General features: G+C 46.2%; 5 protein-coding genes and 1 long non-coding RNA gene across 13 annotated transcripts in view; 1 reads left to right on the top strand and 5 right to left on the bottom strand.

The window, feature by feature from the left end:
- The window catches only part of LOC117866166 (uncharacterized), a 14114-nt gene extending 6696 nt beyond the window's left edge, over window positions 1-7418 (bottom strand). Inside the window, exons 1-3 of one of the 6 annotated variants that reach the window (XM_034750312.2) lie at window positions 4933-7418; window positions 4534-4813; window positions 858-1240 (exon numbers count right to left, since the gene is read on the bottom strand). In XM_034750312.2, coding sequence (XP_034606203.1) covers window positions 858-1229 — 372 coding nt within the window. In that variant the 5' untranslated portion in view covers window positions 1230-1240; window positions 4534-4813; window positions 4933-7418. The remainder of the gene's footprint in view (window positions 1-857; window positions 1241-4533; window positions 4814-4932) is intronic. The other 5 variants (XM_034750310.2, XM_034750311.2, XM_034750314.2 and 2 more) reach the window with 5 other exon arrangements.
- A 16956-nt stretch (window positions 7419-24374) lies between these two features.
- On the bottom strand, window positions 24375-24680 carry LOC140223627 (uncharacterized). The gene has a single exon (XM_072295666.1). It carries the CDS (start codon window positions 24678-24680, stop codon window positions 24375-24377), a length of 306 nt encoding a protein of 101 aa, XP_072151767.1.
- Window positions 24681-33796: 9116 nt separating this feature from the next.
- On the bottom strand, window positions 33797-34482 carry LOC117866578 (uncharacterized). Its single transcript, XR_004642943.2, has 2 exons — window positions 34294-34482; window positions 33797-34191 (listed from the first exon to the last, which is right to left on the bottom strand). It is a non-coding gene; the product is annotated as an uncharacterized lncRNA (long non-coding RNA).
- Window positions 34483-40666: 6184 nt separating this feature from the next.
- LOC117833265 (ribosome-inactivating protein) lies at window positions 40667-41275 on the bottom strand. Its single transcript, XM_034712701.1, has one exon. It carries the CDS (start codon window positions 41273-41275, stop codon window positions 40667-40669), a length of 609 nt encoding a protein of 202 aa, XP_034568592.1.
- A 1131-nt stretch (window positions 41276-42406) lies between these two features.
- LOC117866576 (60 kDa jasmonate-induced protein) lies at window positions 42407-48054 on the bottom strand. Of its 3 annotated transcripts, none has more exons than XM_034750818.2 (3): window positions 47897-48046; window positions 46363-46519; window positions 42407-43476 (listed from the first exon to the last, which is right to left on the bottom strand). In XM_034750818.2, exons 2-3 carry the CDS (start codon window positions 46517-46519, stop codon window positions 42644-42646), a joined length of 990 nt encoding a protein of 329 aa, XP_034606709.1. In that variant the 5' UTR covers window positions 47897-48046; the 3' UTR covers window positions 42407-42643. The 3 variants fall into 3 exon arrangements, with proteins under 3 accessions (XP_034606709.1, XP_034606711.1, XP_034606710.1); XM_034750820.2 differs by lacking the exon at window positions 46363-46519 and adding an exon at window positions 44158-44321 and having other exon boundaries at window positions 47897-48044; XM_034750819.2 differs by lacking the exon at window positions 46363-46519 and having other exon boundaries at window positions 47897-48054.
- A 15198-nt stretch (window positions 48055-63252) lies between these two features.
- Window positions 63253-66022, top strand: LOC117866496 (probable serine/threonine-protein kinase WNK6). Its single transcript, XM_034750716.2, has 7 exons — window positions 63253-63508; window positions 63702-63739; window positions 63989-64219; window positions 64593-64813; window positions 64892-65049; window positions 65164-65530; window positions 65613-66022. The coding sequence occupies exons 1-7, from the start codon at window positions 63404-63406 to the stop codon at window positions 65837-65839; spliced, it is 1347 nt and encodes a 448-aa protein (XP_034606607.1). The 5' UTR covers window positions 63253-63403; the 3' UTR covers window positions 65840-66022.
- The last annotated feature ends 4288 nt before the right edge of the window (window positions 66023-70310 follow it).

Below are 70310 nucleotides of genomic sequence, written 5' to 3'. Positions count from 1 at the left end.
ATCAAGGACAAAAATCAGCTATTCCGCTGATATATTTATTTTTGGGGTAGCAGCTAGTGGCCGCTAATCTCTTGAAGAGAAAATTCTTTATTTGACACTAGAAGATGACTCAATTCCTTTCTTGACATTGAAAAATTTTCTGCCCTGTATATAACACCTAGTTCTATCTTTTATTCCTTATTTGACATTTTCATCACTTTTGTCACTTTAGTCGAATAAAACAACCATCAAATCACCTCCACAACTCATGAAACGTTTTTTTTGACAATAGAACAAATGAAGATTAATCCATTTTGTTTAAAAACATACATAGAGAATTTTTATTGTATGAAAATACTTTCAAAAATTATGGAGATGTAGTCATTTATAAAAATATTTTCCATCATAAGTTACATAGAGAATTACAAGGTTCTTCTAAAATTTCCCAAGTTTACAGTTCTTCGTAATTCTCTATATAAGTTTTGCTAGAAAATAATTTAATAAGTTACTACATCTGATGTGAGAAATATTAGTTATTTTCATATAATTTTACAAGTTTTTTTGGTACCATAAAAATTTAGATAATTTATAAAAGTAACCTAATTTGGTCAATTTTAATTTGAAATCATACATCTAAATGCATTCAAAATAAAAATGGGTTCATATTTATTTGTTTCATCACTACCAAAAGTTTCATGATTTTTGAATGTGATTTGGAGATCGTTTCATCTGACTTAACTAATAAAGTGTCGGAAATGTTAAATAAGAAGTGAAAGTTAGAAGTCGGTGACAATTAGGAAAGAAAAACTTTTCAGGATCAAGGAATCGAGTCATATTTCAGTGTCAAATAAGAAATTTCCTCTCTCTTCAATGTTTACCTCCACTGGGTGACTGAGCACTTCAATTCCCGGCTGATGAGTCGCTTCAATGTTTCCCCACTCGACGGTCACTTCAACAACATTTTGGTCGTCGACTTCGTGAGTTTTACTCTGAGTATTTCCATGAACAAATTGGAGAAATTTCTTGACCTGGCCGTTCGTCATGGAAGTTTTAAGCACTTTGCCATGTGGCACCGCAACCGTATACTCAAGCCCACCATTCACCTGGTGGCGCCCGACTTGATTTTCACCGATGAACGTGTTGATTGTACCCGTGTACACATAGCTGAGCTGCCCATTCTCCTTTTTTATGAAACGGACCCGCACTTTGGCCTTGGACATCCTCGGGTCAGTGGTTTTCACATCTCCCATGGCGTGTTCCACTGCAGCACACGAATTTAATTTCTTAGTGACATGGGGCTAGCGTAGAGACTAGAATTTTTTTAGTACGGGGTACGGAGTACTTCCCTTTACCACACCCTCTTGACAAATCCCAATGTGCGTTTAGTAATTTGCTCATTATATGTACGTTAATCAGGGGCTTGAATCCACCTAGCTAGAGCCATCCAGCTAATATTAGCTCTAACTGATACCTCCCAGCTAGCTAGCTAACAACTATCCAGCTAACTGCCCACACCCAGCTAATTATTAGTTTAAGCTCATTCAAGTAGCTAGTGCCTCTCTACCCCTATAATTCTACCAAATTTTTGTTTCCTATGTCCACCCCACCAAGTAGCGATGCTGGCCTGTGCTGGCCAGGCTTGCCAGGTGCAACACCGCTTTGTTTGCTTCGCGTATCCGGTAGCCAGGTTCAGTGGAGATTTTGATTGGTTCACTGTCCTGCTAACGTGTAGCAACCTTTTCTCCTCACACGCTCGCCGAAGCGACTCATTCTAGCACCGGGCGAGCCAGGCCCGGCGGAAACCGATTCCCACGTTTCTCCAGAGCCTGGCCACGGGAGTGCCTTTGCATGTAGCGAGCCTGACCCGGTCCCAGGATCAGGCAACCAATCTAGCGTTGCCTGCATCCCGCGAGCTTGGTTTGACCGCTTGCAGGGAACTAATCACCCCTTAATGTATTTTCCTCGTGCAGGAAGATTCAAAGCGAGTAAACTTAAAGAATATTGAATGTAAATTGTTTGAATGTTGGCTTGACATGAAGTACGGCATTTTGCATTGTGTAAACTTCAAGAAAATGTTTTTCTGGTTTTTTATTTATATTATCAAATATTACTGTAGCGTTTGGGGATATACTGTTCATTCCAGTTTACATTATTTACGTCCCAATTGTGTGACTTTTAAGAATTTGTGCAGACCACAAGAATGAGCTACATGGCATTATTTCCTTGCCTTTTAAATTTATCCTATATAAGTGAATTGTATATATTTTCCAATGTATTTTAAAATTGTATATATTTTTCTCAGATATATACAGATGTCTTACTAATTACCATACTGATTGATCTTAAATTGAAACATCTTTTCAGTACCATGAGCATGCATGCTTTGACTGTTTACTTGCAGATGTTGTTTGCATGATCTCTTGCGTCGTTATTTGGAGAAAACATTTAGAAGCTGCTCAATATTTGCAGACCATGAGTTGACAGCATCATTATTTGGAGAAAAAATTTAGAAGCTGCTCAGTATTTGCAGATCATGAGTTGAAGCTGTCAGTTAACACTCGTGGCCAGCTCATGGAGTCTGAATTCTTGAAGCAGTTCATATGTTGACTCAGCGATAGTAGTAGTAAGGCAAATTGATTTCTGTGTTGTACTGTGAACTAAGTTTGTTCTGTAGCCATAATAATGCATATACAGATGGGAATGTATAATAACCAAGTTTGTTGAGATACAATAAGAATGAAAGATGGTTTCAGGAGATACATTCCTAAAGATGTTATTCTTAAACGATATAATATACTTTTGGCAAGAATTTTATTTTATCTCATTCTGTGCTTTATTTTCAAAATAATATATAGTGTCTTGGCTATCGCCGTAGCGTTAGCATGGGCATTGTACTAGTACATAAGGGTTTGGATAAATAATGAGTTTATAATATTTTGGCATAAAGCTAGAAACAATATATAGCTTGAACTAAATCACTGCTTGGGAAGTGAGTAGGTAGTGTTTGATTTTTTGATGGGATGGAGCGGAACCATCACATGCTGATTTTACTAGTGTTTAGTTTACTAGTCTAACAACTTGTGCTCCAGCTCCAGTACATGCTAATAGTTTTAAGGGTCATTGTATTAGAAAGTTATTTAAAAATTAGACGGCATAGCTAATAATTAAAATTATTTACCTACTAATGTCTCTCTCATTTATTTAATATTCTAACATAATACTTATATACATGTGTACTTATCTTTATTCACTTGGGATTGATTTTAGTTAGTAATTACCTTATACACTTTTTTTCACGGTCATACTTTTTTCATTTTTATCGCACCTCCATACCTTGTGTTTCCCATAAAAATTAGTATTTTTCATCTCTTTCTTCCATGGCTACATGGTAACACTTATCGTGCATATATATCTTAACCTATTATTTTTATATTAACAATAACATAAATGTGTAATTTAGAATCAAGTATTGGTTTACTTTTGGATATTTCTGTATATGAACATGCGGATAATTAGATTAAGATTTAGGTGTTTACTTAAGGTTATTTTTAATAACGACATAAGTTGTTAATTTAGATACAAATTTAAAAAAGTTTTTTAAATTACTTTTTAAATGATATTTATGGGTAATTTAGATGAAGATAATATAGGTGGGTATTTTAAATATAGGTTTAGCGATATCTAGACGCGCCCCAAATTCCGCACATCATGCACCCGTTTCCTGTCCTACAGTTTCAAAATAAAGGGCAAACAAACTTGTGGTCCATCCATTAGGCGATAGCGAAGCTGCCGTCCTTCACAGAGCCCACGGTGCCAACAGGGATGACGCAGGACGAGGCCAAAGTCCACTCCAAGAACCTTTATCACGCGTGCGTCAACGAAGGTAAAAACCGAGAGCTGTTGTGTTTGATTACATGCAATTAAGGACTAATTGTTGTTAATCAATCAAGATTAGCATCGGTTACAACTATTTGTTCACAATTAGGATGTGTTACTGCTTAATTGATCAGATTAGATCTTAACTATGGTTAATTAGTGCTCAAGTGTACCAATTAGTACCAAATTCGCCCAAATTATGCGCAAGTGGCTAGCAAATCGTGAGATTAAATGCACATCAGCAAGTTGAAGGAGAGAAATCAAAATAATCTCATATTCGTAAAAAGGGAAACCCCACGTTCGAGTAAATACCAAAATCAGAACCGTAGCACATAGCATCTTCAATAGATTTGCTATATTGGATGGCTATCCCTCAAACCTACCAAATGCCTAAAAAACGGCTCCAACAATACTACTATATGGATTGCTATCTCTAAAATCTTTAGGCTACTCCAATATGCAAATATACCAATTCAAAAAGAGCGGATGGCTAATTCCTCCTTCCACTAGCGAGAGAGCCAACCGCTAGGCTGAAGCTTCAGCGCCGCCTCCATCGCCACCCTCCCCCTCCCTACGCCGCCGCCATCCTTCCTGCCTCCGATCACCGGCGCCACCATGGAAGGGGACGAGCCCCTTCCTGCAGCCCCTTCATCACCACCCATCCCATGTCCTACTGACCTCGAATCAGCGACGATTTGTGGGCGGTGGCTCGTCGATTTGGCCGCCGGAGGATCTCGAGGGGCGAGCGCCGTTGTGCGGGCAAGCCCCGCAGGCCCAGCAGTGCTGCTCGCCGGCACCACGCGCAGCGCCTCCAGCCGCGGTCCCACGTAGCGCCACGAGCCGCCAGCCGCGGCCGCAGCCGCCTCCGGCGCGCCGCTGCCTCGCTCCCCTCCTTCCCGAGCTCTAGTGGCCGCTCTTGCAGAGGCAGAACAAGCGGCGCAGCTCGTCGATTCCCCTCCTTCCCAGAGGCAGAACAAGTGTATAAGAGTTATATAAAAATCCTCTCTCTCCTGTACCTAAAACAAATTTTTGATCCCCAATTTTACCAAAGTCGTTGGAGATGCTCTAAGGACTTACCTGGTTGACGGGAATGCATTGTGCGTGTGTGGTGAGTGTTGCTGCTCGTGGACGTCCTCATTCTTCTAATCTTCTCGACGGACTTGAGTTGCAGTCAGCTCGTCACAAGCGCCTCGAATCAAACAGACCATCGCGCGTTGTGCCGGCGTCTGGCTTCAGATCTTCCACAGCCGGAGGAGAAGCAACCCATGAAAGGTGGCTCGCCGTCGTTGTTGTCAGCCGCTGCCAGCGTCCACCACCGCGCCTGAGATGTGCTCGCCCCGCCAACGCAGCACGGCAGAGCCCATAGCCAGCGCACGATGCTGCCTACTTGACGCAGGGCTCACCTCGATGGAGGCACACGTGCAGCATGAGTTCGCCGCACGTGCGTGCCGGCGAGAAGAGCCGCTGCACCACCACCATTGCAGCGCCACCGCTATCAATTCGCATGAAAGAATGGAGGGGAGGAGAAGGAATGAATTAGGGTTTGAGAGGAGCCGGTGACCCGGTGTGCTGGTTTTTGTTCGAGGGACAGGCGATGCGAGTCGTTGATCAGGAATGGACGCAGCGCGGCAGAGCCCCTAGTCACCGTACGGTTGAGATCTTTCGGTGTTAGCAGGCCCTCGGGCGCTCGTGGGCAGAGGATGCAGGCCCAAGTGAAGTCCGTGTGTGTGGCTGGGAGGCTAATCAGACTGAGCCAGGTGCGGCTTGTGTTTTTTATCTTGTTGGGCTAAGAAACCAAAGTTTGGGCTAATATTTAATTCGGTGTGTAATTTAGGCACTTTAATTTTGTATATAATTCTGCACAACAAAAATGATTTTCTCACGGCAGGTTATATTAGATAATTTTGCACCCCGAGCGCAATTTGTCGAAGAAAGTTATACCGGTACCGTGTATCGAACTGTTGTGTGGGCGTCTAATCAACCGGTCGACGAGCAAGTCAATCCTAAGAAGGCCGGTCAGAGTATTTAACCCCGGCATCCTTCTGTTATGAGTTGCGAGTGGACTTGAGGACAGAACCAATGGCGCTTGTTGTATGACCCCTGCTGCAAAATGGTCTAAAACACCAACAGATCTACCCGGGGCTCCGATATGGCTTCCTATAGCTAGTTTAGGGCCCGTTTTGTTAGCCTGAAATCCATCCAGGAATCGTTCCAGCTGATCAAAGGTTATATAAATTAGCAAGCAATCTGACTAGGAATCGTTCCAGGCAACGGTTCCCTAGGAACCGAACGGCCCTTAGGGTTTTTAGGTTTAAGATCCACTAGACCCATCTAGCTTAGCCATTACACTTATGAATCCTTAACATTTCATGGGTTAGATGGTATGTATGCATGCTTGCTCACACGTATACTTCAACCTTTCTTATAACTAATTCAACAATACCTGACTTAACATTTTAGATAGTCTAATTAAATATTTTACAAAGATCAGATAATAGTCATGATTGACATGCTCCTCCACCTTATTTTAACCATCTATCTTTTTTCTAGATATTTTAACCATCTATCTACTATAGGATGGATCTCAAAGATTAAGACGTTTCATCAAGAAAAAACTTAGGAAAGTAATATAGAATTTCCCCGGACCCAATTGAAGTCCAAAATACAGAGCACACAAGCCCAAAAAACTCAGGCCAATCACGTACGATCGAGGCACATGACCAAAAGTCCCTCCGGTCAAATAAACCCGAAGCTTTTTTTGTCTCTCCTTTTTTCTCATTTTAAGCAAATTAATATATCACCCATGTGAACTATGTTTGGCCTGATTGTTTGGCCTAAATTCATCCAAAATCACAAGCCATCCATTCATCCTGGTTCCATCTTAATTTGAGATTATTTTATTTAGCGTTGTGCTTGTTTGTGTTTGTTTGCCAATTGCGCTGTTGAACCGTAGCTGATGGAGTGATTATTGTGATTGTGAAGGAGGACAAGACTGAAGATTATTAGTACCACAAACCAGAGTGCGAAGGCAAGTAACACGAGCACGAGTATGTATTATTGAGTGCAGTGAAAAATATACTGGAATAAGTTAAAAGAACTTCTTAAGTTTTTTAAAAAATAACATTCTTAATATTTCATCATAACAGCACACGGCCATCCTGCTATTAAGTTTTATTACTCAAGCAAGCTAGTACATACTGGAAGCAAAGAAGATCAGGAGCGGAAAGGAGGAACGTTAATTACCTTCTACGAATTGAATTGGCACTTGGAGTGGAAGCGGCGACGACCGCGAATCCGCGATGCGGCTGCTCCTCGTTGTACTATAGACTGCTCCTCAACTTGAGACTAGACTAGTAGTCCCGTTGCCACAGATGAGAGGTGCGTAGAGCCCCATGGTCCATATATGCATCCGAACCCGCATATATGGTCCATGGTCCCGTTTACCTTATACGAATTTGCCTGTGGGCGAACCCGCGATGCGGCTGATCCTCCTGGTATAGACTGCCTTCTGAATTCTGAACTACTAGACTACTAGGGGTGCTGTTGCCACATAGTGCGTGGAAGTGCTATATATGCATCGCCGGAAGAGTTGGTAAGGACTTGAGGGGACAGACGTTATTTACGAATTTTTTAGGGTTCCTAACCAAAATTCTCCGTTGACTGTAGGTGCCAAGGGTTGCATGGACGTGGTCTACCTTTTTATGCAAGTTGCAGGTTGCTTCCGGCCACAAATAATGTTTCTACTGGTATACACATGCAGGTACGGTGACTTAAAAAATCGCCAAGAGTAAAATCTACTGGTGGATCTCAAACTTGTCACGAGGTTACAGAACCACATCCACAAACTCGTCGCAGGGTGCCATTAGGTCTATGAACCTGCAGATTGCGTAAACATGTCCCTAAACTTGTTTTGGGATGCTATCTAGGTCCATAAGCTTGCAAGAACATATGTAGGAGTCCGATCTTAAGAACTAACGGCTCATACGCGAATTCCCATATTGCGTGCACCTCGACCTCTTTAATTGGAGCAATCGGTTCTGGAGACCAAACTCACACTAAGTCCCTCTTGCAAGTTTGTGTACCTAGATGGTACCTTCCAGCAAGTTTAGGGATGCACTTGTATGATCTGCGAGTTCAGGCACCCCGCAATAAGTTTAAAGATGCTCTTATACAATCTGTATATTCATGGATCTAGATGACACGTTGTGACAAGTTAATTAAGGAATGTCAATGAATTTAACTCAAGTACCAATTATAACTGAAAGTGTCCAACTTGCCCAATTTCATAGCGCCCACTGGGGTGAAGAGTGTTTCATATAGTGATATAGTACGCAAGTTGCAGGGTGGGTTTGAATTGGCTTGCGGCCGGCTTCCGGAGATACAATATCTTACGTCTGTTTAGACATATTTGGTCGGATGGGAGTGGGACATCCGACGACTCCACTCATTTAGTCTTCACAATAAATTAAGGGAAAACCAAACCGATGAAATTCAAAACGCCACCAGGGCCGAAGGTTCCCTCTCATAGCTCCACGTCTGCGAAGCCCGGAACAACGATCAGGTAAAAAAAAAAGATATTAGTAATCTATACTCGACGTGGAGTAGCATGAGGTGTGAAAAGTTGAAGTTTTCTGTTCCGTGCTCTTGGATCGGATTGCGTTGATGGCGTTCCAGCCTGTTTTGCTTGTTCAGCTCTAAAGAATTAACAGTGTTTGCTTGTTTAATTAGGGTGTGTTTGATACTTTGATTGCATGCACTACACGATGCATGCATGAAAATTTTGGATGGTGTGGTTCAACCAATTTACTTGTACTATTGATTCACTGCTATTAATAGAATAATATATTAAGTAGATGACTTCATTGAGTTGGTACAATTCACCCAACCAACAAAAAAATCATTATTATTTTGAACCATTTCATACAGGAACCAAATGATACAGGCAAACCAAACACACCCTTAGTCTTCTTGGTTTCTTCATCAATTGATTGTTTCCTGCGCTGCTCCTGTTCGATCTTTCATGCCCTCTTCGATTTGGAAGATACTCTTCATGATCGATTATCTCATGGTCTGTCTTGTTGATGATGTCTTCTGAGGGGGTGAGGAACCCGCGAGGCATGCAGCTCTTCACGTGTGTCTAGTACAGTAAGCGCCAATCGATTCACTTCAATTTCTCTAATAACCACCGTGAATTGGCCATAGCTCAGTTTGTAAGGTCCTTTGTGGTGGAATCTGCCAACCAGTGTTCAAGTTCTCGACTCGGCACAAATACTCGTGTTTTCATGAATTTATTCTAGGACTTAATTGGTGCTATTTGTTCAGTGGTAGGCGACGTGCCTATTGATAACGAGGTGCTAGTGGTGATTTTTTTAATCTCGAAGATCTGCCGGTTCAGTCTCTTGGATGTGCTAATAAGGGTAAGGTTGCATGTGTGTTTTATAGGATTGAATGTGGCTACGTTTATACGAGCGTCTGCTTTTGTATCGTATTTTGCAAGAAAAAAATCTCTTACCACCATGAATTCATGTTTAACATGTTCTAAGCTCTGAATCTTGTGCTTTTGTCAAGTTATCAATGCAAGATTTTTTTACTGTACTTTTTTCGGAAATTATAATCAACCCTACATTTGTAGAGGTAACTATTGCTGGATAATTTTGTTCTACTATGTACCCGAAGCCCAAAAAGGTATGGTAAAGTGGACTTTTTCGTTTGTGAATCATAAATCTATTTCCATTACCAAGTGGCACCGTAGCGTTAGTATGGGATTATACTAGCTAGGAGAAGTATGTGAAAAATGAAATTCATACAAAACATCTCCAATATACTTCATCGAGTAACAAGATGCATAAGCCAGAGCCTAGATCACGCCGAGAAACCACGCCTTTCCTTATATACAGTGGCGGAGCTTGATCAAGGGAGCAGGAGGGGCCAGACGATGAGAATCAGCAAAAAAAACCAATGAACAGTGTTAATATTACTGTTTACTCAGTGCAAATTACGCTTGGCAGGGGGGCCATGGCCCACTCTGATAATAACGAAGCTCCGCCAGTGCTTATATATATTGCAACAGGTAGCACTTGCCAATTTTTCCGAAGAATCAACTTGTCTGTGGAAGCAGCCAACTATAGTACCACCTAATCAAGAATGACACTACAAGTTAACTAGTGCATAAGTGGACATTCATTACAAGTGGTCACCAGGTGACCAGGTCGTCCATACCAAGTCAAGTCAATTAACCGATGATGGAAATACTAAAGAGCAAACAAACCCAAGATTACGACGTTTTATGTCTGCGTCTAGCAACACATCTCCGTTCTCCAAGATTATGCCAAAGTTTTGCCTGTTAAGAGTTGTTGGGGAGTGAATCTCAATAAGACTCGAACACAACAAAGTTAGGGAAGCACTCGTGGTTCAATTTCGCAAAAAATTGTTCGCGCGTTACAATGGGGTAAGGCTCCCCCTTTTATAGTGACCCGGAGGACACTTTATATTCCATTAATACCCTTTCTCAACCACTACATCCCCAGAATATGCTATACACAAATGTCTTTTGGAGGTAACTTGTGTGACTTGGTCTCCTCCATCGGGTCACGCTTGCTGGTAATCACGTTGATCACGTCTTCAGGGGTTCACGTTTTTCACGCCTCCATGCAGTCATGCTTTCCATGCCTTTGCTCCCAACCTCATTCTTGCAAACCTCTTGGCTTCGTGGTTGTAGTCTTCTTAGCCTCGCGTCAAGAGAGGTGCTCAACCTCATATCTTGATCCGCGCTCATTTCGACAACCCTGAGTAAAACATAGAGAAAACTCGTCGTTTGACATTAGATTCGAGCGCTCAAGGGTAAGCTTTGTTACATTTTAACCGTCAGTAATTATCCCTAGCTTTGAGTGCAGGGGCGAAGAGAGGTTGCAAGGTTAAATGAATTTGTCCATCGTTTGTTCACTTCGTGAGGCTATCTTGTTTGCGAGGCTAGTCTTGAGGGTGACTATCTTTTTGGGAGATCCCCAACAGTAGCCCCTCGAGGGCGAGGGTCAACTCCGATGGGTCAAACCTGCGACAAAGGATCGTTCTGCCAAAAAACGTCACCCTCAGGCGTCGGAGGAGAAATGAGCCAACAATTGTTCTTTATGCTTCGTGTCCTTTTCTTATTGGCTGCCGCTTTGAATTCATTTCGAGATTCGAGGCATCATTTTGCACCCGCTACCGCGCCTATAAAAGGGGGGTGCAGGTCGCTTTCAAACTACCCTCATGGCTTTTGCTGTTGGACTGACGCACAGTGCCTTGTTTTAGATTACTCTTGTGGCTTTAGCTGCTGTCTTGACACATCACGCTGCTAAGTGGTTGAGGGTTTGACTTTTTAGCTGACTTTAGAGACTTCGAAGGTATTTTAGCTGCATTGTCGAGCTTTGCTTTGTACCATATTCGTTTTGACTTTTCTTTTTTGTTTGCTTTAGTTGGCTTGGATTATGCAAACGGTGAGGTTAATGACTGCTGAGGAGGTGGCTGAAGAGTCGAGGCTACGCCATGAAGTTGAGGGACGAGGCTCGGACGAGGCTAGTGGCGTTTCTACATCTTCTGAGATTGATAGCGGAGAAGCTCTTGCAAACGTCAAGGCTGACCTATCGGGTCTGATGGCCGGGAAAGAAGAATATCCTCTAACTCTTCGATTTGGAAAATCCTTAGTCTCGAAAATACTATTGATTTCTGGTGATGAAGTTGAGCCTAAGCCTCAGGTTGGCGACTCTATGGTGTTCAGGGACTTCTTTACTGCCAGGTTGCGATTTCCCTATGATAAGACGTTGCCTGCTATTTTGGAAAGATACAATTACTCCTAATTCTTCATTGCTCTTTCCAAGTTTTATTGGGTTGAGCGTACTTTCGACGGTATCATTGATGTTGATGGCTTTGCGAGGATGTTTGAACTTCATGTTCAGAGGAAAAGAGTCCAGTTTGATGACCAGGATGGCGTTTTTAAAACTCAATTTGGTTGCTGTACATTCACCATTCACCACTTGAAGGAAGAATGAGAGCCGGAAGATTACGAGAGTTGATCTTTCTTCGGCTCAAAGGATGATGATTGGCTTCGCTATTGGTTTTATGTTAGGGTGGACATGTCTCAGGCTTTTGGCTATTGTCAGCCATTCTACCCTTTTTTAACTTCGATGTCTCCATTGGACATCACCACTGCCCCTTTGTTCACGAGGTCTAAGGCTTTTTGAGAGTACGAGAGCGCATTTTTGATTGCTGCTTCATCGATTACTGGGCGAGATTTGGTTGAGAAGTTCTTGGCTGCAAATGTCTGGCCCCTTTCTAGCGGATGGGCACCAAGGGAAATTCAGATGAGAACTATGCAATGGTATCCTAGGCCCGTTCCTTACCTTATCTTTGGATTAAGCTTGCCCGAGGGAGTTAATGCTGGTATCTTTGTTGATGAGGTTGAAAGGCGAGCTGTTGACCTTATTGGACCTTGTCATGAGATTGAGCACTCGGTGTTCGATTGAACCGTATTTTCGCTGAGATGGGAATTGAGGTTGAGCCTGTGGTCGAGGTCAGCAAGAGACCTAAGACTTCTGAGCTTGAAGCCCTTAAACAGAAAAGCTTGACTACTTAGGGTTCTTCTGCTGATCATAAGCCTGAGGTTGGGAAGAGCTCTACCTTAGAACCTTCAAAGCCAGAGTTCGAAGCTGCCGGTGCCCATGCCGGCATGAGATTGAAAAAATCTGCTAAAAAGGTGTCTATTAGGATTGTTAGCGCTCTAGAAGATGAGGAAGATCAAGGGTTCTTGGATGAGGGTCTGCTCGTAGCCAATGACTGGCTTGGCCCTGTGGATGCTACTGCGAGGGTGGTTCTAGGTGATGAGGGAAGTAAAAAAAGTGAGGCTGTTGAAAAAGGTTAGGCTAGTAAGAAAGACGAGGCTGCTAAAAAAGATGAAATCGACCCAAAACCAATGACTAGTCTCTCAGTTGAGGATGATGCTCGAGGTAGCGCGTTTGATCCCAAAGGTTAGTGTTTTTCTTTACTTTATACCTTTGTTGAACTTCTTGTTATTTTATTTTTCTTATTCGTCTTTTATTTTGGCAGAATATGAGAAACCTTTGCGTGGTTTTGACCCCAACCACCTTGTCAGGATAACGGCTACCCTCGGATACAAGGTATTTTTTGCGACATGAGGCTAAGGTTTCTTGCTAAAATTTTTCTGCTTGTTTCAGGATGATAACCGTGCTTGTTGTTTATTTTTCAGGCTGTAATTGCTGGTAAAGTGGCTATTGAAAGGCTTAAGGAAATAGAGAAAGATACACTCAGCCGTATTGAGCTTGTGATGTTAAAGAAAGAGAATGGTGTTTTGAGCAATCTTCGCTCTTTGCTTTCTGATGAAAATGCTGATTTGAAAAGGAATAAGGATCTACTTGTGAAGACATGCAACGACCTCATTCAGAAGGTGGAGAGCTTGGAGAAAACTTCTCAAGATAATCTTGTCGTTCTGGAGAAATTGTGTAGTACCATCGAGAGAGATTCGGTGACTATTGCTTCCTTGAGGAAAGAAAGTTCCGGAAAGGATACTGTGATTCACACGCTTGGCAAAAGCCTAGAGGATCAAAAACTTTTTATTGATGGAGCAGAGCAGGCATTGAAGGATAGATTCGCGCAGATTTATGAAAGATATAAGGCTGCTTTACCTGAGTTTGGTTCTGAGCCTCTTCCCTTCCCTTCTGACAAAGGTGCCAAGGAAATATTTGATTGGATGGACCAATAATTTGAGTACTTGCCCGGAGTTATCACCGGAGCTAATGATTACGCTGCTGCTTTCTGCTGCGAGGGTGTGCTCAAGCTACTAGAGAAAGAAAATTGTTCTGACTTTTTGAAATTTGGAGCACGTAGCTATCAATTTCCCGCGGCTTCTGAACTTTTTGAACAAGAAACGTCCAAGAATATTAAGATTGTTAAGATGAATTTCTTAAAACAACTTTGGGGTGCGTCTGGGCGTGACTACGCGAAGCTGGTTGCTCAAGAACGTCTCGCAAAGGTGGATGATTTTTACCTTATCTCTTACTATTATTATTTTTATTATTTTTTATTGTTTTTTTTCTGGGCTGTACTTTATTTGATTCTACTTCGGTTGCTGAGCAGGTTAAGGGAGAAGAGTCAAGGACTGGCGACGGAGAAGATGATAGTTCTGGGCGGCAAGAGGAGTAATGCTTGAAGTTGAAGGAGATTTGCTATTGATTTTTAGGCTTTGAGCGACAAAAACACTTTCTGTAATGTACACTTATGTTGATGGCTATTCGAACTTAACCATTAGTCTGTAATATACAAGTGCTGTTTATGTTCTTTTAATTTGTGAATCCTTTTGGCTCGAGGTTGATTTGTTTGATGACCTTTCTCGGGTAATATATAGTATAAAGGAATCAGTGTTTTACTTAGTAAAGAACGCCACTTTTGATTGCTTTTGGGATTTGCAGCATTACCTATGGAGGAAAGTAATGAATATCGTCTTTCTTTTTTGAAAAAACGTCACCCCCTTTATTCCTTTTGACGTGAAAAAGAATTCGATTTTGAAGGACCGGAAAGGCGACCAGAGGGGGGTGAATGGGAGCCGATTCAAATTTTCTCCAAGAACTACGGCTAAAACCCACAAGCCTCTCTTCTAGCAAAATTAAGTCCACTTAGCTATGCACAAGCTAATGAACCTAACAATGATGCTAGGAACCTAATTTGAGAATAGCGGAAGCAAGAAAGACTTCAAACAAGCTCCGGAAGACAAACTTTGAAAACCAACACCTCTGTGTGGAAAAATTCGGAGGAACCTTCGAAAAATTCTGGACGTGCGGAACTTTTCGGATAAACCTTCGGAAATTTCCGGAGGTCCGGAGATTTCCGGAATTCCAAAACAGCCTACGCGAAGATTGTAGAAAAATCCGAAACGGGGTCAAACGACCTCCAAAAATTACGAAATTTTAACCATAACTTCACAACATATTAAAGAAGCTTCTCCTAAGAAACAATCCCTAAAAGATTTGTGAATCAAAAGAAATTTCAAATCTTGTGAAGAACTCTATTTTCTCAATGCCAAAACTTGAATCGACAGAACTCGTGAGGTTTCAATCAAATCCCTTCAGTGGAAAGGTTCAACTCACGTCCTAGTTCATTTCCAAACAACCGGATTAACTCAAAACTCCAAAATACGAATCGACCAAAAACGTGAGAGGGAAGAAAAGGGAGAAAACAAGAACTCCAAGAACACAAATAGAAATTGCAAATCCAAATGGGATGGAACAAGATGATACAAAATAGATCTTTAGATTACTTCACCGTGTCCGGTTACAAGCCAATCCTAAGCACAAACAAAGTTTGGATGGCAAAAAGATCAACACAAAGATCCACTCTGCTCTCCCTCTCTCCCTCTACCAAAGACTCTCACAAAACAAATGAGTAGCCTACCACCAACTAGCCCAAGGGATAGCTGCCCCAAACAGCCCTCCTATGCATATGTAGGCATTTGGCAAATATCCAAAATGCCCTTACATTAAGCACACAACCCAAATACCCCCTAGGGGTAAAACCATCCAACTTTTTCTTCATTCATTGGACGGACCCGGTGCCTTCATGACTTAGCTTCGCCTCGACGCAAGGTTCGCGATGGTGCCACGCATCCTCCGACTCGACATCGTCCGGCCACACCGAACTCGCCCCCGGTTTTGAGGCCCAAACCGACAAACCTACCTGTGCGGTAGTTTTTGAGGCCCAAACCACCCAAACCCTCTACACACCCTCCTGGCATGACTCACCCCAAGTTTTGAGGTCAAACCGGTCAAACCCTCTGCACACCCTCCTGGCGTGACTCACCCCCAGTTTTGAGGTCAAACTGGTCAAACCCTCTTGCACGCCCCGCAAGGCGTGACTCACCGATGTCGACGCGTGTCCAGCCTCCGCCAAGTCTTCGACGCCTCCAAGTCTTTCGCTCCCAGCTCCTGGGCCGCCTACTCAACTTGCCTCCGTCGCGCTTGACTTGACCGACGCCGTCTCCATCACCGTCTGTGTACTCTTGCTCTTCCGTACACCATGTGGATCGCCCATGACTCCGCCTGGACTCCTCGGGTCCCTCGATCCAAGTCTACTCATGTCCACCCTTCACAGCCCTAGTACATCGGCATGGACCTTTCGCGCTTGACCTTCACCTCATGCCGTCGACCGCCATATCACATCCTACACCTGCACATTACAAACCAAGAGACACAATGCACAAGATATGTTTTGTACAAACACCACACCACAACACATCCGGTTAGCCGTTAGCATAATCAATCATATATGGAATATGGACTCAACCGGTAAAGTCTCAAATCATCTAGTCAATCACTCATCACAAGTAGACCAAGGCACTTCTCAACTTGGTCTCTCAGATTTAGACATAGCTTATGGATCTTGTAAGATAAGTTAGAAAGAAAACTTGTTCTCGAGTTTTGTTGACTTAAAAATATAACGGTAGTTTGGATGATATCGCGACCCTTAGTTGCTTCAACCATGAAACTTTTCGAGGTTATAGATTTGGGTCGGCCTTGCTGACTTCGTAGCTTATGCTATGGGGTGTAGTCGTGGCTTATTGTTTATTTTGGAAAGCTAGAATTAAATTGCTAAACCTTAGGAGCTGAGGTTGGGGTCTTCGCGTGAAAGGATGAAATGGATTTTCTTTTGAAAAACATCAACCCCCCCCCCTCATTCTTTTGTGTGGGGGAGATCTAGGCTAGGCATAGTTTTAAGCTGGTTGTTGAAGTAACCTTAAAATGTCTTTGTTGAGTCGCCTTTTTAATCTCTAGCTTGGGCCTATTGCTGTTGCTCTTGGGTGAGAATATAAGTTTATGCATGTATAATGCGCATTTGATGCTAGGTTATGTAGCTTATTGCTGCTTAAACATATATTGTTCCTTTAGAGGAGAATACTTCGGAGGAACAAGTTGCATAGAAACACAAGTTTTCATCACGCAGAAACGCAAGGTTAGGCAATTTGTTGTTGCTTCAATGCTCTTGCGCAGAAACACAAGTTTTCATTATGCAGAAATGCGAGGTTAGGCAACTTGTTGTTGCTTCAATGCTCTTGCGCAGAAATGCAAGTTTTTATCGCACAGAAACACGAGGTTAGGCAACTTGTTGTTGCACTTTGCTCTTGCGTAGAAACGCTATCGCGCAGAAACACGAGGTTTGGTTTGTTGTTGCACTTTGAGAATCATTGACGGAACTTCATTTCATTGAACAATAAAACTTTTACAAGGATCTGCCTCATTAAAAACTTTGCTTGCCTCCAGAAAGGAGCCCCTCAGCAAGGAAAAGAGTGCAGTCCAAATACGAAAAGGTAAATGCGATAAAGTAACTTCACAAGCTGAGGGTAATGTTGTACAGGATGTTAAGGATAGTACTTATGCAAGCTATTGATGTTCCATGCGTGCGGTAGCTCCGTGTCGAGTTGGTCCACAAGATGGATGGATCCTGGCCTATTACTCCGTGTGACAATGTAAGGCCCTTCCCAGGCTTCCTGCAATTTCCCAAGGTTGTTCTAATTTTTCTTCCTCTTAATAATGAGGTCACCTACTTTGATGACCTTATGAACAACTTTTTGTTTCTCCACCTCCTTGTTTCTTGCTGGTAGTTATCAATGCTTTCTTCTGCTTGTAATATCTCAAGCTCTATCATATCTTTTTTAATTTTTATGTTATCTGGGTTAGCCTCATCCTGCAACACTCTCAAGCACCTATTTTTGATTTCTTCTGGTGTGACTACCTCGGAGCCAAACAGAATTTGGAAAGGTGTGAAACCTGTTGCTCTAGATGCTGTGGTGTTGTGGGACAAGATTACCCTCGAGAGCTCATCAACCCACTTTCCTTTCTTTTGATCGAAGAGACATTTCTTGATGGCTGAGAAGATCAAGCCATTTGCTCTTTCCACAGCCCCGTTTGACTGAGGGTGATATACTGAGGCAAATTTCACCTTTGTACTAATGCTGGCACAAAACTCCATGAAGTCATAACAATCAAATTGTTTACCATTGACCACAGTTAGTTCCCTGGGTACTCCCAATCTGCAGATGATGTTCTACCAAAAGAATTTTTGAATTGAGCCCAAGGTTATGTTTGCTAGCAGTTTAGCTTTGATCCATTTCGTGAAGTAGTCGAATATTACAGCGAACTTGCAATTGCCTTGAGCTATTGGGAGTGGACCTACCATGTCCGTGCCCCATCTTTGTAAAGGACACGTTGGTAGGATGAGCTGTATTGGCAGTGATGGTGCACTCTGTTGGTTTGTCATCTTTTGGTAGGCTTCGCAGCTTCTTACGAGGCTTTGCGTGTCACGAATTGCGGTGGGCCAATAGAATCCTTGCCTCCGTGCTTTATTTACCAAGTCTTTGGATCCAATGTGCGACCCACAAAAACCATTGTGTGTCTTAGCTAGTAGCTCTTTTCCACTTTCTGTGTCTATCCACCGAAGCAAAGGGGTTGATATATATCCCTGACTTGTATAATTCTCCGTCAATTATCGTGTATCCCCTGGCCTTTTGTTTTAGCCTACTTAGCTCGACCTTGTCGTGAGACTCAAAGTAACCTCTCATGTAAGCCATGATTTGGGCTCTCCAATCAAAGCTTTGAATTGCCTTTACCATCTTCGAGGCTGGTTCTTTTGTTGATGGTGTGCAAATGACTTCATAGAATACATTAGCGTGGGCTCGGGTACCCCATGCATTGGTTCCTGCGCGGGCTTCTCAATGATTGGGGTCTGGAGTTGCAGCACCTCAATCCAAATGGGGTGCTGCACATCGCCGGCTTCGTCACCGTCTGCGAGATATTCCTCGGGATGGAGCCGCATGATGATCTCTTCTAGCGGGTCTTCAGCGGGTGAGCTTTGTCCGAGGGGAAGGCGACTGGGGCGACTCCGATCAACGGATTCGCCTTGCAGAAGAGATCCAAGGCTGCCTAACCGCCGTACACCCCCAACGATTCTAAACGGGGATGGCACGGTGAGTGGTTCTACATCAGGAACCCAGCAGAGGCGCTGTTCCTGAAGTTCATCGGGGGGAGGCCGGCGAAGAAGGACAACTGGACATGGGGTCCTGCCGCCAAATAGGTGAAGCGGGTGGAGATCATCGAGGAGGCGCTAAGGGGGAGGGGCAGCCGATGTAGAAGTATTCCGGCCCGTTGGATCCCAACCACGTGTGGCCGGACGAGCTATCGGGGTGCAAGGTCGTGGCGCGTATCGACTGGGTGCTGTAGTTGGGGAGGGATCCGACCCTCAGCATGCCCCAACCTTTCCATGTCGGAGGCAGCCTGACTTGGTATGTCTCTTCCCGTGCCCCATTTCTTCTTTATCCAGGTCTTCCGACCGATTCTGAGCTGTTTGCCTCACAGGGGCTTGAGCACTACAAGTCCCAACCGCACCTCCCGCAGGGGCCAGAAGGCATGGCTCGACAGGCTGAGCAACCCCACGGAGTCAGATGATGATTTGGACTCTTCGGAGGATGAGGTGGATGGGGGCGCCGCTGCGACTTTGATGGGGCGCCATGAGCCTGCGGCTGTGCATGGTATGGGGGCACCCTCCGTCACCCCTGAGTCAAGGAAGCACGTCGCGGGTGAGGACGTCACCCATGATCAGGAAGCGAAGCGGGCGCGGTCACCACCACTCCCTTTGGAGGTGCCATCGGCGTCGCAAGCCCCGGCACCTAGCGTGACGGCGCGCGGCGGTTGGTCGGAGGGATGCGACTGTGAGCCAGCGCCTTTGGAGCAGGTGCGCGCGCCCAGTTCATAGCAGAGGGACGCCCCGCTGGTCACTCTGGTGGTTTTGCCACGAGCTAGTGGTCGCGGTCGGTCGCAGGCTGACCCGGGGCCAGCCGGGTCGCTCTCGCCCTCGGTCGTCCCGGGGGGTGTGTAGGCTGCAGCCCCCGAGCGGTCCTCGTCCGGTCGGCTTCCGATCTCCTCCGGTCGGGTATGTGGTCGTACCTTCCTTTGCCCATATGATTGAGTTTTTTTAGGCATGACTAACTCACTTCCATGCCTTCTTTTGCAGCGGCTGGCCGTCAGCTCCGGCAGGGATCATTCTTCCTCCCCCCCACACGGAGTGGAGGCCTAGCCTGCAGTAGGTCGTGATGAGCGAAGGGGGTAGTAGGCTGGTGTTGGCCCAACCCACCTTAATGGGGCTCGCTTCTCCCTCGTCAATCGCGAGCACGGCGACGACCGTAATGACGGCGATCCCAGCAGTGACGACAGACCCTGCGGCAGCAATAACTCTGGCGTTCCCTTCCCTACTGGTCACAGAGGAGGTGAGGAGGGTCGCTGTGCTCCCCGTCTCGCTCGGTAGAGGGGCGCTCGACTCGCCCTCCTGGTCGGGGTTAGAGCGGACCGAAGGAGCCACGGTCGGGCCTACCGACGAGGCGGTGGAAGTTAGCCTGTCCCCTGAGCTAGCCCAGGCCCAGACTTGGGCGGTCAACCTCCCTAGCCCGCCTAAGGATGGCACGTCAGAGGCTACTGGGACGGAGGAAGGGCAGCTGCTGGTGGACCGCAACACCCCGGTGGTGGAGATTCTTTCCGACGTCGAGGAAAACGTCAGGGTGGTGATGCCGGTTGTCCTGCCATCCCAGGAGCAGGCGGTGATCCCGGCGTCACTTGATGATGCAGGGGCTAGGTCTTCAAGCAGATCAGGAGCGGCCCGCAAGTTGGTGTGGCCCCATCCAAACGAGCTAGGAAAGGCCCGTTTCGTGCTTCGCGACAGGAGGGAGTGGGAGCTTTAGGACCTTCTCGAGCCGAGCAGTCTGTCAGTGCGGTCGAACCTCGCCTTCACCATCTTGGTAAGTATTGTTTTGCCCTTGGTCATCGTTCTTGACTCTCTTTTTTTTTCCTAGCTCCTAACTTGATCGCCCATACTTAGAGCTAGGTAAGAAGGTTGCACTTCTGCGGCAAGAGCTGCAGTGGTCGGAGGAGGGTCACGCCACAGTCATCGTCGCAAAGGAGGGTAAGTTTCGTTATCTTGGGAGTTTCAGTTGGGTCGTACCTATTTTCGCCTTTCACTGATTTGGCTTCTTGTGTGGTTCTAGAGGCGGAGTTGAAGACGACAAAAGTGGTGATCGGTCGGAGCACGGAAGTGTTGGCCAAGTCCCTGGAAGAGCGGGCCACCATCAAGGGAGAGCTTGACTAGCTTTACAACGTGGCGCAAGTGGTGATCCCTGAGGTGCTCGGGTCGGGTCCAAGCACTAGCGCGCCCCGCCATCTAGCTCACGAAGATTCCAGACATGGTTCGAACGCTCATCTCAGATGGCATGTTTCACGGGGCGTCGGGGGTGTTGACGTCGGTGGCGACTCACCACCCCACCCTGGACTTTAAGGCCATCTGCGGAGGGTACACTGATGTATGGAGCGCGGAGGGGATCCAGGCGCTGGGTAAGAGCTTGGTCCCGCACGCTCAGGCGGTCGCCGAGCATGTCACCGCGCAGTGGGTGATGGAGGCTCGCCACTTGTTGGCAGCCGTAGACGCGGGTCAGGAGGATGTCTCCAATCCTAGTGAAGTGGTGGAGACCGGGTCGGAGCTGGACACCATCCCGACCGCAACTAAGCTGAGCATCAACCCGAGCGTGACTGAGGAGCCTTTGACCTTGCCAATCGCACCGCCAACCGACCCGACCGGGGGTTAGCGGTAGAATTTTCATAGGAGTAGTTAGTTCTTTGTATATAAATGAATTTTGCGGGGGAGCCCCTGAGTGAACAAATTTTAAGTTCTTTTGCAAACATGATAAGGAACTGGTCCTGGCCGTTCTCTTTTTTCCCTTAAGTAGTTTCTGCTTTTCACTCTTTTCCTTTCAAACCTGCCCATTGACCATAGGTTGCAACCTTAAGAGCCCAGGCGTGGCCCGCGAGGCTCAACTGCTCGTAACTGTAGTCGTGGCAGGGTTTGATTGGTGGAGAGGCTAGAGCGTAAGTTACTTAGGGTAGTTAGAGAAATGGGATGCCCTTTTGTTTGGGCAAAGTGCGTGGTTGCACGAAAGTAAGGAGGGGGTGGTACCGCACCCCCGAGGAGCCCCCGAGCGACCCAGGCCGAGAGTGTTGTAAGAGCAAGTGTTGAATGGAAAATGACCGGTAAGACCGAGTTAGGGAAAGAAATGATGTAACTGCTCAATGTTCAAGGTGTTGGTGAGGATGTTGCCGTCCTCATCCTTCAGTCTGTAGGCACCTGGTCAGATCACCTCGGCCACCGTGTACAGTCCTTCCCATGGCAGAGAGAGCTTGTGCTTGTCCTTGGTTGACTGGGTCCTCTGCAGTACGAGGTCGCCGACCTTGAGGGTTCTCCCTCGGATCTTTCTCTCGTGGTACCTGCGTAGGGTTTGCTTGTAACACGCAGAGCGACTGAGGGCCATCTCTCATGCCTCCTCGAGCAGGTCGACCGCGTCCTGCTGAGCCTCCGCAGCTCAGTCTTGGTCGAATGCCTTTACCCTTGGAGTGCCATAATCGAGGACGAATGGTAACAGCGCCTTAGCTCCGTATACTAGGAAGAAAGGGGTGAACCCTATGGATCGATTTGGGGTCGTTCTCAAGCTCCAGAGGATAGCTGGAAGCTCTGCAACCCATCATCCAGCATGCTTTTTGAGCCAGTTGAAAATGCGAGGCTTAAGCCCTTCTAGGACCATGTCATTGGCCCGCTCGACTTGTCCGTTGGTCTGCGGGTGCCCGACCGAGGCCCAGTCAACCCTAATGCCATAACCATCATAGAAGTCGAGGAAATTCTTGCCTGTGAAGTTTGTTCTATTATCTATGATGACACAGTTAGGGACGCAAAATCGGTAGACAATGTCGAGGAAGAACTTGATCGCCTCTTGTGAGCGCATGTTGGTGATGGGCTTCGCTTCGATCCATTTGGTGAACTTGTCCACCACGATGAGCAGGTGAGTGAAACCACCTAGGCCCTTTTTTGAGGGGCCCGACCATGTCGAGGCCCCAAACCGTGAATGACCAGGTGATGGGGATGGTCTGGAGCTCCTGCGTCGGCAGGTGAGTTTGCTGAGTGTAGAACTGACATCCTTCACATTTGTGGACCACCTCCTCCGTGTATTGCAGCACAGTGGGTCAGTTGAAACCTTGGCGGAAGGCTTTCTTGACCAGTGACCTTGGGGCCGCGTGGTCTCCATAGATCCCAGCGTGGACTTCGAGAAGAAGTTGCTTCCCCTGGTTAGTCGGGATGCATTTCATGAGTATTCCTGACGGACATCGCTTGCAAAGCTCATCACCAATGGTGACAAATATCTTGGCATGTCGAGCGATTTGTCACGCTTCTGTACTCTCTCGTGGGAGGACCTCCTCGAGGATGTAGGCGAGCAGCAACGCTCTCTAGTCGGTTGGGTCAAGCGCCATCACGGCGTGTCAGGGTCGGAGCCCCCGAGTGCCTGGTCGGGGTAATGAGGACATTCCTAGCATTCACTCATCTTCACATGAAACTCCACTTGATATAGCTGGTCCAATTACAAGAAGTAGAGCTAAACAATTGGAGAAGGAAATTCATTCTGAGGTGAACGCTAACCTTATGTTTAATAATCAGTTTATGTTGAATGAGCCTATGCTTTTGAGTTCTTGTTCCAATGTCCTTAGAAATGATGGAGTGTATGAACCAGCATGGGATGAAGATGGATTCAAGCCTCTGGACATTTGAACCAAGAAGCCTATGGTGTGTATGAATAAAATGGTGGTTCATCACCTTTGCATGGGAATGCAACCAGAAGCTAGATGACTGACACATAGTACGAATTCCAAGCATCACCGTGGACAGAATACAAGGAGTTAGACGGTGTTCTATATGTGGATGGAAGCATCTTCAAGTCTATTTTCCACTCCATCAAACGATTCATTATTTGGACTTCCCAATAAAGAGTTATGCTCATTTTAGTAACTGCTGCCAGAAGCTGAAAGACGCGCGAACCAGCCACGAAATCCACTAGTGCATGCGCATGCTGCCATTTACTCCAAGCTGAACGCTCCTATCTCTATATGTAACTTGTACTAGATAATGAAAGGTCAGATCTTGATTGACTAAATTCAGAATACACAAACTCGTGGAGTTTTGTTTATGCGTGAGTCTTGAGAGGCTTGCAACACTTGTTCTTTCGATTCCTGAGGGAGTTGTAGAATGCCGAACTGCGGTTCATCCAGTTCGTGCCTTCACGTCTATAGGGCGTGATTGCGTGGGCTGTTTCGTCGGTACGTGGAAGGGTGATTGTCTCGGTAGTTCGTCGCGTGGACAGCCTCGTGGTGCACTGCCTCGTCACCAGGTCACGCAGCGACAAGTTATCAAGTTCGCGGATCCTACGAGAAGATCGGGCCACACAACTTGCTACACGCGTTGCATAGGCGTGTGCATATCACGGGGTCGGGCTGCGTCCGAGTCAGATCCTCTTGGACGTGGGCAGATGGTTCGTAGAGGTCGTTCATGAAGACTCCTTCGGGGGGTAGACCCCATCTGGCCGACAATTTCATGAGGAAGTCGGCGGCGTCGTTGTGCTTTCACAGGATGTGGTGCAGCTTGATCCTCCGGAACTTGTCCTCGAGCTTGTAGACCTCTTGGCAGTATGCTGCCATGAGAGGGCTCCTGCATGAGGACTCCTTCATGACTTGGTCGACCACTATGTCTGAGTCGCCGCGGACATAAAGCCGCATTGTGCTGAGCTCGATGGCGATTCGCAGCTCGTTGATGAGGGTTTCATACTCCGCGATGTTGTTCGAGGCCGAGAAATGGAGACAGATTGCGTAGTGGAGCCTGTTCCCTTCTGGGAAGATTAGGACCACTCCAGCCCCCGAGCCGGGTCCCATGACCGATGCGTCAAAGTACATCATCCAGTACACGTGGGTGACATTCAGGGTCAGGGTCTGGATCTCCGTCCATTCGGCGATGAAATCAGCCAGGGCTTGAGACTTGATTGCGGCGTGGGGGCGTACTTGATCTCATGGCCCATGAGCTCGAGTGTCCACTTGGAGATTCGACCCGCGTCGTGGCGGTTGCGGACGATCTCCCACAGTGGGTACGAAGTGACGACCATGACCTCGTGGTCGGTGAAGTAGTGCAGGAGCTTCCAGGCTGCCATCAGCATGGAGTACAGAAGCTTCTGGACCTAGGGGTAATGCACCTTGGCATCCGTGAGCACCTCACTGACAAAGTACACCGGTTGCTGGACCTTCAGCACGTGCCGTGGCTCCTCCCTCTCGACGATGAGGGCGGCGCTAACCACGTGGTTGTTCACCGTAATGTAGAGGTGGAGGGGTTCTTCCCATTCGGGAGCGACGAGGATCGGGGCTGAAGTCAGCAATGCTTTGAGGCTTTCCAGAGTCTATTGTGCCTCCTCCATCCAGACAAATGCATTTGCCTTCTTGAGGAGCATGTAGAGTGGCATTCCCCGCTCTCCCAGTCGGGAGATGAACCGACATAGTGTGGCCAAGCAACCAGTGAGCCTCTGTACGCCTTTGATGTTGCGTATGGGGCCCATGTTTGCGATGGCCATGATTTTTTTCAAGGTTGGCTTTGATGCCCCGCTCGGACATGATGTATCTGTGCAGCTTCCCTTTCGGAACCCTGAAAACGCATTTTTCAAGATTCAATTTGACGTTGAACCTTTGGAGGTTCGCGAATGTTGCGGCTATGTTCATGATCAAGTCGCTTGCTTGAGCTGTCTTTACCACTATGTCATCTACGTAGATGGAAATAGTGGGTTTCGGCCGCTCGAATTGATCGGTTGATCGGGCGAGTCAATCTGGTCGGCGAAGCACCGCTGCATGCACCATTGATAGGTGGCACCGGCATTCTTTAGGGTCTCAACATACAGGATGTTGAGGCCACTGCCCCCATCCATGAGTACTCGGGTGAGGTGCTTCTTGTTGACGATGGGGTCGACGACGAGTGGGTAGCGACCCGGTCGGGGGACATATGGGGGATGGTCCCTCTGATAGAACGCGATCGGGTAGTTCGACCAGCGAAGGAAAGTGGGGACGGCGGAATCGACGGCACATACCTCCCGATAGAGCACCTTGCGCTGGAGTTTGCAATGGTCGGTGTCAGGTCCCCCCAAGATCACGAGGCATCCCTCGGGGTCGGGGAAGGCTTCTCCTTCCTTGCCTTGAACGCCTCCCTTCTTGGCTGCGTCCTCCTTGCCTTTCCCCTCCTTGGGCTTGCTGGCTTGCTGTAGGAAGCGCTTGAGGAGTTCGCATTCCTTGTAGAGGTGCTTGATGGGGTAGGCGTGGTTGGTGCACGGGCTCTCCATGAGCTTGTCGAAGTGGTCGTGCTAGCCCTGCTGGGGCTGCATGCCCAGGCAGTCAGTTGCGGCAACCAAGATCGGGTTGGTCGAGTGGCGCCGATCCTTCTTATTCTTCTTGACCCATTGTGTGGAGGGGCCCTCGTCCCGGTCCTCGCGCTTAGCTTTGCCTTTGTCCTGATCGCCGCTGAAGACCGCCCCAACTGCCTCCTTGCCGGAGGCGTGGTTCATGGCGATGTCGAGCAGGTCACGGGTGGTCCGGAGCTTCACGCAGCCATGCTTGTGGACCAAGGACTTGCAAGTTGTCCCAGAGAGGAATGCACTGACAACGTCCACGTTGATAACATCAGGGAGGAAGTTGCATTGCCTCGAGAACCTATGGATGTAATCCCACAAGGACTCGTTGGGCTCCTACTTGCAACTCTTGAGATCCCAGGAGTTCTCGGGACGGACGTACGTCCCCTGGAAGTTCCCTATGAAGACCTTCTAGAGTTCCATCCAATCGCGAATGCTGTTGGGTGGGAGGAATTTGAGCCATGCCTGAACGAACTCCCCTGTGTAGATGGGGAGGTACTGGATGATGAAGTAATCATCATCTGCTCCACCGGCTCGGCAAGCGAGCAGGAAGTCCTCGAGCCATACATCGGGGTTCGTATCCCCAGTGTACTTGGCGATGTTGGTGGGCGGTAGGAAGCGCTGTGGGAACGACGCTTTTTGGATGCGGCGACCAAAGGCCCGTGGTCCCGATCCATCTGGGCTAGGGTTTCGATCGCCGTTTCGATCGCTCGGTCAGTCGCCACGCCTAGGGTGCACTTCCTCGTGCTCTTCGTCGGACCGATCGTGGCCCGTGCCGCCCGCGCTTGCCGCCATTTGGTGGATGTCGGCGTCGTGCCGAGCCAAGTGTCGCACGTGGATGATGCTACGTGCGTCATGGTTCGGTCCAAGCAGCTCGCGCACACATGGAACTGATGCTAGGTCAGGCTGTAGTGCCGCCGCGGCGCTCTGCCCTACACGACATGGCTGCAGGGGCGATCGGACGGAGCAACTCGGCTTGTGGGGCCATATTGTCCCGGTCGGGCAAGAGGCCGCGTGTCACTGTCACGATGTGGAGCTCGAAGGTTTCGGTGGATTGTCTGCTCCTGGGGGTTAGCTGGCTCGGGAAGACTGCGCAGAAGCATCGCTGCGGTAGTGATGTTCTGCCAGCCCGAGCGAACTGCGGGGGGTCATCCCCTCTAGCCAGAATGTTGCACTAGACCTAGCGGGCGCGACCATGAGCACCGCTCGCCGGGTTGCGCGCATGCAGCTCGGAGTGATGCGCTGGGCGTGCCGGTGCTGGGGGCTGCCTGTCCTACTACCACTTCGTAGCTCATTGTCATGCGCCTGTGCCTGCGCCAGGGCCTCCGCACGGTGGTTCGGTGGGGTGTGAGTCTGCTGAGACTCCACCACCTCTGGTGGCTGTCCTGGGGCATCCGCTATGGCGCACTCCCGGGACAAAGGATGGCTAGGTGCCATGATGTTGCCGATGCTGCAGCCGTCGCTCTCGATCTCTTCATCGCAAAGGTCGTGGAAAGAGGTGGGAGCATAGTCTGCCATTCCCACGAACTCGCATGGGTGAGGAGGCGATGTCATGGCCCTCCAGAGCCCCCGTGTGTACACGTCCACAGGGGACGTGAGACCGTAGGGGAACCAACCGTGCGACGAGGGTGGCGGAGACAATGGAGTTCCTCCGGAGAGCTGGCGAAAGTTGTTGACCAATGAGTACATGATAGTGTCCACATCACTCACCATGGGGTTCGGGCCTAGCATGGACTCGATATGGAGTGCGAGCGCCTTGACGTCGAGTGGCTCGTGGATGATGGAGGGAGCTCCTCCTCTCGGGGACGCCGGGATAATCTCCTCCTCGGGGAGGTGGAGTACACCAAGCTGGTCGGCGACGAAGTCCATTCTTCCGAAGCAGAAGGTCTAAGATGGCGCGAAGATGGGTGGGACCACATCCCATCGAGCGTGGGTGTGGGAAACTCCAGCTACATGAAGCGAATCGTATCGCTTGAGCCTGCCATGCCAAAAGTGGCGGGAAGGTGGGCCATCCGATGACCTGCAAAACACGAACGCAATGGCATCTTCCCCACGGATGGCGCCAACTGTCGGTGCGGAATCTGGCGGACTAGAAAATATTGTAGTTTTTCCGTGCATTAGATCGGTTATGGACTAGTACACAATGATGCAAGATTTATACTGGTTCAGGCAACGTGCCCTACGTCTAGTTCGGGGTCAGTCGGTTGACTATATTCCTGAGCCCAGGTGCTCAAAGTTTGTAGTGGGGGTACAAACGAGTGAGGGATGAGACAGGGTGTCCGAGTCCCGGTCATGCTCTAGTGCGAGTGGAAGAGAGTGACAGGGGCCTCAGACGTGCACAATGTGTTTGAGAGTGTGTACGCGTGTGGGAATGTAAGGGATGTATCAGCACGTATCAAATGTGGAGGGCCCATCCCCTTTTATAGTACAAGGGGACGGCCTTACAAGTCAGAGAGAGAGAGAGGGAGAGAGTGTACGGGTGCTGCCTAGTCTTATCGAGGCCCACATCGTCGGGTACGGTATGGTTGCCATCCTCGGTCCCCGTTCATCTCGTCAGGCCACTCCGTGTAGTGGGTAGGTTGCGGCGACACTGCGCGGGGTGTGCGCAGGGCATGGTGTGGTATGGTTCCTCATACGGTAGTTGACTCAGACGCTTCCTCTTATCCATTTCACCTACTCCCCGAGCATACACCGAGCGGGCGTCCCCGGTCGGTTGTCCTGGTGGGCCCCGACTGTGCCAGTCGGGGGAGCAGTATGCGTTGGTACAGCGTGTCCCTGGAAGGGGAGACTTGGTCGGAGTCGGACTGTGGTCCCAGCCCCGACCAGGTCATCTCGTCAGGCTTCTTGGTCGGAGGACCGGTCGGTGGCCGAATTTCGGTCTTGTCCTGGCGTTGTGTAGCTGGGCTGGCCCAGGTGCGCATCGCCGCCGTGCCTCCCTCGGGGCCAAGTGTTGTGGGAAAGCGATCCTATTAGGGACCCTGGGTCTATGGACCTATCACCATCCAACAATGATTGCTTCAATCACCATCGCGTCGTTATGCGAGGCTGTTTTCAATTTGAAATCTTCCTCTGTAAAAGAGATGGGCATATGCACCCACTCTGGCTTGGCTGGGGGTCCATCAAGCATGATTGTGTTTACTTGTCTGAAGTAATCTCTCTTTTTACTTTTATTTTCGAGCTCGAGGGAAGACCCTCCGGCAATTGGCATTATCATGCCAAAAGTTGGTAGGGCATTTGAACTATCCTCACGATGCTCGTAATGAGAGGATCCCCCTGAGATTGGCATTATCATGCCGTAGGTGGGTAATGCTTTAGGATTATTGTTCTGTGGGTTGTTAGGCTCGGCTTTTGGAGTTTGGTTAGGCAGATTGGTAGAGGTAGGGGTATCTCGTGGAGAGGCTGAGAAGGCATGAAGTTCGCAGCCTGCAAGACTTGCTGAGTTTGAGGGTGGAACTGTGGTGAATGTTGCCACATCATGGTAGGCTGGAAGCCTCCGAGGTTGGGGCTTGCATAGTTTGGGAGGTTAGGGTTTGGGTGATATGGTTGTTGTGAGAGAAAGGTTGTATGGTGAATGCTTTTGCGTGCCGTTACTGCTTTTTTTTCTTCGGCCATTCGTTCGAGGGTTTTCTTGGCTTCAGGGCAGAAATCAGTTGCATGGTCAAACTGTTTGCCATGAAACGTGCAGTAAAAGGGTCTTTGTTGGTTGTTTTAGTTATTCGGTCTTGAGGATCTGCCTCAACCACTTCCTCTTCCGGAATGGCCGCCCCTCTAGCTATTGCTAAAGTTTTGCTCGTGTTGGTAGTTTTGGTTCTTGTTGGGGCCTTGGTTTTGGTTTTGATGCGAGGGTTGGCAACCCTCGATCGCCATCACTTGGTGGGTTGGGTGCGAGTAGTGTTGTTGCTAGTGGTTGTAATGCAAGGCTTGCCAGTTTTGGTCTTTCTCTCCACCACTCTTCTTCTGTGGTCTTCATCTAACCTACAATATTTGTCTAGTTCTGTGAACATGGCTTTCATTGTTTTCGGCTTTTTCCTTGATAGCTTCGAGGCTGTTGAGCTGTAACACCCCGTTCTCCAAAGCCGCACCACCCAGCCCTTCTGAGGGGCAGGCACGTGTACACATAGCACCCTGCTTACACTTTCGTCCTCGCTTCGTGTAAAAGGGTTAACCCGAAGGTGCTATGGCTAGTGGACAAAGGCTTATAAGTTAGTTTCACCCTTGCTCAACTAGCAATGTGGTACTAAACATGCGCATCTGCACTCATGGGCCACTCTGGGCCAACCAAATTGGGCCGGGTGTCACATTCACCCGCCCCCCTCAAAGAACCCGACATCCTCATCGGTCCAACTCACTCACACATGGGCAAATGTCCAGGAACGTTCCCTCTTAGCGCATGACAGTACGTCCAGTGCCGACGCCATATGCCATGCCGTGTGTCCCATCCAGTGCCCACACGCACCATGTGCCATATGCCCGCACACTGACCCGTACGTGCACCGTGAGGGTTGGCTCTGATACCATTTGTAACACCCCATCCTCCAAAGCCGCACCACCCAGCCCTTTCGAGGGGCGGGCACGCGTACACATAGCACCCTGCTTACACTTTCGTCCTCGCTTCGTGTAAAAGGGTTAACCCAAAGGTGCTATGGCTGGGGGACAAAGGTTTATAAGTTAGCTTCACCCTTGCTCAACTAGCAATATGGTACTAAACATGTGCACCTGCGCTCATGGGCCACTCTAGGCCAACCAAATTGGACCGGGTGTCACGTGGGCCTGGGTTGAGCCCTTTAATGCAGGCTGCTATGGCCACACTGTCCTTTACATCCGGAGTTTGCAATTTGAGCTGAACAAATCTTTTCACATAGCTTGCTAGAGGCTCTTTATCTTTTTGCACGTGGCTGAACAGATCTCCTTCATCAGTCACGGCTCTATGGAAGCCTTGGAAGTTTTGTACCAGCTTAGTTTTGAGATCTATCCAGCTGTATATAGACTGCGATGGGAGTAGAGAGTACCAGTTTAATGCTACACCCTCGCAAGCTATGATGAATGACTTCGCAAGTACGACGTCATCCCCTCCTGCCGAGTCTATGGCTGTTTCGTAGCTCATAAGGAATTGGTGAGGGTCTGTTTGCCCATTGAACTTTGGCAGTGCAACCGCTTTGTATGTTGTGGGCCAAGGGGCGGTTTGCAAACCCAAGGATAATGGAGAGCTTTTGTCAATCGTAGTGTATGTGCTCATTGTCACTGGAGTGTTGTGTCCAACGAGGCTAGGATTTGGGTATGCGATGGGTGTTTTATTGGTGTTGAAGGTTGTAAGTGGTGGCTGTAGTGCCGTATTGCGCAAATATTGCAACTCACTCAATTCTTGCTGCAACCCCACTAGCTATCTTTTAGCCTCATTTAGCCTTGCCATTTTGCTAGCTTCTATTCTATGTGCCTTGAGCTCTTTGTCAATTTTCTCTTTTTCTTTCTTCAGCGCCTCTAGTTGCTTAAGCGCTGAGGTTAGCTCTTCTTCTGTTTCACTGAGGGGGTCATTTTCTGTGTTTACTTGCTATTGTGCTTGGCTCGAGGTCTCTGCCTCTTTCCTTTTCTCATTTCTTGATCTTAGGTTAGCCTCGATTCTTTTCAGTTTTTCTACCTTGTCGATATTTTCTTGCTCCATCGTGACAAGTTGCCTTTCCTGCGCTACCTCATCCTCGATGGTCCTCTTCTTCTTCTAGGGTGGCATCGTGGGTTACTTGGTGGCTTAGAACACGGTGGGCGCCAATGTTGGGGAGTGAATCTCAATAAGACTCGAACACAAGGGAAGCAACAAAGTTAGGGAAGCACTCGTTGTTCAATTTCACAAAAAATGTTCGTGCGTTACAATGGGTTAAGGCTCCCCCTTTTATAGTTGTCCGGAGGGCACTTTACATTCCATTAATACCCTTTTTTAACAAATACATCCCCAAAATATGCTATACATAAAGGTCTTTTGGGGGTAACTTGTGTGACTTGATCTCCTCCGTCGGGTCACGCTTCTCACGCTTGCTGGTAGTCACGTTGATCACGCCTCCGGGGGTTCTCGTTTTCCACGCCTCCATGCAGTCATGCTTTCCATGCCGTTGCTCCCAACCTCATTCTTGCAAACCTCTTGGCTTCGTTGTTGTAGTCTTCTTAGCCGTGCGTCAAGAGAGGTGCTCAACCTCGTACCGCGCTCATTTCGACGACCCTGAGTAAAACATAGAGAAAACTCGTCATTCGACATTAGCTTCGAGCACTCGAGGGTAAGCTTTGTTACATTTTAACCGTCAGTAATTATCCCTAGCTTCGAGCGCAGGGGCGAAGAGAGGTTGCGAGGTTAAATGAATTTGTCCATCGTTTGTTCACTTCGCGAGGCTATCTTGTTTGCGAGACTAGTCTTGAGGGTGATTATCTTTTTGGGCGATCCCCAACAAGAGTCAGTCAATCAGTAACGACAGCAGTTGAGAGATTTTTTTTTAACGTAGTTGTTGAGAGACTTGAGAAAGAGCAGGATCAGGACATCATGGAAGCTTGCCTTGCCCAGGGAATATCCGTTCACTTATTGAATGATCTGATTTCCTCAGAGAAACAATGCGCAGGGCAACATATACGGTACACTTATACACTTGATTCTCCGGAACATTACAACGCTCAGCCTATGAGAGCAAAATGACAGCTTAAATCTTGAGTAAAACAAAGAACTATAAACAATGATAAGATACATTCAACACCAACAAGATCTCTCTATAAGTTATTCTGGTTTACTACATCAGGGGTGCTAATTTACACAGCCTCTGACATACTTACTCTGTACATACCATTGTGGGGTATAATAGGTTTGGTTAATTAAGCGCGTACGCGCTTCCTCGATCCAACTTTGCAGCGTCTAAATGCATTTGCGAACAATCTGTGTTTGAGTGTTTCAGCTTCAGGACATCACTGCAGAGCGAAGGAAACAAGTTGAAAAATAATGTTGCTACTCTTTCTTCAGTACCATGCATGTCTCTTGGGGAATTTCAGAGTTGGTATGTGAACGAGGCTTGCTGACGAAGCTCTGGGAAGATTGTCATGAGTCATGACCACCTGCTCTAGCATCGCGGACGTGAGTTGCTTAACGCAGACGTTGGAGTGTTGGACTCGCCGGAGGCCTTGAAGAATGAAGACCGATGTGGTTTAACGTTTCCTGCTCCTATCATGGTACTAAGGCTCTGTTTGTTTCATATTATAATTCATGAAGATAGATTATATAATCTAGATTATGGGTCATGGGTATTATGGTAACTTTAGGACCACCCCACCATGGTACTCTTGGTAACTTTATTTCAGATTATAATCTCAAATGGTCTTTTACCCTATTACCCTTGGATCATAATCTAGCTTATATAATCTAGGAGGCAAACAAACAGGGCCTAAATATATTTTCTTGAGAGTTGGTTGTGCTCAGTGGCAAATCTTAGCAAGTAGTGGTTTGACAGTGGGCCGGTGCAGTGGATGAAAACCATGGAAAATTTGATAATGCCTACTTGCCTAGTACTCCTGAATCCCTTGGTTATCCATCGGTTGTCGTAAATTCCGAATCAGAATATTTTTTAGACCAATGACCGTTAAAAAAAAAAAATTGGTCCTGCTTATATTGAAAGCAATAGGTTTCTCTTGGGGTTACCAGCTTTACAGTGACGTTACAGTGACGGGTTCATTACATCGACACATCAACCTACAGAGCTAAGCAGCTCTTTCTCCACCTAGGGAACGATCCATCTGAGCAGCATATGCTACCTGCGAAGAGTTTAACTACAGAAAAGGTCTAGTACTACACCAACAAAATAGGCTCGTCCACAGACGGCCACACACCCACACCAGCGCACAGTTCTTGTGTTGCTTTTTCCATCAGTAGACCACCTCGCCATGTGTGCTCGTCAGATCCTCCGCAATCCTTGCTCCAGCTTCAGGAGTAGTCCTCCCCGCCTTGTTGGCCCCTCCACAGACGCCATCTTGCTCCAGAACTGCAGGAAAGCAATCACTTTGTAAGCTAGGGATTTGGGGTTATTTATCAAGATGTTAGAGAAAACCCAGTCATTTCTGGTACGCCACAGCGCCCAACTCACGCCAGCGCGCAAGTAAATCATATGCTCGCGCTTCGGTTTGGAGCCATCTCCCAACCTGCGATCCGCAAACTCACTTATCCAACACCATACAAAAGAGGCCAGGGAGCATCTGAAAATTATATGGTCGGCGTCCTCCTGCTCCTTGCAAAGTTTGCACTCTTTGGGACCATCCCAATTCCTCCTTTTCAACTGGACAGCTGTCTGCAGTCTGTCATGCCATAGCATCCACAAAAAATATTTGTATCTTCAAGGGGAGTTTTGTGTTCCAAATGTCCGTCGTTCTATGATCTACACAGCCCGGGTTAACTATAAATCTGTAAAGTGATCACCGAATCAGAATATTTGAGGAATTCTTATATGAAATTTGGTTTCCTTCTGCATATTTTAAGGAAATCCTTACTGATTATCTTTCTGTATATGTTTTTTAATGACAATCCTTATCTGAAAGGGAAAAAATTGGGTGCCTAGTTCGTCCGTGGTTAGCAGCCTCACGTGATCCCGCCCCAAAACACCCGCGGAACTTGGAAAGCGTTTCGAGACTCCTCGCTCGCGCTGCTCGATTCAGCTAGGGTATGTCCATCCACTGCCTACTCGAATCCTGATCTCACAGGCGGAGAGGAGGCGGCGGCGGTTGCGGAGGAAGAGATCGAGAAGGAGAGCGACTGGCGCGATGGCTCCCGATCCGAAGGCCGCAGGCGAAGGGCAAGCGGAGCCGCCCGACGAGGAGGAAGACGACCCCGGCGTCGACGAGGTCTCGACCCCACCGGCCGGCGGCCGCTACATCGGGGTACGTTTTCCACCGTCCGTGCCGCCCCTCGTGTTTGCTGCTGGTGCTTTCTCGTCTCGTCGTGTTGGGTGGGATGGATGCTGTTGATCCATGAGCGGAGAGCTCCCAACCCCTGTTCCTGATTATATGCTGCATTGCGAATTCGTCTTCTGAAAAAAAAAATAACAGTACAAGGAGATCGGGGGCCTTCAAGACGGTGTGTCTCACGATCTTTCTCTCATCAGTTGATCATCAGCAGTCATTCAGTAGCAAATGACACACAGTACCTAATAATTTCCCGGATTCCAACTGAACATGCACATACATAACTTCAAATGGCGAGTCCTCGAGCAAACTTCCTTCAATCCATCGTATAGTTAGGCATCGACTCGCTGTAGGGGATGTAGATGAGCCCTAGAGTTGTGAAAAGATCATTGTTCTTGTCTTGAGGAGTTCGGGTGAGGTTGTAATCACCCATGCTGGTCGAGGAAGGTGCGTTTTCCAGAAGCATTAGAATGCACGTACACGTATGCAACGAAAATGTGCAAGCTGTCCACGTTAACCTAAGCCCTAGGTGCGTAGCAAAAGTTATGAATCTAGAAATGCTAAAACAAACTATAATTTGGAAGGGGAGTACAAGAAGAACCGTGGGATCAGGAGCCTTAAAAAAGTGTATCTCACTATCTTTCTCTCATCAGTTGCTCAGCAGTAATTGAGTAGCAAATGACACAGTAACTAATTAATTTCCCGGATTCAAACTGAACCTAAGTGGTCAAGGAAGTAGGCGTTGAAACGTCATGGGGGATCTCGATGAGCCCTAGGGTGCAAATCGTGTCATTATTGAACAGTTGACTTCAGGAGTTGCGAAAAAGATCATTGTTTTTGTCTTGAGGAATTCGCACTACGCCACAATCCATCATTTCTGCTGGCGGGTAACGGGCCTCTGTGCTGGTGGGCGGAGCACCCCCCAGCAATTTTGAGCCAACACAAATGGCTCTCTGTGCTGGCAGGTGGTTATATCACCCGCTAGCACAGATATTTTTGTGAAAAAAAAGCCCGACGCCGCCCGCCACGCTTGTCGCCGGCCGCCGCCTGACGTCGCGTCCCGACACCCAATGCTAGTTCCGCTCGTCGCTGGTTCCGCCTCGTGCTGTTCCCATCGCCCATTGGGCCCACCACACGGCCGCCCCACCCGGCCGCGTCAGAGCCGCCTCCCCGGCCCCAGCCGCCCGCGCCGCCCCGACCCTGGTCATGCCCGAGCTGCCTCGGCCAGGGGAGAGGGAGGAGGAGCCAGCTGCCAAAGTCGGATCCAGGTGCCGCGCTGCCCCAGCCGCCCGCGCCGCCCCGCTGCCCCGGCCGCGCCAGAGCCACCTCGGCCGGGGGAGAGGGAAGAGGAGCCGACCGCCGGAGTGCCGCGCCGCCCACCGCCCTTTTGCCGCTGTGCCCTCTTGTCGCTAGTGGCCCTTGGAAGATGGTGAGAGGAATGGATAAAGAGAGAGGGAGAGAGAAGGGATAAGAGGGAAGAGATCCAAGGAGAGGAGGTTCGAGCCAATGGGAGAGCTCGATTTTGGACACACGGATCGCTGACGTGGCGGAACGTATTTCTTTCATAACCTTTTAACGAAGTTTTGGGTAGCTAAACCATTTAAATGAAACATTTGTCAACTACAAAATTTATATCTCGTTAAGCACTACAACTTTGATATAGACCTTGTTTGCATCCGAGGTCATTTGAAAATTTTAAAATTCAAGATTTCAAAATTAGATAGCTTACAATGATATTTTGAGCTATTAAACAACTTTAAATGAAAAGGTTGTCAACTACAAAATTTTAGATCTAATCTAAATCTACAACTTTGAAAAATACATCTTTTAAACTTAATCCTTCAATCCTTAACATTAAATGAGTATTTGAGTTGAAGGAAATAATTAAGTCAAAATTCTTTAGGTTTTTTATTAAATGTGTAGACATCCAATAAGTGGAATAAAAATTTAGTGATGGAAATAAAAAATATCATTAGTTTGAAAAGGATTTAAATACTTACCAAATGATTTCGAATTTTTTTCAAACTTTTACACATGGATATCAGTTTAAAAAATATTATTTCATAGATAACACAAATGAGAATGAATAGTTAGTTCACTTGTCACTATAGGTTGAAATACCTCATGAGTTATAGGATGTTTCAACCCATAGTGACAAGAGAACTAACTACTCATTATAATTTATGTTATTTATGAAATAATATTTTTTAAATTCACTAAATAATATTTATGTGCACATGTAAAAGTTTGAAATAGTTTCGAAATCATTTGCCAAGTATTTAAATAATTTTGAATTTTCTTGAAAGCACTATGCTGGCAGGCGCGTATGTGGCCCACCAGCACAGTGGCCTCTGTGCTAGCGGGTGCTCCCCTACGGGCATAAGAAACCTTTGTGCTGACAGGTACCAATTACACCTGCCAGCAATATCTGTGCCAGTAGTTTCGGTCAGAACGAAATCATCCAGGCGGCCGATGGCAGCATGCTGTCAAGGAAGGTGCGTTTTCCAGAAGCATTAGAAGCCGCATACACGTATGTGACGAAAGCCGTCCGCATCAATGCACGCGACATCGCACACCGGGAGGGAAGGAAGGAAAGAATAATAACCTTAGTTTAGAGAAAGACATGCATGGAGGAGGGTTGGGTCTCCTGGAGAGCGACCAGCTGGTTAGGACGGGCTGAGATGACACTACGCCACAAAACATATGTCATGTGGCTAAAACATATTTGTGCCTGCATATTTTCTGTCAGCACAAATATGATCTATGCTGGAGGGTGCTTGCTCGTCACCACAAACGCAAACGTGATCTGCACTAGCGGATGTTTAAGAAGCCCACCAGCAAAGATAATTTTAGAAAAAAAAATCCGCCGTAGGCGCTCGTCCATCAACACCATGGCCACACCATCACCTCGTGCCCCAGCTCACGTCGTCGTGAGCCCTGAGGCAGACCTTCTTGGCTCTGGACTCCGCCCCATGCGCCCACTCCAGAGCGTCGCCACGTACGCGTGGCGACTCGGTCTACACCTCGACGCCATGCGCCAGCCGCGGAGCTCTGCGCGAGCACGTCGAGCTTGGAGGCGGCGTCGAGCCTCTGATGCCTCCTTCCCCAACCGGAGTCGCTGCGGGGCATGTAGGTCCACGTCGAGCTTGGCAGCGGCGGCGTACCTTTGATGCCTCCTTCCCCAACAGGAGCCGTAGCCGGCTGCAGCAGTGGCCAAGGACATGAGCAGTGCGGTCACCTTGTCGGCAGTTTGCTTCATCCCTGATGCGCGTCGGCAATCACCCTCCACATCCTTGCCAACCTGAGCAACGAATCCGAATGAAACAAAAGTGTTGCAGTGATTATGTTTTTTTTATCTACTACAATTAGTTCCGCTGCAGCTATTCTTGCGAGATTGAGCACGTACCTCGGACGAGCTGCATGAGCAGCGGCAGAAGCTCGTCGTTGCGCACCTGAGCTGCCCATGGGTCTGCTGGCCACAGCGCCTCTGCTCGTGTTTGTCGCAGCTGCCTGTAGCTCAGGCCGACGCAGGCTTGCCCGCACCGGACACCAGTGTGGGGCCACCAGCAGACGGCTCCACCGTCTGTAGCTTGCTGACGAAGCACATGCCGGCCACCGCTCAATCGCTCGAGCCGTCCACAACTACATTGTGGAGACAGGGACAAGGGAGAGAGATGTCACTGTGGAGACAGAGACAAGGGAGAGAGATGTGAGAATGGGAGAGAAGTGTGCGGTGAAAGTGATAATGTTGAGCAATGCAAAGAGATAAGGTAGGGATGGAGCAGAGGCATCAGGTGGAGTGCACCAATTTTTTCGGTTACGCGCATGTGTCTCCAAAATTTTTTGATATTTGCACTGGCGGGTGGATGCAGGTGTACTGGCAGGTGACGTTATGGCCTGCCAGCACAAATCTATCTATATTTTTTTTTCTTTTGATTTTACTAACGTAAGTATATAAGTTCAAAAATTATTGGAACTTCTACGAAAGAATATATATAGTCTCGTGCATGTAAAAATTATATTGAAATATATATGACAATTTTTTTATGAGTTAGTTCACAAGCTCAAAGTTTGACTTGAGTTATATGAAATGTTGTAAATGAAGTACACATTTGTGAATAATGTTTAGTCCAATTTCTTCCTAACATACTGAAACTTTTATGCTAGGGTTGTGGACCCACAAAATGACTCCCTACCAATTTATAGAACTTTCAGACCATATTTAGATAATTTTAAAATTGTTTTTCACAAAAGGCTCTAATAGAAGTGGTAAATATGCCGAATAATGTTATGAATCTTTCATGTACTTTTATGATTTGAACTAAAATGGAACATGTGCCTTTAACACCAATTAATTTGAACTTTTTAATCTTACTTGTGAAAATTTAGTTCGAATATCAATTAATTTCAATAAACTTGCTTAAGATAATTTAAACCTTAAAAATAGTACATTACTTCTAAATTTTTTGAAACTCCTACACAAGTACACATACCTAGTGTAATGCATATTAAAAATATCTTATGGTATGTAGGATAAAGTTTTTAACTAGTTAAGTAGTTTTAACCCTTCTCATTCATGTAAATTGGAAAAAGCAGTTGTGGTGGCGGGTAACATAAGCACCCGCTAGAACAAATTACCTCCATTTGTGCTCATGGGCGCTTATGTCACCCGGCAGCACAAATGCATCCTAGGATCCTTTGTGGTGGCGGGTGGTAATTAGGCTTACCAGCAATAAAAATCCATGTGTCATCACAAATCGTTTTTGGCGTAGTGAGAGCTCGGTATGGACCTCGCCGCACTTCTTATCCTGGCCAAGACTGCGCACGTTCCACGTGAGGAAGGAAAAAGAAGAGCTCATCACCATGGAACAAGGGACATCACCAGTGAAAAGAACAAACATAACATAGTTGACGTTACAAACATGAGGGAGAACGTGGTACAAGGGAGCCCTCTACACCCTAACAAGCTATAACACTGGAGTTATATAAATGACAAACGGAACAAGGAAAGCTGAGAAAGAACGAAAAACAAGGAGGCACGGCGACACGGCACACAAGAGTTCGCCGGGCACGAAAATGATCAACCCAATGCACGTTGACATGATCTGTTACAAAGAAAAGGGGGAAAAAACATACTGATGTGGCGCGGCGACATTTTGCACGGTTCCAACCACAGTTATTGGGACCGGACCGGACCGGCGGTCCGACCAGTAAAAGACCGAACCAGAGCCTCGGCCGGTTTGATCCGCCTAAAAGATCGGATAAGCAATCGAACCGGGAAAAACCGGTTGAACCGGCGGTTTTTAGCAAGAAACCGGTATAAAACCGGCCAAGAAACCGGTACAGACCGGAGAAAACCGAGCGCATGGAAGAAAATGGGAGGAAAAATGGCATGGCTGCCATCAGGCTGCAGCTATGTTTGTGATTTTAGTTGATAAGTTACCATATTTGAACCGTGTTGAACCGGTGGTTCAACCGGTTGAACCAATCAAACCGCGAACCGAGAGCTCGACCGGTTCATTGGCCGGTCCGGTCCTAATAACTATGGTTCCAACCTGCAGGTTAGCTCCCGTAGATAAGCTCGTGCAGTAGTTCCCTCTCCTCGACCGTAAAGTTGCGCACGAGGTGGATGACGTCTAGTGCATCCGTTGGGCCCTTGACTCCGGTGATGTCCGCTAGTCTCGGGTCCATGGTCCATCTGCCGTACCTTTCATCCTTCCAGTCCAGCAGAGCGATTGATATGAGCTCCCAATGCCCTATGTACGCCATCAGTCGCTTGGTGAATCCCGCGCCGGTGTTCCAGCCATCTGCAATCGTCTTGTGGAGAGGATTCATCCTTGCGGACTCGCATACCATGACGATCAGGCCTGCCAGTGCCTGCTTGGCACTGGCTTCGTCACCATCCGCCTCATCTGGAGAGAAGCGCGACAGTACGCGCACGGCGTCGGCCGCGAAATTCTTGCCCAGCCTCATTGAATCCAGTTTTCTCTTGACATCTCTGACGTTCAGTATGCTATCGTACGTGATGCCCCAGTCTAGAGGTACTGCGTTGAATCTTGATGGGAGCTTCCAGTCTTCTGGGTTGCTAAGCTCGTAACAAACTTGGTTCTGGTTCATGAAGCCCAGGCAGTACAAATTGTTGTACTGAACAAATAGGGTTGCCGACGACATTCCTTCCTCACCCGCCACTTGAAGCTTGATGCGAAGCCACCTCGCACGACGATTCCTGGAGAGCAGTGGGTGTTCTTGCAGCGTGGAGGGGAGGCTATCCAAGATATCCCCGCTGTTTGGGTGGTCGGCTAGAGTGCGACGTAGTTTCGTTATGGATCTCTCAAATGTCGCTACATCATCTTCGATGGGGAATGTTACTTCCAGTACATTCCTAGATATCTCCATAATTCCACCAAATTTTTGTTTAAGCTCATTCAAGTAGCTAGTGCCTCTCTACCCTATAATTCCACCAAATTTTTGTTTCCTATGTCCACCCCACCAACTATCCCTACAGAGGTTGTTAGAATAATTAGGTTGTTGGCCCATTATTTAATTGATCAAATAAATTTCAAGGCTCATTAATTATTGTAGTTACAAAGAGAACAAAGCCAACTTTGATGGGTGTTGCAGTTTTTTTATCATGGTTGACAACTAGTAAGTGATAGTTGATGGCGATTAGTGACTAGTAACCTACTATGCTTAAGTGCTGGCGATGCTTGAATGAGTGACCGTCACTAGTAATTGGTCTTTGTTGGTCTGAACTAACTACATTAACCTATAGACGCTCAAAGGTCTCATGGTGACTAGTAACTATTCTTTTTTTATAAAAAAGAACGCCGGTACAGCTTCTTTTAGAAAATTGCACATATCATAAAACAACCATATAATTTGCTCCCTCCATCCAAAAAGAAAGTTGTCCTACAAAACCTCTGAAAAATTAACAAAGACTTTACTTGCTCTATTTCTTAGCCATATTTGGTGCTAATTGACTTTGCATGCATGCATGCACATACTAAGTAGAGAATAATGAGTTATTTGCATGCACATACTAAGTAGAGAATAATGAGTTATTTTGTGGGACAAATTTTGAATCGTAGAGTCACTTGTTCTTGTTTTATGTTTAGGACGGAGTATACTTATTTTCACCAAATGTTTTCTGGGCCCGGCCTTGCTCGAAACGCCATGGGGGTCTCGATGAGCCCTAGAGTGCGAATCGTGTCATTGAACGGTTGACTTTCGCAGTTGCTAAAAATATCATGTTTTTTGTCTTGAGGAATTCGGGGGAGTCGGTGGAACAAGGGACATCACCAGTGAACGGAACAAACATCACATAGTTGACGTTACAAACATGAGGGAGAACATGGTACAAGGGAGCCCTCTACACCCTAACAAGCTATAACACTGGAGTTATATAAATGACACAAACGGAACAAGGAAAACTGAGAGAGAACGAAAAACAAGGAGTCACGGCGACACGGCACACAAGAGTTCGCCGGGCACGAAAATGATCAAAAGGGGAAACAAACATACTGATGTGGCGCGGCGACATCAAGAGCTCTCGTAGATATGCTTGTACAGTAGTTCCCTCTCCTCGACCGTAAAGTTGCGCACGAGGTGGATGACGTTTAGTGCATCTATTGGGCTCCTGACTCCGGTGATCTCCGCTAGTCTCGGGTGCATGGTCCATCTGCCGTAACTCTCATCCTTCCAGTCCAGCAGAGCGCTTGATATGAGCTCCCAATGCCCTATGTACGCCATCAGTCGCTTGGTGAATCCCGCGCCGGTGTTCCAGCCATCAGCAATCGTCTTGTGGAGAGGATTCATCTTTGCGGACTCGCATACCATGACGATCAGGCCTGCCAGTGCCTGCCTGGCACTGGCGGCGTCACCATCTGGAGAGAAGCACGACAGCTCGCGCACGGCGTCGGCCGCGAAATTCTTGCCCAGCCACAATGAATCCAGTTTTTCCTCGACTTCCCCATCTGTGACGTTCAGTATGCTCTCGTACGTGATGCCCCAGTCTAGAGGTACTGCGTTGTATTTTGCTGGGAGCTTCCAGCCTTCTGGGTTGCTAAGCTCGTAACAAACTTGGTTCTGGTTCATGAAGCCCAGGCAGTACAAATTGTTGTACTGAACAAATAGGGTTGCCGACGACATTCCTTTCTCACCCGCCACTTGAAGCTTGATGCGAAGCGACCTCGCACGATGATTCCTGGCGAGCAGTGGGTGTTCTTGCAGCGTGGAGGAGAAGCTATTCAAGATATCCCCGCTGTCTGGGTGGTTGGCTAGAGTGCGACGTAGTGTCGTTATGGATCTCTCGAATGTCGCTACATCTTCAATGGGGAACGTTACTTCCAGTACATTCTCCATGGCGTGTTCCACTGCAGAGTACACGGATTCAATTTCTTAGTGACATGGGGCTAGCGTAGAATAGAATTTTTTTAGTACGGCGTACTACCCTTTACCACACCCTCTTGACAAATCCCAATGTGCGTTTAGTAATTTGCTCATCATATGTACCTTAATCAGGGGCTTGAATCCACCTAGCGAGCTTGGATCCACCTAGCTAGAGCCATCCAGCTAATATTAGCTCCAAGCCTCTAACTGATCCCTCCCAGCTAGCTAGCTAACAACTATCCAGCTAACTGCCCACACCCAGCTAATTATTTGTCTAAGCTCATTCAAGTAGCTAGTGCCTCTCTACTCCTATAATTCCACCAAATTTTTGTTTCCTATGTCCACCCCACCAACTATCCCCTACAGAGATTGTTAGAATAATTGGATTGTTGGTCCATTATTTAATTGATCAAATAAATTCGTAGGCCCATTAATAGTGGTAGTTACAAAGAGAACAAAACCAACATTGATGGGTGTTGCATTTTTTTATCATGGTTGATAACTAGTAACTGACACTAGTTGATGGCGATTAGTGACTAGTAACCTACTATGCTTAAGTGACTAGTAACCAGCGATGCTTGAATGGCTGACCGTTACTAGTAACTGGCCCTTTGATGGTCCGAATTAACTACCATTAACCTGGATGCTTAAAGGTCTTAGGGTACCTATAAGAGAGGCGCTCCTTCACAGTGTTCCATGCGTAACACACAACTACTAACAGAGCCAGAACCACTGTTGCGCTGCGTTTTGCTTCTCTATCCCGGCGACTTGTGTGCACAGGAACGCTCCGGGAGAGCAGGCCTTCGAAGTTGCGCCCTTGCCTGAGACTCTACACACGAGGAGCAGAAGGGCGATCAAGTTTTTGAGGAGCGCATCTACGCGACTGCTAGTTGCGCACCTCTTATTCCTAGAGGCGCAACTGCACGGCATCGACTTTGATCAACTACACTGAATAGGTATGAAATATCGAGTAACAACGCATCTGGTGCCATCGGCACTAGCCCCATTGTAGGGTACTTTCTCATGAACTTTCTGGTTCATTACTTATTTTTTTTATTTCCATCGCATGCTTTATGTTCATTGTTATAGACACAAATTTTTATGCTCCTATTTATGCTATCATTTATGTCATGTTTTATTTTATATTTTGGATTAAAATAAACCATAAACTGCCTATAATTTCAACAATCAAAAAACTTGATAGGGCTTTTTTGATTGTTGGCTTTGCTGCACAATTGAAACTGAATATTTTTGATGGAACGAATTACAAGAGATGGGTTGGTAGACTTGAGTTGTGGCTCACGGCTATGAACGTGTGGTTCATTACCAAGGAGTGTCCTAAGGGACCGCACACCTACACAGAGGATATTGTGTACATGTATGTTGACGACTTGTTCAAAGGAGCTGTGATCAATGTTCTTGCTGAGAACTTGGTCGATTCATACATGCAATATCCTTCTGGCAAGGCGTTGTGGGATGTAGTTGAGGCAAATTTTGGAGTATCTAATGCGGGCAACGAATTATACATCATGGAGCAGTTTTATAATTACAAGATGGTCGATGACCGTCTTGTGGTTGAACAAGCTCATGAGATACATGCGCTTGCCAAGGATCTCGATAACCTCAGGTGCCCGCTGCCGGATAAATTTGTGGCAGGTGGCATCATTGCCAAATTTCCTCCTTTGTGGAGAAACTTTGCTACTACTCTGAAACATAAGAGAGAGGAGTTCATTGTAGCCGGTCTGATCGGCACTGTTGATGTTGAGGAAAAGGTGAGAGCAAAGGATTCGCGTGCACGTGGCAATAAGGGATGTTATGGTGCCCATGTGGTGCAGAAAAGGAACTTCCAATCCCATAAGAATACGGGCAAAGCGAAGGTTGAGTTTCAACACAAGACTGCTCAGACTACCAACTTTAAGAAGAAGAAAAACAACAAGGGAAAGTGCTTTGTGTGCGGTAGTTCTGACCATTGGGCCAAGGACTACAAAGACCGCAAGGACAAGCAACAGCATGGGCAGAAGAAGTCTGCTAATGTTGTTATTTGCGATGCTGAGAAGGGAACATCGAGGTTTGGTAATCATGCTACTGTTCTTTCAGTTTGTCATTTATCAAATTGGTTGATTGACACCAGAGCTAATATACATGTGTGTGCTGATATTTCTTTATTTTCATCTTAAAAGGTCACACCGATTGGATCCGTGTTGATGGGGAACGGGTCAAGTGATGTTGTTCGTGGTGTTGGTACGGTCGATCTGAAGTTTACTTCGGGAAAGCCGCACAACATGTTCCCTCAATAAATAAAAAATCTTTTAGCAGATCCCTTCTTTATAAGGATTGTTTTAAGTTGGTGTTTGAGTCGAACAAGTGTGTTGTTTCTAAGTTTGGTTCCTTTCTAAGTGTGCTTGTCATTATCAGACTCTTGTAATAAAGATGTAAATCATGTGTGTAATGATTATGAGTTAAATATTTGGCATTCACAACTTTGTGATGTTAATTTTGGTTGTATGTTGCGGCCAGTCAATTTGAGTTTAAATCCAAAATTTGAATTTTGTCAAAAATTGTGTCAAGTGTGTGCAATCTAACCTCAAAAATACGTGGTTGATGGGAATGCATTGTGCGTGTGTGGTGAATGCTGCTGCTCAGGTCCTCATTCTTCTAATCTTCTCAACATCTTCTCGACAAGGCCGACTATAATTTTAAGGGTCCTTGGGCAAACATGAAGATAAGGGCCCGTTGAACTAATTTTTAATATCAAAACTAAACTAAAAGTATATAGTACGAATAATAAAAATTACTTTGCAATATATGTATAGCTCATAAAACATAACAATAGTGTAACAAAAAATAAAAACAATAACCATTATGATTACCATTTAGAGCACCTCTCTGTGATTCTACGAACCGATCTTTTTGTTTTCTTTTTTTACCATTATGTAGAGTATCTCTCTGTGATTCTATGAACTGATCTTCTTGTTTTCTTTTCTTTCTTTTCTGAGGATCCGACAAATAATGCTTCTTAGGCGACATCTATCATATTCAAATAAATATATTGAATTAGAAATTTTAACCCTAACACGATCGGTATAAGCATAGCGCATAAAAAACAAATAAGAAAAACAGTTCATGAGCCCGGGCGGTCGCACTGCCTCCCCCAGAGCCGGCCCTGCTTCTCGACCGACTTGAGATGCAGTCAGCCCATCACAACCGCCTCGAATCAAACAGACCGTCGCGCGTTGTGCCAGCGTCTGGCTTCAGATCTTCCACGGCCGGAGGAGAAGCAACCCATGAAAGGTGGCTCACCGTCGTTGTTATCGGCTGCCGCCAGCGTTCACCACCGCGCCTGAGATGCGCTCGCCCCGCCAACGCAGCGCGGCAGAGCCCCTAGCCACCGTATGGTTGAGATCTTTCGGTGTTAGCAGGCCCTCGGGCGCTCGTGGGCAGAGGATGCAGGCCCAAGTGAAGCCCGTGTGTGTGGTTGTGAGGCTAATACTGAGCCAGGTGCGGCTTGTGTTTTTTTATCTTCAGCTAAGAAACCAAAGTTTGGGCTAATATTTAATTCGGTGTGTAATTTAGGCACGTTTTGTATATAATTTTGCACAACAGAAATGATTTTCTCACAGCAGGTTATATTAGATAATTTTGCACAATAAAAACACCACAGCTGAGCATCAAGACGTGCCCGACGTCACGGATGCTACAGCGTAGCCTGTCGACCGTTTTGTGGCGACCTTCTCGCATGCGAGTGCCAACGAGGGGTCCCGCGGCAAAGCCATGGCGAGGGGTGTAGGCTTGCCGAGTGACAGTTATACCGTGTATCGCACTATTGTGTGGGCGTCTAATCAACCGGTCGATGACCAAGTCAATCCTAAGAAGGTCAGGGTATTTAACCCCGGCATCCTTCCGCTATGAGTTGCGAGCGGACTTGAGGACAGAACCGATGGCGCTTGCTGTATGACCCATGTGAACTATGTTTGGCTTGATTGTTTTTTGGCTTGATTGCAAATCAATATATCCAAAATCACATCCATTCATCCTGGTTCCATCTTAATTTGAGATTATTTTATTTAGCGTTGTGCTTGTTTGTGTTTGTTTGCAAATTGCGCTGTTGCACCGTAGCTGATGGAGTGATTATTGTGATTGTGGAGGAGGACAAGACTGACGAGCACCACAAACTAGAGTGCGAAGGCAAGTAACACGAGCACGAGTATGTATTATTGAGTGAAGTGAAAAATATACTGGAATAACTTAAAAGAACTTCATAAGTTTTTTTAAAAAATAACATTCTTAATATTCATCATAACAGCACACGTACGGCCATCCTGCTATTAAGTTTTATTACTCAAGCAAGCTAGTACATACTGGGAGCAAAGAAGATCAGGAGCGAAAAGGAGGAACGTTAATTACCTTCTATGAATTGAATTGGCACTCGGAGTGGAAGCGGCGACGACCGCGAATCCGCGATGCGGCTGCTCCTCGTGGTACTATAGACTGCCTCTCAACTCGAGACTAGACTAGTAGTCCCGTTGCCACAGATGAGAGGTGCGTACTGCGTAGAGCTCCATGGCCCATATATATATGCACCCGAAGAGTCTCAGTCGATCAGGCGGGCTTGACGAGGGGATGGACGTCATTTTATATTGTTTCCCTGACCAAATTGGTACTAAGTGCTACATGGGCGGCATAATTTTATGTCTTATCACTAATCCACCGGCAGAGAGGATGCATCTAGGCATGCATCTGGCGACCCTAGCAGGCTCGCACTCCGTGGCGATGCAGCAGCGTGTATCCTCTGTGCCCTCCAGCTGAATCCTGATCGTCACGCATCAGTTTCACACGTACCGTGGATTCATCAAAGGTGAGATCGGCTTCAAATTTCATATGCATTATCTTATTCTAATCTAAACTAACCATCATTCGTTTGTCTTTTCAGAATACTTTTCTTTTGATAACATGGCATTAGATTTGGTTAATTGATCTCTTCTACCTTCCGGAAAGGTATTACCAAATTCAATGTTCTCTTCTTAATTTAATTATCCACACAGTTCTGTTCCAATACTTCTCTCTGGCAATTTGGAATCTAATTTTAATTTCCTCCTAATCCAGATCAGTCTTGTCCCAAATGAATGTCATGAAGCTACGAATCATTATACAATTCGTGAAAGGAGCACCCGAAAAGATGGAGTTGCAGTTTTTTTCTGTAGATTTTGTGTAGCATGTGAGTTTTACAACTATGTGCTAGCTGATTCATTTCTCAGAACATGCATGAGGAACCGTGTACATGTTATGTTATCACTACTGGAGGAAGGACTTTTCGTCCACTTCGTTAGTACCAGGCCTAACGGCTAGTGCCTCAGGGCCGCCCCGTGACCCCCTTTAATGTTAGTACCGGTTGCTAGACGGTGGGAGTAGATAGTATACATAGGAATGATATATATGGACAATGATATATAGGAATGTTTCAATTTGATGCAGAAGCAAACTCAAGAAAGAACCAAGGCAATCAGCTCTAAATAAAGGCAACTGATCTGACCGGGATTGGTCCATGGTTACACCGGTACTAGGTGGTTCAGCTCGTGCAATCTTGTAGTATTTGGATTGTCTTCAAATTTTGAAAATTTGAAAAGCACCTCCCCCTCTAAGCTACGGAGTCAAAGAACGGAGCTGTCTCCATTCATCCGTGGGGCTTGAGGAGAAATATAAGAGTTTGAAAAGGAGAGCACGGATCTAACCGATTATTAGCCAAAACTGGTGGTGATGCATTAGAATTTCAACCAGTTGCTTGGAGTCCATAATCGGGGGATGATGCTGTAATATACGCAATCAACTGTACACACCAACTAGTAGTATTACTTGTATTGAGCCATGATGACTGGTTGGTAACCACCAAGCGCTTGTGGAGGGTTGCCATGAAAAGTTGGCCTGGCTGTGTAGTCCTTAACCGTTTGTGGTGTACCGTACCATTACCAACGGTTTATGGCCAACCCCTAGTGATGTGCTGGGAATGATGTGCCATTCGCTTGTCGACGTGAATTCGAGCATGTGGTGTACGTGCATTCGAGCATTCGAGCATGACGACGTAACTTTTCCAATGTTTAGCAAGAAAGCAAGGACAAAGGTGTGCGAGAGCGCGTAAAGGGCAGGGCCTGACTCCGCCATCCATTGTCATCTTATAGAAAGCGAGGTAGCGACCCGGTATGGGTTTCAGACCCAGTAGTGGGTGTTCAAGCGTGAGCATGTACGAAGTAACCATTATTAATACGTAGTTGTTACCGGGTATGCAGGCTTTCTCAATGTTTATAGCAACAAAGGACAGCAAAGGTAGAGGTGGATGTGCAAAAGGCCCTATATATATTTGGCCTTTAACGATGCAACTCATGCACCATGATCGTGTTCGACAAAGCTAGGAGCTAGGCTATCGTGCATGTGACTCGTTGCTAATTGGAAATCCTGGTTTTTTTGATGTCTAGAGATTCCTGTACTCGATGCATGTCTTTTCCAAAGCATGTGTGTAGCACATTTAGTTTGACTTGACCCGGCCGAGTGCTGGGTCGGATGGATCGACGTACTTTATGCGTGTGGGAACAGATCGAGAGCTCACCAGTCCGGGTAAAGAGCACGTTAAATGTAAAGCACATAATGCCTCAAGGTTATAATCTTTTTTGGATGAACTGATTAACCCACTGTTTCTTAATGATTTCCTTCGATATATGTATGTATATGATCGAATCACACTTAGATAGGCAATAGGGGTGAATGATTCCGGAAGCTAAGAATATTTTTTATCACTTGCTCCTAATTACAAAACCAAATTAATCCACGTTTTTTATTTTCTGGACAGACTAGAGTTTCCTCACTAAAGGTGATGTGGATCAAAATCCAGACTCCAATTGACCTAAACTTTTGATAGAACAAACTAGAGAACAACGAGCAATGATGCGAGTGGGTTGGCATGGGTACTTTCCTCCTTTTGATGACTCGGTGCTCCTGCACTCAACGCATGTCATTCTTCAATGGATGGACTTCGTGCATGTGGGAACTGATCGAGAACAACGAGAGGATTATTTCCAGCCCTAGATCTAGAGAGGCAAACATTGCCAGAGGATTTCATATAGTTGGCATCGCGCTGCAAATTAAGCTTGCATTAAAAAATGTAGAGTAGTATATAATGCCTCAACATTATAATCTATTTTTTATGTCCTGATTAGTGCGCCATTTCTCAATAATTTTTTTCTTAGACTTAACACTTTCTTCGAGGATCAATTCACACTAGCCAATCACAAAGGGTGAATGATTGCGGAAGCTAAAATAGTTTTTAACGCCTCCTCTTAATCCGAAAACCAATTAATAACATTTTATCTTAATGGTTTGCTGCCTGCCTAAATCAGAAGGTCGCCTGGGAGTTCTAAGCCTGAAAACCCAAAATGAAGCCCTCCTGATGAAGAACGTCCATAAATTCTTCGACTAAGCTGACATTCCAAGGGATTCATTTAGTTTGGAAGAAGTATTATGCCAATGGAAAATTGTCTGATCACATAAAAATATGTTCCTTTTGGTGGAGGATGTACTGAAGCTATTAGATTCTTACAAAGATCTTGCGATCATTCAAGATGGTAAAACCTGCTTCTTATGGACAGATCTTTGGGATGGTCGTGTCCCTTGCCAAGCTTATCCTGAACTGTTCTCATTTGCTAAGAATAAGAACATCACTGTTAGCAGAGCTAAGGATGCTTTCTCACTGAATCAGCTATTTCACCTGCCCCTCTCTGGTCCAGCTTTTGCCCAATTGCAGAAACTCCATCAAAGTCCTCTCTGGTCCAACTATTTAGATGCTCAAATAATGAATCAAAGTATTAGATAATAAGGATCAAAATGAATAGAACTTCCCTTTCCGTGCAGGTACGTGGTATAGGTGGGATGGTATGGAGGTATCACGCAAGTGGGAAGGACGTGATTTCGAAGGGTGGACACCTGAAGCGTCCCCACATAAGCAGAGACTAAATGCGATATAAATATCAGTTCCAGGAGGCTGATAACATATTTATTCAACAGATGGTTCATAAATCGTCGTGAAAGCCACGCCAAAACGATAAATAAAATAACAACGGTAACAATCCAACAACGGTAACAAGTGCCCTTTTCTCGCGTGGTTGTCCTACGCTAGGTTCCAATAAAACATTCACAATCTCACAAAAATCTTAGTCCCTTTTAACTTTTTCATATGGTCCCTCTGCATATTCAACCCGTAGGATTCCATATCACTGTCATAGTCTGCTGTTCAATCTTCGTATTTAGAGCACAACATATCTCTAATATTTACCTTTGCCGCTATTTCTACTGGACAGCATCCATGATTTTTTTTTCTTATGGTCTTAACCAAACAGTGTTTTCTTTTCTCTAAAAGAATGATAAGAGATTGGCCAAAACTTCGACCACATTGACGAAAAGGAGTAATATTCAATTCTGCTGGCTATATTTTACAAGCCACTAATTTTGATAAATATTTCAAGGGAAAAGAGAAATAAAAAGCTATAAAAGGTTGGGGAAGATTGCACCAAGGAAAAAACTTATTAGAGATTCCAAAGAGTATGGATTTATTGCAAAATGGCAGCACGCAAACCACTGCAAAGTCAAGCGGGAAGGAGACCGACGATCACTGTTTCTTCAGCAAATATGTAGTCGCTGCTTTGGAGACTGGAATATTGTTTGATGACCGAATTAACATGTTCTCCTAGGTGAATGAAAACTTTAGGAAATCCGGTAATCGCTCCTCCTGATCCTCTGCTCGATTTTATCCTTCCGGTTCTCCTAGCATCTATATCTGAACATTTACGGAATCCTTATATTCAAATTTTTAGAAAATCCTTACACGAAAATCTGGTGCAGCTCGTAGGCTGTTGGGAGAGGGATCTGGTGCAGGAATCCTATACATCTTCCGGAAGAATTTTTCTTATGCATCTTCCGATCTTTGGGATGCGTGCAGCCCTTCAAAACCGTTAGATGCGTCCGCTTTTTCCTCCGAAATGGATAACACAGAACGCGCATGCACAGGCTGGAAAAGAGATGGCAACTTTTGCGGGAGGCTAGTACACACGTGTTGCTTGATGGTTGGCCCTGTGGGTGGAAGATTCTTTTTCGATTTCAAACTTAAAACATGTTCTTCTCTCAAACCGTGAACTATTTTTTTGAAACCTTTTAAACCACTATGTTTCTGAGAATTAATCTAACATAATGAGATCCAATATGAATATATTTTATTAATTTTAAAAAGTCAACATTTTGAGTATGCTATTTCAACATTTTCATAATTTTATGTTGAACTAGTTTATTTAAAATGTTGAACTTGATTCAAAAAAATGTTCATAAGTCAACATTTTGGATGAACTAACTCAATATTTTGAGTATGCTATTTCAATATTTTCACATTTTTTATGTTGAACTAGTTTATTTAAAATGTTGATAAGTCAACATTTTGGGTGAACTAACTCAACATTTTGAATGCTACTTCAACTTTTTGAGTGCTATTCAACATTTTTCACATAAAATGCTGAACATTTTCAAAAAAAAAACATAAAATGCTGAACTAGTTTTCTTAAAATGTTGAACTTCTTGTTCAAAAAAGTAATGTTGAACTTGGTTCAAAAAAATGTTGACCGTAGTATTTAAAATGTTGAGTATATAGTTTAGTATTTTAAATATATTGGATCATAAAATCTTTTGCAAAATTAACAAATTGCTACGCAGATTTGAAGAAATAGTACAAAGAAAAGAAAGCACGTAGCGTCAGGGAGGTGCACGGCCGCACGTTGCCTGCGCTGCTGTATCTGGCCTGCTTGGCTCTGCCTGAAGCACTGCAGGCCATGCACGCTGGTTGCTGCACTAGGTGATTGCGAGATCGTTGGGCTTTTGTGGGCTGCTGCTATGGACCTTCGTGGGCTTTATAGTTATAGCTCTTGTACATCTTCCGCAAGATATATAGGGACGCCTGATCTGGTGGGGTGGCCCCCGCTTGCAGCTTGATGTGAAGCCACCTCGCAGGCTGCCTTTCACTATGCAGCATCTTGGCGAGCAGTGGGTGTTCTCGGGCGGAAGGGAGTCTTGAGTCACGGATGCTGTCCAAGATATCCTCAGGTCCGGGTGGTCGACGAGGAGGCGACGCAGATCTGATATGAATCTGGAAGACAACGCTTCATCTCCGATGGTGTACACTACTACTTGATAGGGTATTTCGACCTGCAGGCTGTAGTGCCGAACGTGAGAATTTAGTAGCAAAGAATTAGGAAGAAGGAAAGTGATATGAATGTCTTGAATGTTGGCGCAAGCAACCACTCCCTCTGTTTCAAATTGTAGGTTGTTTTAACTTTTCTAGATGCATAATTTTTTTTACACCTAAATATAGTGTATGTCTATATGCATACAAGCATCGATGAAACTAGAAAAGTTAAAAATAATCTACAATTTGAAACAGATGGAGTACTAGCGTTCTCGCCAGTCCTTTTAATGTTTACCTCTGGGTAGCAGGTGACATTCACTTCAACTTTGTCCTGGTTGACTTCACAACTTTTACTATGAATTCTATTGGTCAAGCGGAGATCAACATCCAAATGCTTGGCGGTCCACTGGGGCGGACAGTCCTTTGTGCTATGCGAGAAGAACTTGATCTTTCAATTCGGGTGTACCTCCCAAATCTAGTACAGCTCTGATTTGATAGTTTAGGGGATCAAGACAAGGGGTTTTGGTTGGCTTGATTAATCAAATTGGCCGATTATTGGTTCTATGCGAGATTGCAAGTGTGCTTTGGTTATTTTTATGCATGGTGCTTCCATCCTTGTCACTTCCATCATTCCAGGTCATTATCTTTTTGGTTTGCTTCTGTAGTTCTCTCATAGTGACCGCTTCTAGCTGTCACTTTGAATCATATTTATTTCTGTTCAGCAATATTGCTACTTATCAGAAGTTATATCGCTGATTTTTATTGAATTACACCTGTCATTTGGCCCTGAAAATAATGATCTTTCTTTGCTGTATTTTAGAGTGAAACTTGTGAGCCTACTGGGTCAGATACAGAGAACTACCTTTTATGAATCCAATTGCTTTTCTTTTCTCATTCTGATAGGTTAAATATTCAGGATGCAAAGAAAATTCGTGGTGGTGGGCTTTCATTCCTATTTTTCAATCTTTGCTTTGTTATTAATTCAGATTCACAAACAGTCAAATAAATGTAGGATTTGATCAAATTCACATGACGTGCAAATATGCAAGTATGCTCGAAAAGAAGGCTTTGGTCCCCAACCGGGACTGATTATTCCGGACTTTAGGCCATCATCTTTAGTCCCGGGTGAAAGATCCGGATGTGCCAACCCGCAACCTCTTGCCTCGTGTGTAGTTTACTTACCATCTCATATACACAACACATCTAATTAAGTAGGGGATGCTATCCTTTTGTATTGACTCATAGAGGACCCTTTAGTTGTTACCAACCGGGACTAAAGCTCAGACCGGATTTGTAATACCAATTGGCACTAAAGAGGTCTCCACTGACCATAATTTTTTTTCGAAACGAGACTGACCACAAATTTAGACCCGGGACTAAAGTCTCTTGAGTCCCATGTCCAAAAACGGTCAAGATTTTTGTTAAGGGTGGAAGGTCGTTTCTATACCAATGTTATTACATTGTAAGAAGTGATATATAAAACAAAACGGTCTTGCAGACTTTGTGCTTGACCATGATTTATTACCACACTCGACCACATGATTTATCTTTACGGAAACGCTACCGTCCGAGCGTCCGGACGCGTCGGACGTCGTTCCGCTCCCCTCCGCTTCCTATCCATTCCTACGGTTCTTTTTCTTCCCCATCCCTTTTTTTCTTCAACCTTCCACCCCGGTGTCCTCCTCCTCCACTCCGGCGGCCTTGTCTCCCACCCGCCCCACGCCGGTGTCCTCCTTGCCCACCTCGACGGTGTCGCGCTCCCCCACCCGGCGGCCTCGTCCCCCACCCGCGCCCCACGCCGGCGTCCTCCTCCCCACCTTGACGGCATCGCGCTCTTCCACCCCGACGGCCTCGTCCCCCACCCAGGCGGCGCCCCTCCCCCCCTCCCCCCCACTCTGGCGTCCTCAACCCACCGGGAGCGCCCAACGCCCTCGGATCCAGTGGCCCTCTCCCCAACCCCGATGAGATCCAAGCAAGCCTCTGACCCTCCCCTACCCCGACCGGCGGCAGCCTCCTCAGATCCGGCGGCATCTCCTCTCCTTCGGCCAACAATGGGCAGGCTGGTTGTCGTGGATCTGAGTGTTGCAATAGGTACCTCATGGTGTTGCAATAGTTAGTTTTGGATGTTGCAACGGTGGCTTTTGATGTTTCATCTGTTTTGCAACAATCTGACTTGCCAACAATCGGGTGTTGCACCAACTTGTTCATGATGTTGCATATAGTTGTTTTCTTTGTTTCGGTCTCTTCTTCTTTACGTTGTTGCAATGCTGTAAGAGATGCTTTTTTTATTGCAATGTGTCTGTTTTGAATGTTGCACGAAGCGATTTGTGATGTTTCATGCATGTAAATGTGTTGCAATCCTTGTTGTTGCAAGTGTTGAGTTTTGATGTTTTGATAGTTATTTTTTAATGTTGCGACGGAGCGTCCAATAAAAAAAATTATCGGACGTCTGGGCGCTAGCACTTCCCTTATCTTTAAACAGAAGGACAAATAAAACGGCAAACTGATTCGATAAATCTGTAGGAGCGTGTGGTCTTTTAGCACAGCGATTAGTACTCGAGAGGCCATGCATGATAACGATCAACCAATAAACTGATTTGGGGGTTCCAACACCAGAATATAGCTCTCATTATTATTGGAGGTCTGTGATCTCCTCGATCGTAATGTTATGCACGAGATGGATGACGTCTAGCGCGTCTATCGGGCTCTTGATTCCGGTGTTCTCCTCCACGCCCTGACCTACGAATCTAAGATCCATTTGCAGTAGCAGCGATCCTTCCATCAGCTACTTGGTGAATCCCGTCCCGGTCTCCCGGTGTTCTAGCCACCTGCAATGGCATCCTCGCGGACTCGCACACCATGACGATCAGGCCTGCCAGTGCCACCCTGGCGTCCACATCATCGCCCATGTATTTCGGGAAGCGTGACAGCACGCGCGCGGCGTCCTCCGCGAAGGCCTTTCTCAGCCTCACCAGTTCAGTACATTCTCGATTTCGTCCTTGCCTCTTACATTCAGTATACTTTCGTACTTGATGCCCCAGTCTAGAGGTAATGCCCCATACTGTGATGATGGGAGCATAAACCCTAGCTAATGGGTTGCTAAGTTCGTAGCAATCTCCTCTCTGGTTCATGAAGCCCAAGCAGCACACATTGTCATATCGGAGAAACAGGGTCACCGTCGCTGACGATGATGTTTCCTCTGCCTCATCGCCGGACCCTTTGAAGGTTGATGTGAAGACTGAGGACCAATAGTGGTCACCCTTGGATGATGAGTGATTAACAATGTTGTGTTAGATTGATGTTGCTCTTGGCTTGTGATGTGCAGGTGTAGGATGCGATGTGGCAGCCAACAGTGTGCGGTGAAAGTCAAGTGAAAGGTTCATGCCGATGGACCATGGATGGTAAAGGGTGAACGCAAGTAGACTTGGACCGAGGGACCTAAGAAGTCCGGGCGGAATCATGAGCGATCTACATGGTGCACGGAAGAGCATGAGAACATGACGGGATGGAAACGACGTCGGTCGAGTCAGGCGGGATGGGCGTCAAAGGCTTGATGGAGGCCAGATACGCATCGACATCAAGGAGGTCGCATGGTGGTCAAGCGGAGATGGATGGTTTGGATGGTTTGGGTCTCAAAACCACCGTCCGAGCATATATTCCCAATTTGGACCTCAAAACCGGAGGTGAACCCGGTGCGGCCGGAGCTTCGAGAAGGAGGGCACGTGGTATCATCGCGAAGCTTGCGTCGAGGCGAAGCAAAGTTGTGAAGGTGGTGTGCCCGTTCGATGCGTCTACAAAAATCTGGACCAAAATGCCCCTTTATGGGTAGTTATATTAGTTGTAGCTGTAGGGGTAATTTTGTCATCAGCCAGGGACCATATATACTAGAGTTGGCTGGTTTGGGGGTGTGCTTGGAACCCTCATTTCATTTGCTCAGAGGCTAGCCAAGTTCTTAGAGAGAGGAGAGAGAGGAGAGGGTGAGAGCTTCTTTTCTCTTGATTTCTCCATTCTAGGGGAGGATTAAGGGTGGAGGCTAATCCTCATCTTGTAAAGATGTTATCTTCGTGATTTAGTCGAATTTGTGTCTCAAATCCGTGGCTAATGGATTTGGCTAAATCTTGTTGTTTCTGCCATTTTTCTTTTTCGGGATTTTCGGAGTATTTTCGTTCTTCGAGTTTGAGCTCAAATCCCGCGAGGTTTGTTAGGGGAAATTGTTGGTAGGATCCTTGTGAGCATCTATGATGTGATCCCCTCAAATCTCTCATGGATTCGGCTTGAATTTGAAGTTTTCCAAAAAAAACTCGAGTACTTCGTAAGGTTTCGGTGTTCTTCAAAATTCGTGATGAATACTTGAGCTTTTTGAGATCTTCATGCTCAATCCGTTAACCCTTGGGGTAGTGCATTTATGGCTCAAGTTTCGTTCGATTCCGTGGAGATTCGAAGGAGGGTTTTTTGTTTGAAGTTGCTAGTGTACTTTGGGGGCGTTTTCTTCCACTGACTTATTTTTAGCACGTGTCACATCGAATGTTTAGATACTAATTAGGAGTATTAAACGTAGACTATTTGCAAAACCCATTACATAAGACGAATCTAAACGGCGAATCTATTAAGCCTAATTACGCCTAATTAATCCATCATTAGCAAATGTTTACTGTAGCAACACATTGTCAAATCATGGACTAATTAGGCTTAATAGATTCGTCTCGCCGTTTAGATTCGTCTTATGTAATGGATTTTATAAATAGTCTACGTTTAATACTCCTAATTAGTATCTAAATATTTGATGTGACGGATGCTAAAAATAAGTCAGTGGAAGAAAACGGGGCCGTGTTCTTTTGCTTCTTTGTGGATGTGGATGCGGAGCAGCAGCAGGCGTCGGCAGGGAGCTGCGCACGACGCTCCGTGCGTCGCACGCGACCTGCGCCTGCCGGCGCCAGGCTTGGCACGTGGCTCAGGCGGGGCAGCGGCAGCCCAGCGGCAACTGCGGGCCAGCAGGCCAGGCCGGCAGGCGGCCCAGGCGGGGCAGCTGCAGCAGCAGGCCGGCCACAGGCTCAGGCCAGCAGCACCAGACGGGCCAGGCGCAGGCCAGCTGGCCGTGCGGAGCAGGCGGCTCAGCTGCTCAGCAGGCCGAGCAGGCCACCAGGCCGTGAGGGAGTCAGCCCACGCAAGGAGCAGGTCAGCTCAGCCAAGCACAGTGAGCTTAATCAATTAGTTCTCGGTTAATTCTTGCACTTTGCTTAGTTAATCATTGTCATCCTGTTTAGCTACTTAAATAGTACTTTGTATTGCTAATCCTTATATTCTTAGTCAAGTAACCTTTAGTTAATCTTTCCATGCCTAGTTAAGTAAGTGGTTAGTAGTGTCTTTGCTTTATCTCGTTTGTGCAAGCTCCTTGAAGTCACTTTGTGCTTTGCTTTTGCTATGTTTTGAGCATGTCAAATCGTTCCAAGGGTGAGCTTGTTGATTTAGTCATCTTGGTGACTTGACACGAGGTATGTTTCGGGGTGGCAATCATGATACAAGCCTTGTTCTCAAGAAGAATTTGAAAGGCTCCCATTCCCCTTATCTGGTCGTCAGTTCCGATCCTTAAAAGATACCTCGTAAGTTGGATACCATTCCACTTGGTGAGCAATGGGTGTTCTCGGGGTGGAGGAGAGATTCGAGTCATGGTGACTTTCCAAGAAATCCCCGCGGTCTGGGTGGTCGGCGAGGATGCGACGTAGTGCCGATATGAATCCTGCGAACGACACTACGTCTCCGATGGTGTACAATTGAGTCGTCTCTCCGGACATTGTTTGCTTCGGTTGGGCCACTTGATTCCGCTGTAGTAGTGCTCTCCTCGTTGCTAATCTCTTCGCTGCAGGTTTGCTTCGGTTGGTGACTTGGTCGTACGGTAGACATTCCGGTCTGCAGTATAATGATCATCGATCGATCGACGACGTGTACATTAGTGCTAAAAGGAGGAGAAAGTCGTAATAAATCAAATGCCTTCAATGTTTGTGATGTTAAATTTAATTAAAAAAAGAAAGAAGGTAGCGTAGCTTAACTGGTTGGGGTAGGAGGCGTGATGGACCACTCAATTTGAGTACTCTTCAATTTGAATTTGGATGTTTACTTTTTTCCTTAATGAAAAACCACCTGATGTCCTGATTATTCCTCCTCATTATTAGGTTGGCTCTAGTTTTTGTAACTTAATCAGTGAAGAAACGAAGCAGGTTTTATAAGGAAATAAAAAGGAGATAAGACACAAGCAAAGTTTGGTCGTACTACTCATGCAAGCATCTAGTACAAACAAGGAATATCAGAGATATAATTAAGAGGAAGGATGCGCATACCAAGTTACCGACTATTTTTCGACAAGAACAACCAACACACAGAAGTAAAGACAGGCACACAATAACCACCCAGAGTGGCAAGTGTCAGGGAGGGACACACAGCTTCGCTCTTCGACACAAACTTGGCCTCTGAGCTTGAGGTGGAGGTAGCCTCCTGCTACTACTGCTGATCGAATGTCTTTGTACTTCTGGGGGCCTCGCCAACACCAAGTTTGAGATGGAGCTGGAAAGTGCCGCATACATAATTAGGCCATGAGAAGGTATGATCCACCAATGCACGCTGCACGGCATGATTTGTTACAAGAAAAATAAAACAAATAATTAACAATAGCCTGATTTAAGTTGGCGCTGTGACATGCATGCAAGTGGCCGGGTTACCCAAAAATGTTTTTATTTTGGCTAGCCCGATAGTATGCCACTCTAGTTTATATCTCCTCTCAAATTATTTACGCAGAATGTCATTCTAGTTCATTTTATCAACTTCTTGGATCGACCCGATAACCCAAAATATTTATTACTTGCGTCCCTATAACACCATGTTTCCAGTGTATGTGTATTTTTGTATCGTCCACTATTTTCTACTAGACAAATCCACTCGATGTATAGGCATCTATGTCAACAGCAGAGGAAGAGTTACTCAAGAAATTTGAAACAAAATTACCAGTAAAAAAATAAAAAATTCATATAGTATTTAAAAAGAGGGGTTATCCTCACAAAGGACACTCTACCTCTTATAGTAAGGAGGAAATTCTTGAATGTAATTATCCAAATATTCGAGCTTTTGTAGTAACGAGGAAACAATTAGCTGTCTCTTCTTTGAAATCCGTTATGCTAAGTTCTATGGCGTGCTCTTTTATATAGCATTTGATATTGATCCACCATCATTGATGAATAATATGTTGAACCAACGGGCCGGGTAAATCATGAGGGATAAAAACCGGACATTAGTTTGTTGACAGGTGCGGTCAATTTGTGCTTGGGCTTATGGCTCGTGAAAAATGATGTTGGTTTTTACAAAAGCAACACTTTTTTGCATGTTTTATTCAGGACAATTTATAGGCTTCGGTTGTGAGCTTAGTTGTAGCGGCATAAGCCCAACAATACTTGATACAGACGTGACGTACATTGGAAATGACTCACTTCATTTCTTTAGTTCCATGGATGACATTTTATTTTGCAAATTGGTGCTTAAGTTGGGCATCTTGTTAAATTCAATTATTTGGCGTGGGTGGCATTCGGCTACAATCTGTAATAAAGCTTAGACTGATTCCTTCTCTTTCGAGAAGGTTGAAGTTGGAATTTTCTTCCATTATTAAGAAAACTAGATAAATCCAATATTTCCTTATTTCCAAAACAAATATTTAAAGAGTTTAGTGTAAAATTTCAAAAATTCGACCACACATTCTTCGAAGAAGTCAGCCTAGCTAGCACTAGTGTGACCAAATGGAGTGGTACGCCTTGCTTCCTTTAGTTTTCGTTCTTCTCTGCAATATTCAATTTCTGCTGGTTATATTTTAACAATCCAGTAAATTTAATAGACATTTCAAGAGACCAGAGAAAGAAAAGCTAAATTGGCTAGGGGAAGACTGCGCGAGGAAGAACTGAGCAGAGATAATTGCAAGGGTTTGAATTTACAAAATGGCAGCACGCTAATTCAAAGCACATGTGGTCGTGTACCAGTGTAGTCGTGTCGATCAACTGCAAGTCACAAGCGGGCTGGGGACCGACGTCCAACGGCCTCTCTACTATTTGTTCAGCAAATAGCGTATGGCCGACTCGCTGTTTCTAGTAGTTCTGTATTTGACCAAATTCCGATGAACTAGTCTTGCGCCGAGTACCCCCGCCGCAACAGCCGCCGCCGCCGCCTCCGGCCCTCCGTTTCTCCTCGCCTCCGGCCTCCTAGCCGGTGGCAAGGAAGAGGGGTCCGTCCTCTAGTAGATCTACTACTTTGTTAGTTTTTTTTCCCAATAATTTTCCTTTCCTCCATAATAATTGGGCTAGGTCTTGGATCATCTTTTCGATGTTTTCGATCTCGCTTTCTATTTCGTACTGGATTTCCTCAAGGGGATGTGTCGTTTTCTCCGAAGACGGCGTGTTCTTCATAGAGGGATCGAAGTACGTTGGACTAGTCCTCTTTGAGGAGGGATCGGATCTATTCCCCCCTTTGGTGGAATCATCTTTCCGGTGATACTACTGGCGGTGGCGGATCTGCCCTTCCGACCGCCGCTGGTGATGGCTAATGGCGGTGACGGATCTTATCTTCGGTCCAACTTAAAATATGGCCTCCTCGATTGTGGAGTCTTCTATTGGTGGGGACTTCGGTTCTCGAGTCCGGATCTGGTGCAGTTCCACGGGGATGGAGGGGGTAACGGCTCCAGGGGTAGCCCTGTCATATCGGATGTTTAGATACTAATTAGAAGTATTAAATATAGTCTAATTACAAAACTAATTACACAGATGGAGGCTAATTCGTGAGACGAATCTATTAAGCCTAATTAGTCCATGATTTGACAATGTAGTGCGACAGTGACCATTTGCTAATGATAAATTAATTAGGCTTAATAGATTCATCTCACGAATTAGCATAGGAGTTCTGCAATTAGTTTTATAATTAGCTCATATTTAATCCTCCTAATTAATTAGGATCCGAACGTTCGATGTACCAGGGTATCCATACAGCCCCGGAGTTTCCTGCAGTGGACATCGCCGGTTGCAAGGAAGATGAAGGATAGGAATCTAGTGGCGTGCTTCAATGTAATTTAATTTTATGTTGAGATCTCAGTTGTAAAAGGGGTTCTAATTTAATGAAATCCGGTTCCTTTCTCAAAAAAAAAAACGATGAACTAAAAACATGGGAAATCCGATAATCACTGCTCCTGAATCGTTTGCTCTTATCCACCCCGGTTTTTGTAAAATCCGTATCTGAATATGAAAGGAATCCCAGATCCTTATAAGCGTATTTCGAGGAAATCATGAATTGAATATTGATACGTACTACATAAAATCTGAATATTTTGTGAAATGCTTATCTGTAGATTGATACGTATTCCATAAGTCTGAATATCTTTTTCGTGAAATCGTTATCCGGAAATCGGGTTCGCCATCCGACGTGGACGCCTGCCGCGTCCGTAACTAATTGCCATCAGGCATCCAGGCCCACCTGCAGCCACACGTGACTCCTCTCCTAAACACCCGCGGCACGGCCCCCGCGGAACTTGGAAAGCGTTTCAGAGTTCAGACTCGTCGCTCGCGCGCCGCCGTCTCGCGCTGCTCGATTCAGCTATCCATTGCCGGCTCAGATTCCGATCTCGCGGGTGGAGAGGAGGCGGCGGAGGAGGAGGAGGAGAGAAGGAGCGCGCCGGCGCGATGGCTCCCGATCCGGAGGCGGCGGGCGGCGGGCAGGCGGAGCCGCCCGACGAGGAGGACGACCCCGACGTCGACGAGGTCGACCCCACCGGCCGCTACCTCCGGGTACGTGTTCCGCCGTCCGTGCCGCCCCTCGCGTTTGCTACTGGTGTTTTTTCGTCTCGTCAAGTTGCGTTGGGCTCTTGATCCGCGAGCGGAGAGCTCCCCTCCCTGTTCCTGAATGTATGTTGCATTGCGAGTTCCTCTGAAAAATTGTTTCTGTTCCTGATCGATGTGGTTTCGTGCGTGCATTGTGCAGTACAAGGAGATCGTGGGATCAGGGGCCTTCAAGACAGTGTATCTCTCTAGTCTCTACCTTATCAGCTGTTCATCAGTAATTCAGTAGTAGCAAATGACACAATAACTAATTTGCTGAACTCAAACTGAACATTCTTAAACTCGAGCAATCACAGAATTCAGGCTTCGAATACTTGCTTCATTAGTTTCATGAAAAAAAGAAACATTGCTTTGTTAGTTCAGAAGGGAAAGGAGAATAGTTGTTTTGTGTTGTTGGCTTGTTGCATCACGTGATCGATTTGGTGGCAGCTACAAAGGCTTCGACGCAGTTGATGGCATCGAGGTGGCGTGGGCCAAAGTGGAGATAACCGGCCGGATCATGGGATCCCCGAAGGAGCTGCAGCGCCTCAAGACGGAGATCCAGCTGCTGCGGTCGCTCCAGCACAAGCACATCCTCAAGCTCTACGCCTCGTGGGTCGACAGCAAGAAGAGGACAGTCAACATCATCACTGAGCTCTTCACCTCCGGCAACTTGAGACAGTACGTCTGTACATAGCTTATCTTTCGCTACATGCTGAATGTTCAGCTAATTACCAATGTACAAGCATTTTTTTTCTTTCAAATCACTGAGCTCTTCACCTCTGGTAACTTGAGCCAGTACGTCTATGCATAGCTTATTTTTCGTTACATGCTGAATGTTTCAGTTAATTACCAACGTACAAACAATTTTTTTCCTTTCCAATATAAGATTTGAGCAAGTTCATGATAGTTTCAGTATTCATAATCCTGAATGAAATGTGCCATTTGATACAAAGCTGGTTCTTTCGGCCTTCCATTCATAAGGGGAACAGCTGTACAGAAGTAGCTAGCTTCCCCCATCCCCTTTATAAGATCGATGTTATGTTGTGTTTAGGTACCGTACAAAGCACAAGAAAGTTGATATGAAAGCAATGAGGCGATGGGCAAAACAAATACTGACAGGCCTAGCCTATCTGCATGATCAGAAGCCACCAATCATACACAGGGACTTGAAGTGCGACAACATTTTCATCAATGGGAACCATGGAAAAGTGAAGATTGGGGATTTCGGTTTGGCAATGGTCATGCAACAGAGGAAGACACAGAGTATACAAGGTACAGTTCATCTACAGGCCACACTGCCACATCTTTCTCATGCAAAACCTGATGTTTATACGTTTACCTAAAACACAGGCACCTTAGAATTCATGGCACCAGAACTCTTTGGTGAAAACTACAACGAATTGGTGGATATATACTCTTTTGGGATGTGTATGCTTGAAATGGTGACCGGTGAGTGCCCTTACGGTGAATGTCAGGGCTTTGTTCAAATATACAAGAAGATTTCTGAAGTAAGTAACCTGTCACCTAGAAACTGCCTAACCTACCTGCTTCAAGATTTTCTTATAAAATACCAAATAGCCCTTTTGTTGTATATGAATGCTGCTACAATTGTACAATTGCAGGGTATAAAACCAGTTGCTCTCTCCAAGATCAAAGATGTGGAAGTAAGAAGTTTCATAGAGAGCTGTCTGGCTTCAGCTGCAGACAGATTGCCGGCAAGTGAGCTCTTAAAGAGTCCTTTTCTCCTAAAAGATGACATCATCAATGATAAAACCTCTAATCCAGCACAAGAACCGATAGCATTCCCACAAAATTTGGATCTAGATCTTGATGTCACACCAATTTTCGTCTCTTTGTTACCCAACGGAACTGTCTGTGATGGGAAGGAGTCTTTCAGCCTGGTGCTTCGGAGGGGTGGATTTGTGCTGGAAGGAGATATGAGCGTCAAGGACCCTGTCAATTTGTTACTAAGAATTCCTGTCCCTAATGGTAATTGTTACAAAGCATCAAAATTTCATTTTTGGGCTATAAGTATTGTCTCTGCATATTCAATTTCATTTTTTACTTACAGGTAAGTGTAAGAACATTGAGTTCGCATTTGATCTGGAGAAGGACACAAGTCTTTCGGTGGCTACTGAGATGGTTGAAGAGCTTGAACTGCCTTCTTGGAGCATGCCTGTTGTGGCGAGGCTGATCGATGCATTCTTGCTCAAGACGGTTCGCGGCTGGAGGCCTTGTGTTCAGGTCGGCCAGATGATTCAGGCAGTGTACAACACTGCATCAGCAGATGGAATGTGAATCCAAATAACTTGGTGCTTTCTGAATCCGATGCAAGCAATAATGTTTGGATCGAGTCGCTGTGGTTCAGTGTTCATGGTCATCCATTCCGCCCCTCCTGTACATGCTCAAATCGCAATGCCATGAACGGTGTTGCTAAGCACATCTCTTTTTTTAAATATGATGATGGCGAAAGTTTGTGCATGGTTGCTAATTACTCTTAGATTATTTGATGATCTATTTAATAATAGGAAAGAGTATCGATAAACTGATGCAGAGTCCAGCTATCTTTTTTTTCGTGTGACTATGCTTCTTTTTCTATGGGAAGGTGATGTAGACGTTGCACTCAGCTCTAGGCATGGTACCGTGTGTGCGTCGTGTGATTACGCTTCTTTTTCTTTGGCAAGGTGGTGTCACGGCAAAGGGCTTCAGCCTAGGTGTAAATAAAATAGCTAAATAAATAAACAATGGCATGCCATACACTAAACTTAGGTGGGGCCGACTTGGAACTTGGAAGAGGCCGCTAGGCCGGTTTCCCTGCTCGTTCGTTGCGCGCTGCGCTGGCGACACGAGAAATTTCCTTACCGGCGCGCTAGTTTTGTCGCACGTTGTACCGACCGTGTTCAAACTTCTCTCTGTTACAGTAGATCAAGGGGGGTGTTCCGTTACAGATATTTTAGTCCCTGTATGTTTATATACTAATTAGAAATATTAAATATAGACTAATTATAAAATCAGTTGTATAAATGAAGACTAATTCGCGAGACGAATCTATTAAGTTTAATTAATCCATAATTAGCACATATTTACTGTAGCATCACATGATCAAATCATGAACTAATTAGACTTAATAGATTCGTCTCACGAATTAACCTTCATTTATGCAATTGGTTTTATAATTAACCTATATTTAATACTCCTAATTAGTATGCAATTGGTTTTATAATTAACCTATATTTAATAATTAAATCTTAATTAGTATCTAAACATTCGATGTGATACGAAAAACTTTAGTCCCTAGAACCAAACACCCTCTAAGTATGCGAGCATGCTCGCTGCAGCTCATTTGAGTGGCTGCTGCTGCAACTGTGCTACCTGTGCAGCCCAGCTATTCGGTTGCATGCCAAAATAGCAGTACAGCGGCTTGCAGTTCGGCTAACTGGCTAGAGTAGTTGTTGAGTAAATAGCTGGTGTGTTGTAGCCCCAGCAGCAGCGTAGCTGTAGAGGCTGTGCTGAGCAGGGCCAAAGTCTTTCAAATTTGAAATTTGACTAGAACTTGTTCATTTTCAATTTCATGTGGATCTACAACTTTCATCACAAATAGAATTTGCCTTTTTTTAATTTGTACTCAAGAGCTGGGCTAAATCGGCCTGACATTAGGCCCAATTTTGTCCAGCAGACGTTTACCGCCATCTATATAGATGGTCGTATAAAGTCAGATCATATTAGTATAATACTTTTTAAAGTTGTGCTTCGGACTGTCCATTAAGCTTGCCCATCTGATTATCTATGTCGCTGTTTCACCGGCACTGCCTTACCCTCAATTGTCATTCGAGCCGGCTTCCAAAACCGATTGTTCTTACATCCTGCGAGTTAACGCTTTTCCGGCGAGCTCGAGACGAAACCCCATCCCCCGACCCCCCATATGTATGCTACAGTGCTGGTCGTATCAATTCCAACCACCACGGGCCACTACTCGTCTCCGGTGAGTTATATAGGTTTTGTTTGCCTGTAACACCCAAAATTTTAGAGAATTCAAATTCATTAAAATTTGCTCAAATTAGGGTGTCATTTAAATTCTAAGCATTTAATTTCATTTTCTTTAATTTAATTAATTCATCATAGGAGTTAATTGTGCATTCATGCTGGTGCATTTATTTTGATTGCTTGGGTTTGAATCAAAAATTTGAATTTCAAAATTTAAATTCAATTCCAAAACCTTTATCCTCTTTCCCTTTTCCTTTTCTTTTCTTCTTCTCTCCTGGGCCGCATCCTTCCTTTCCTCCCCTTTCTTTTCTTCTTGCGGCCCAGCATCTCCCGCGCCATTTTCTCGTGCGGCCCAGCTGCGCAGCAGCTCCTCCGGCCCGTTTCCCCCGCTCGCCGGCCGCCTTCCTTTCTCCCGCGCGGCCCACCGCTTCGCCTCCTCTCCGCGGCCCGCGAACGCGCGCGCCGGCCCACGAAGCTGCGCCAGCCCGCCTACCGCCCGCGGCCGCCGACAGGTGGGTCCCACCGTCGTCTCCCACCTCCGGCCGGACTCTCCTCTGCCCGCAACCACCGCGCGAGATCTCCGGGTGGGCGCCGCCATCCCCGACCGATTTGAATCCGGGGCCGCTCTATCTCTTGACGCGCAAGCCGCCGCCATCCGCCCCTATATAAACCGCCGCCCCTCCCGATCTCCATCACCCGCGCCCGCAACACCCGAACCCTAGCGCTCGAGCTCCAGCGCCGCCGCCTCTTCCCCGCCGTCAACCGCTGCCTCCGGTGAGCTCCGGTCGCCGTGGACCGCTAAATCGAGTTCGCCGCGCCCTCCTCTTTCTTCTGGTGCTTTCCCCGCGCCAAACCGAGCCCCGGAGCGCCGTTTCGGCTTACTCCGGCGACCCGCCGCTGCTCGCCGCCGCCGGCCGTTTCCTTTTCCCGCCGCCGTCGCGAGTCATCGTCGACCGCGACCGTCGGATCTAGATCCGACGGCTCGTAGCGGGTCAATCCGACCGCGTAATGGTCAACCGCGCCGCGCCGCGCCGCTTTTGCTCTTAAGCCCCCATCTTTTCCGCAAATCAACCGCGGTCCAGATCGCGTTGAAAAATAATTCCAGATCTGCCCTCGCGCTTTTCGTTTTAAACCCTGAGTTTTCTAAAAATCAACCCGCCGTCCGGTTTGGAGTTTTTTTGCGCGATAGACCTTCGGTTTATACGCGTAATTACGTATAAGCCCTCGGTTTTCGCGGTTTGGCCCTAAAAGTTTTGTTTTTCTGTCAGAAAAGCCCCTGGGTCTTGTTTGAATCATATCTTTTGCATCTTAACTCCGTTTTTCGCGTTTTTTATATCCACGTGTTCGTTTTAAAGCGTAGATAAGCTTTTTGAAGCTTGTTTTCTCTATTTAACTATGATTGGTGTACTGTTTTCTTACTTTTTGCCCATGTTTGCTTGTATGTGCCCGTGTGACGCGTGTAGACGTCCCGCAGTTCGAGGGAGTTGAAGACCAAGCCTTTGAGGAGTACGAACAGCAGGAGCAAGGCCAAGAAGGCAAGTCATATCCTTGATCACTACCTTTTCATCCTATACACTTTTACTTTCTCGTACTCAACATTTATGCTATGCACTTGTTAAGATTGAATTGATGGGTCCTAATTAAGGTTCGCCTAGATTGAATTACCTTTGCCTTGACCAACCGGTTTACTTCTATGTTGGGTAGCTCATGCTTAGTGCTCACTTGGTTTGGTGGTTTAACTAAACACAATGTTTAATCTTGCTTTACTTCTGTTATACCTTTCATTTATACAAGATCATTATTGTTTAATCGGAACATGGAGAACCACCTAGGAAAACAGTGCTACCACAAGACTAAATGGCTCTGGTCTTGGCTGAATAATTAGAAACCTTAGTCTGGGGTGACCTTACTCGTGATGAGGCAAGAGGGGGGACTGAGTCGTTGCATTTTTGCCTGGGATGGGTGGTGCACGCCAGACACCGAAACCTTAGCGGGTTACCACTAACTAATGAATCTTTGTAAAGGCCTCGTAGCGTCCATATGCAATCACACCTCGGAAGTGTGGTATGGTGCCTTGCAAATACCGCATGGTTGGGTCCAAAGTTCTTTTGAACTTTTACGCGACTTGTGGGTAAAGATGTGCCACCTCTGCAGAGTGTAAAACTGATCGATCAGCCGTGCTCACGGTTAAGAGGGGCCTGGATCCTCACATGATAATATTATCGGAAGATGGATTTAATTTGTTGTCATTTCATGAATATGTTGTTTACTTTATTTATGATCATGTTTAATTTCAGGTGGTATGAACTTATACTTAGTTAATTGCTAATAAAACTTGACCAACTTAAATAAAAGCGAATGCTAATTGTGCCTTAGCCGTACCTTGATTTGCCTTACACTACACTATTCCCCACGACTTGTTGAGTACCAACCATAAGTGTACTCACCCTTGCAAAACCGCTGTTCAGACCAAGCTAATTGGGAGGAGAAGTATCTACACGACTTTGAGGAGTTCTAGGCGTACGTTTCTTCAGTCAGCTGCCTGTGGAGTCGTCGTCGTCTTTGGAGTTCCGCTGCGTAATAAATTAGGCTTATGTTTTATTGAGACATTCGGTCATGTAATAATGTTTAATACTCTCTCTATTCGATTTAGCATTGTCTTTGTTATTCACTATTGTCGTACATGTGTGTAACTTGATCCTGGCGCACATGTATTTAATGCACTCGATTTTATCCTTAAAATCGGGTGTGACATTGCCGCATCTAGCTCTCCTTCCATATTCTC

Source organism: Setaria viridis, chromosome 8 (genome assembly GCF_005286985.2).
Source record: "Setaria viridis chromosome 8, Setaria_viridis_v4.0, whole genome shotgun sequence".
Classification (NCBI taxonomy): Eukaryota; Viridiplantae; Streptophyta; class Magnoliopsida; order Poales; family Poaceae; genus Setaria; species Setaria viridis.
The sequence above is the reverse complement of the archived record's forward strand: the minus strand, read 5'-3'. Positions and strand labels throughout refer to the sequence as shown.

Excerpts from the sequence above, each read along its gene's own strand:
- LOC140223627 (XM_072295666.1), bottom strand. The coding sequence starts at position 24,680 with ATGGGACCCGGCTCGGGGGCTGGAGTGGTCCTAATCTTCCCAGAAGGG.
- LOC117833265 (XM_034712701.1), bottom strand. The coding sequence starts at position 41,275 with ATGTCGTCGGCAACCCTATTTGTTCAGTACAACAATTTGTACTGCCTG.
- LOC117866576 (XM_034750818.2), bottom strand. The coding sequence starts at position 46,519 with ATGTCGCCTAAGAAGCATTATTTGTCGGATCCTCAGAAAAGAAAGAAA. Across the intron at positions 43,477-46,362 it reads ACAGAGAGGTGCTCTAAATG|TGGAACACGCCATGGAGAAT; the intron begins GTAATCATAATG and ends TGTACTCTGCAG.
- LOC117866496 (XM_034750716.2), top strand. The coding sequence starts at position 63,404 with ATGGCTCCCGATCCGGAGGCGGCGGGCGGCGGGCAGGCGGAGCCGCCC. Across the intron at positions 63,509-63,701 it reads CCACCGGCCGCTACCTCCGG|TACAAGGAGATCGTGGGATC; the intron begins GTACGTGTTCCG and ends TGCATTGTGCAG. Across the intron at positions 64,220-64,592 it reads ACCTCCGGCAACTTGAGACA|GTACCGTACAAAGCACAAGA; the intron begins GTACGTCTGTAC and ends TGTTGTGTTTAG.